This window comes from Euprymna scolopes, chromosome 43 (assembly GCF_053919585.1).
Source record: "Euprymna scolopes isolate OS-2025 chromosome 43, ASM5391958v1, whole genome shotgun sequence".
NCBI lineage: Eukaryota > Metazoa > Mollusca > Cephalopoda > Sepiida > Sepiolidae > Euprymna > Euprymna scolopes.
In genome coordinates this window covers 50406547-50478635 of record NC_136524.1, presented here as the reverse complement: position 1 = coordinate 50478635, position 72089 = coordinate 50406547, and the positions used below count along the sequence as shown (strand labels likewise).

Below are 72089 nucleotides of genomic sequence, written 5' to 3'. Positions count from 1 at the left end.
ATGAATTTCTATTTCTTTGCAACTAAATAAGATAAGAAAATTTTAAATAAAAGTTAATTTTTGTTGATTTATTTTACGTAAAAATGATTTGTCAATAATGTTTGGAAATCTTTAAAATATTTAGTATTTTTTTAACGAAAATATTGGGTGGATAGTATATGAACCGTGCTAAAAGGGGAGAGGCATTGATTTGCGAAAGAAAAAAATTCCATTTGTTTCTGCTACAACATCTTCCCAACAGGGCAGTTTCATGTTGTTAGAATGTAAAGTTATTTGAATGGACTTCCATAAAGTGCCATTAAGTTTTTCAACTTGTCCGTTACCTTCTGGGTGGTATCTACTTGTTTTAGATGTAGCAATGCCTTTTCTGTGTAAGAAGTCTCTGATTTCTTCCACTAGGAAGCCAGTAGTTTTGTCCATATGTATTATATCAGGCATACCAAAAATAGAAAATTGTAGGTTCAAACAGCGGATGATGGTTTTGCTCATGTCCGTACACGGAAATGCAAAAAGAAAGCGAGAATACTCATCAATTATGGCAAATCGGTTTTTGTTACCATGAAAAGAAGTTGATAATGGGCCTTCAAAATTGATGTTTAATAATTGGAAAGGTAGTATGGCCTTTATGAGTGTTCCCTTTTTTATTTCTGGCAAATTTGGGTTTCAGATACAGGCAGGAGGCGCAGGAGTTGGTTATGCTTTTTATTTGGTCTAAAGAGAATAGGAGATTCTTTGTTCTGATAAAGTAGCAGAGCCGTTTAATGTCAGGATGGCATAATCGGATATGTCTTGCAAAGTGTAAGTGAGAGCTGAGATGTGAGAGAACGTGTCAGTGGCGTCATTTTCTGTTCCCGGACGGAAGATGATACTGACAGTTTAAAATGCCAACGACATATTTTGTCATTTTTAATTTTAGATTTTCTACTATTGGCGAACATAAAATTGATGCTCTTTTGGACCGTAATGACTTTGAAATGTCTGCCAAGTAGGAGGTAGTGCCACTTTCAAAGTGTTTCAACAATCATGGCTGCTTCCTTTTCGACCACATGATGTTTGATTTCACTCAGGTTCAGTGCCCATGAAAAGAATGCAACTGGTCGACCATGTTGATTTAGTGTAGCAGCTATGCAGTAATTACTTGCATCTGTCTCTAGTTCAAATTCTTTGTCAGGGTAAACCGTTATTAAGGTAGCATTTTTAAAGACATTCTTCGATGTCTGAAAAGAGTTTAAAGCAGATAGGGACAGTGGAAATTCCTTCTTGTAGTTGAACAATAGTATTTTGTCATAAGTTTTGAATGAATTTGCTATAGTACGAAAACATTCCGACTACTCGTTTTTGAGATGTGAGATTTAAGAGGGGGTAGCATTTCGAGAAGTAAAAAAAAAAAAAAAACTAAAAAAAAAAAAAACTAAAAAAAAAAACTAAAAAAAAAAAAAAAAAAAAAACATTTGATTAATTTTGGTTTTCTTAGACACAAACCGACTTACATGTCAATCAAATTTTATGAGCAATCTTTTGAAAATACAAAGCTTTTTAGAATTGCCCCAAAGCAAAATAGAAATGAAACAGAGACACACAGAAGTCTGGTGGGGTTTCTAAGGACGTCAGAAGTATATTTTTTGTCTGTAAATTTATTGAAATTAATTATCCCAAGCCATAAATACTTATGAATATTAATACTTTTAAATACCCATAGACTGCTGATGATTTAACTCAGTGAATATGAGTATTTTTCTCGGTCATAAAATACCCTGGGATCTCTAGGGACCCTACCAGTATAAATAAAAGTAAATGTTTATAAAATATAGAAATTTGAATGATTAAAAACGAAAACCTTCATTCATTCATCCTGTGTGAAGCAGATTATTCTACTGTTGGCATTAGATTCTTTGATGTCTTTCTAATTAGAATTCTTTCTGGACAGAAATCGACTACCTATGGAAGCGGGCAAGTGAAGATTGCCAACATCTTAAGTGAAAGCGTTTCTGTCGAACAAACTGGATTCAAACTCGATACACCCAGATCATCAGTCCGTATCATTACCCACTCCACAACGGTCATTTGAACTTAAATTTTAAGCAATATTTTTCAAACGCGATAGTGTTTGCGAATATATGGTTAAGTGGCAGTTTTAATCATTTAGAACTGCTTTAAAGCTTCACCGCTCACTCATTTTTCGACAAAATTTCAAACAATTATTACAGTTTATAGATCACCTTCTCAGCTATAGTGTGAAAAATATTTTTTTTTTAATTTTCGTTCAGTAAAACAAAAGTTATGATGAATTTTCTGGTGTTCAAAATCGTAAAAATATGTAAGGAGGTGAGCGAAACTTTTATGACTGGTTTCCATAGCAACCATGTTTGCTTCAATGACTACTGTTGCTACTAATTCGAAAAGAGAAGTAACAAATGAAACAGAATGAAAGCATGAAAGGGAGATAATTGGAGGATTTTATTGAAAGCAGACGAGTGCCGTACATTTTTATTACATATGTGTTCATGGAGGCAAAAAATAAGACTGAAATTAAACAAAGAACAAGTGAATTTATTGGAAGGCTGGAAACATCATGGACTACAATAGAAAAATGCCAGCATGAAAAGTATATGGTTAAGCTTAAACATGGAAAAGTAAAGGACTAGTTGTTAAAACTGGAAAAAAAAAGGTCAAAATATTCTAGTAAAAAATATAATAAATTTATAACTTTGGCAGCGTGGCATTGTGTATGTGTGTTGGTTTACTTTGTTCTTGTTAGTACATGTATGGATGTGCACAAGTTGGTGAGGACTGCTACATGAGTCATTGAGTCCTTTTTTTTTTGCAACCTACCTTTCTCAGCCCAAAGGCAAAAAAAGGAGAGGGGTAACACGAGGTCGTCGGGTTCTGCTGTGCATAGTCGGCTGGTATCATCTGGAGAAAACTGATTTTGTTGACCAAGTCTTATATGATTTTTTAAGTTTACACTGACTTATTATGATTTTTTTCTATTTATGGAAATCGCTCCAGACAAAGCATGAAGCCATTAGTAGGGGGAAAACAGTCAGAGTGCCACAAGTCTGAAATTCTTGAAAAGCAGCTATTGGAATCGGAAGCTGTATTACAATGAGGAATTTAAACAGCGAACTGATGAAGACCACTAGACAAACGAGTCAAATGAGCTGGAACAAAGGAAGCAGACAATTCTAAAGAAAATACCATAATAGCATTCATAGAAAAGACTGAGACTAGCAATATCACATCTGTGAGACAGAGGTTGCAGAGAAAAAGATAAGATGGGGTCAATAAGATTTCAGATGTGTTTCAAGAACTCTCAAATGGGAAAGAGATTCATCAGCCTAAATATAACAACATAGATGGTTTGACAGTAGATTTTTAAGGATAAAGAATAGTTTGAGGCGTGAGAAAGTGTTTAGAATGAAAAAGAGAATGTGTTTTATGAGAATCAGAAGGAGCAATGGATCTGATATATGTTACTTTTGGGGTTTGAAAGTATTTTCATCAGTTGGAAGACACGTTTATATAAAAACCGGCTTGGTGAAGAGAGCGAATCTCAACAAAGTAGAGAAAGAAAAGGGGCAGCAATCATAGCCACTTGTATTTAGCATTCATGGGAATCACTTGGCAGTTCAGTCACCATAATTTTTTTTTTTTTTTTTTTACAAAGGACTCATCACTTATCAAGGTCCGGAGGCCACTCGAGGATAAGGGTTAATGTGTGTATGGTAATCATTGGACATTAGCGTAGTAATCGTTAATAGTGGAAATTTGGTATGCTTCAATTATTTACAAGGACGGTTCAATAAGAACTTGTTTATGTTGGACTTGAAGACGACAATATTGTAGTCAGCTGGCAAGACAGGTGGGTAGTTCTAGGAAAGAAGCTTTGTTCATGGAATCCGCATTTTAGGTTTAGGCACCAATGGAGAGTGGGGGATATCAGATCGAAAGTGTTGATTAGCTTGACTCTTGATTATCTGTGGTTAGCTTGACTCTTGGAGTAACCATTTCACTGTGATGCCCTTAGGAAATAGAGTAGGTCAACAGCACAATATAATGGTTTTTAAAAGGCTTAAAAACCGATATTGATAAGAACATCGAATTGGAGGAGATAAATTCAAACCTTTGGTTGGTTACTATTTGCATACTGTCCGACGGAAGTATACTTAGATACGAGGTCGGATTTTAATGAAGGAAAAATCCAGCTCCTAAGAAAAAAGAAAAGAAAAGGGCACTCTGGATTGGAACAAAAAAATTACCTCAGCATAGAAGAATTTCCTCTTTGCTAACTGAACATAGGTTATACTTTGATTCTAGCAAAAATAAGCCAGTTTGATTCTGAGATCAACCGTTTAACTGTGATGCCATGACACACACACAGACAACTTAGCTTTATATATAAATAAAAATAGGATGGTATTATTCATCTGTTATATAAAGGGCAGACATCTGCGTGTATATGTGTTTGCATGTCCAGCTAAAAAAAAAACTACAAAATTAATACCCACAAAATTGGTATATGCTTGATCGGTTGGTTGGTTGGTTGGTTGGTTGTTTTTGTTTTACGGCATATCAACCCTTTTCGGGTTATTTAATGCCGAATCCAAAGATTTTGAAGAGAAAGTTTTTAATAGAATATATTTGTTGTTTTCAAGTCAGTTTCTATTCAACCCATAGTTGGAACCCTAACAGGTACTACCACTCCGGGTCAGAGTGGACCTGGGAGCAATGGCAATTAAAGGGTGGCTCCCCACTCCCCAAAGTCCACAAGCTGGGGCCTCACCACTAGATATAGTTTAAGGTCATATCCAGGATCTCTTGATCGGTATTATCCTTGATAATTAATATCAAAAATTTTTTAAAAAATTATTAATTCTTTGTTGGTCAAGTGAGCTATGTTTTCGTCAGTGGAGCGGTGGGGTCGTATTTTTTTTTTTTTTTTATCTATCAGATAAAATAAGGAGAGAGATGAATGACTTACATTTTTATTTTCAATACATGAAAACAAAGGAGACATATAGTCTGGGGGGAAGTGAAAAAAGGGTGGAGGAGACGGACATGGAATAATGGAGAAGCGAGGGAAGAAAGAAAGAAAGACGGATTGAGAGTAGTAGAGAGATAGAACTGTAGTTGTCCAATCACAAGCCAGCTCTCAATCACTTGACTGAGTACATAAAAGGCAAAATCTGAAACTGTTAGCACTATATCCTCCTGGCCCTAATATGGCGACCTTCTAACTCCTACTTGCTTCTACGTGCACTTCACACACATACTCTTTCTTACCACGAGACACTAACCATTTGCCCTGTCTCCACTATCAGACGCATGCTCCTACATATGTAAATACATTAAACGCTTTTTTCTCTCTCTTTCAATCAGGCCTGACCTATATAAATTATCTTCCATTTTCTTGCTTTCCAGCTGACTGCAATAAGGTTATCTTCAAGTCCAATGTAAACAAGTTCTTGACGAGCCGTTCCACTTAAGTTAACAAATTTACCAAATTTCCATTACTTACGATTAGTATATTGTCCAATAGACTACTGTACACTCTTAACCCTTATCCTCGAGTGGTCTCTAGCCTTGATAAGTGGTTATACCTATGTAAAAAAAAAAAAATCTAATTGTCGGATATCTAATCTATGTCCCAACATCAGGAACTCTTTTCAATACAAGCGCGCACAAACACTGAACTCTCCTAACCTGTTTCTCTTGTGTACATGCTACTAACGGAGATGACAAATAAAGTTGTTTATTAAATGTTAAAGTGAGACTTTTTTTCGTTGTCTTCTAAAGAACTTTTAATATAAAGATGTTGCACACACTTTTTTTAACCTCTCCTGTTTTAGTTTTGTAATAGACCCAAACAATGCCGGATATCCCTGCTAGTTATTATACATAGTTAGGTTACAATCGAATTCATGTATTCAAAGGATGATAGGCTGATTAGATAACTGAACTTTTGTCTTTACCGCTAGAAATTAATGAATTCCGTAAACAACAGTAAATGCACAAAAAAAAGTTGACATTAATTCTAACCTGTTATTCAGCCATGATTTTGAATTATTAACAATCCGCAGATAAAGGAGACCCTGGGCAACACTTGATAAGGTCAGTCACCTTCTCCTGCTATTTATAAAAGTTCACTTATCTCATTTTTCATTATATAAGGTATTAGAAGAATACCCGTACTAGGACGGGTAAAATTAATTCCCTCCAAACAACAGTTTTGCACCACTTTTATGCCCTCTTACGAAGATTAAAATCAAGATATAATATCAAGATAATAATATATTATAGAAATGATAGACAACCAGATGGAGTTTCGTTTTATATTAATAAACAACTTCATTTGTTATCTTCGTTAGTAGCGTTAGTAGAAGAGAGAAGTGTAGGTTGAAGTGTTCTTGTGTAGAGATAGAATTAATGTAATGCCAGCTGGTTGAAGGAGAGCATAGTTCAGTCCACACATGTTTATAACTAGTAGTCGCTGATGCAAAGGAAACCATTTACAGGAGAAAGAAAGGGCAAAGTCTTCAGTGTGTTTGCATGTTGTCGTGGATGAGTGTGAGTGTGAGTGTGAGTTGTATCAACGAGAGTAGTCCTGTAGAATGATATATAAAGTTCGTGTGGGTGTTTGTTCTTTAGCATGGCAAAGAAGGTTCGTTATGCGGAAATAAATGGTAGTTTGAAGAGAGCCATTGTTAGATTGTAGTACTCACATTTGGAGTCTGCTCCCAGGCAGGGCCAGGATCAAAGAGGGTTAACAGTCTCAGATTTCACCTTTTATATACTCTGTCACATGATAGAGAGCTGGCTTGTAATTGGACAAGCCAGGGAGAAAATAGATTTCAAATCTCGTTGAGAGAAGTAGCTCCTGCCTGCGATGTAGCGGGTGTCGGCTGCTACAATATGATATATATTATTAAGATGTATTATCAAGATATAATATCAATATAATAATACATAATATATATTATCAAGTTTTATTACGAAGATATAACGATGTTTGTGTTTCACAATGGCATCAGGTTGCTAATGTTTTAACAAAAACAGGTTTCTCTTCCTGAATATCTTAAAACAACTGCTTGGGCACCAGAGAGTTCCTTCAAAATATAAAAATGGAGAAAAGTTGTTACATGAGATAGCATAAATAATCAATAGGTGTCAATTGGATTATCTCCCCTTTGTAGATTGGCTGTTTAGAGTGTGTAAAGCTAAATTGCTCTGGCTGGCAGTCAATATGCAAAAGGAAGATAACTCAATTAACTGGAGAAGAGTTGTTAATTGAGATGGCATTAACAGTCAATTTGTGACAGCATCGTTGGATGTAATGATGATGGTGGTGATGATGACGACGACGACGACGACGACGACGACGATGATGATGATGGTGATGGCAGTGACGATGTTGGTGATGATGATGACAGTGATGATGTTGATGGTGATGATGGTGGTGATGATGTTGGTGATGATGGCAGTGTTAATGCTGCTGCTGATGATGCTGATGATAATATTAATGATGGTTGTGGCTATGATGGTGATGATGGTGATGATGATGAGGGAAAGAAAGAGGATTGATAGAAAAGGTTATTTTGGTATCAATTTAATACATGTACACTCTTATTTGTGGATATTGATAAAGAAAAAAATCTGTTTTCTTTCATGATAATTTCTGTTGACATAAACGGCCATTAAAAAGGAACACGTGACATTCCAATATGAAGAAATCTAAAAACAAAAATATAAGAAATAAGATTATGCAAATGAAGCATGGACCCTCCCACATGAGTGATGCTGAGAGGTAGAGACCCTCCCACATGATGGAGGGTGAAGGTAAGGAACCTTCCTGTTTGGAGTGGCAGATTAAGGAAGAAGAAAACGAAAATTTGTTTTTAGTTTGAGAATTTCAAAAACTGTCTAATATTGGTTTTCTGAGAATTGTGAAATGGAATTCTGGGAATCGGAGGCAGAGTTAAGCCTACCTGATTCTCAATATAATGAAATGCAAAAATAGTCTGGAGGCCACACTCTGCTAGCTGCCTGGGGCTTTCACACCAGATTCAAAAGAAATAGCAACAATGAATCCATCAAAAGGAAATAAAGTGCATTTTTATATGATTAAAATCTGAAAATTGAAAGAGAAGCTGTAAATACCTTATATGTTTCCATTATGCTATTTTGATTCAAAACTTTGGAATATAAACTTTTGTCATTTATTCACTATTATTGCTCTGTAATTACATTGAGCTTCTTAAATAATGATTGGTATATATTATAAGGAAATAAAGTATATTTCCACAGAAATATATATATTAATAGTCTAAAAAACCACTGGACGGATGGCTTCCACGTTTTGGTATAATATGTTTACTATATCCATGTGTGTTTTTATATATTTCTTTTTAATTATAACATTATACTTAATTTTTCTATGATAAATAGATGGTTTTCTTTGTACCGATAGGCCATTTTTTATTTAGGGACAATTATTTATTACCGCTTCCTGTCATGTGACCAGTGTTTCCAATTTAGTGGTTTTCCTGCTAGATCTAGAGATTTCGTTTGCAATCTAGCGGGGAATTCTAGAAAATCTGGAGATATTTTGCACCCACACACCCGCAATTTTAGATTAAAAAATAAAAAAAAGCGCTTGAAAATACTTTAAAACATAAAATAAACTCATTCATCTAAGTAAAAAAAAGTAGCATTTATTGCCTTTGGTAACAATTATTTATTAATCAATAAATAATTGTTATCAAAGGCAATCAATGCTACTTTTATTTTGTTTTTCACCTTTTATTTTCGGCTAACCATTCTTAAATCTTGCTATAAAATCGATTTTTCCAAGTACATTTTAGGTGGGGGGGGGCATTCCAACCTCCGAAGTTTAGTTTAAAATACGATTTAAGCAACCCCGCTTAATTTAGAAGTATTTAGTCGAAAATTGTAAAAAGCAAGAAACAACAGCAAAAAAAACAAAAAAACTTCTACCAATGCAGTAGAATTTAATTATCTACCAACCTAAATACTTTTAACATGCTAAAACAAAGTTATTTTGTTTTTTCTATTTTTCTAATTTCAAAATATGTTGCACCATTATTGTGATGTTTAATTTGCAGTATATTTAAATTTAACTTTTATTATAAAAAGTTTGAGTTTATGTTTTGTTTCTTTAAAAAAAAAAAAAAAAAAATACCCTCTCTGAAAAAACAGGTAAAACTAGCTGATAAAATATGTAAGCCTTCTGGGGAGCTATTTCCTCCTATAACACAGAACAAGCTGGGTAGCATACAAATATCCGTGCATGAGGTCGCCAAGCTAATAAAGAACCTAGATTCCAGTAAAGCAACTGGTCCTGATGGCATCCCAATTATAGTGTTAAAAAAGCTTCAACCAGAACTTGCTCCCATACTTACGAAACTATTTAAGCGCTGCCTTAAGGAGAAGTGCTTTCCGACTCCCTGGAAGACCTCATCAGTTTGCCCTGTATTTAAGAATTCAGGTGATAAGTCATCTCCCTCTCAGTACAGACCAATAAGTCTCCTGTGTGTTATGAGTAAGTTGCTGGAATCCATATTAAATAGAGAAATAGTCAACCACCTCAGCAGGAATAACCTTCTTAGTGACACACAATATGGTTTCCGCTCTGCAAGATCAACCGCAGATGTGCTGACGGTTATATCCCACAGGATAAGTGAATCTCTTGACAAAGGTTTCCTTTCTAGGGCAATTGCTCTTGACATATCAAAGGCCTTTGACAAGGTATGGCATAAGGGTCTACTTCACAAGATTTCCAGCTACGGTATAACGGGAAATGTTTTCTCAATCATTAAATCATTTCTCTCCGATAGGCTCATAAGAGTAGTGGTCGATGGACAAAAATCGGAGGCCTGCAATATAAATGCTGGAGTCCCCCAGGGGTCAATCCTGGGCCCAACTCTCTTCCTGATCTACATCAATGACCTCCCTAAACACATACTTAAATCATTCGTTGACATTTGGAAGTTAAAATATGGAGTGGGGGGGGTGAATTAGCGATTTTTGAAAATTTCAGATGATAAAAGTAAAAAATCTAGCGATTTTCTGGACATTTCTTTCTCCTGATCGTGCAGGTTTTTTTTTAAATCTCAGTTGCCAACACTGCATCACTAAAAGGATATTTTGATCTCACCACTACAGGCTTAATGTAAACAGAATGTGTTTACAATATCGGTAAATTTTCAATGGGTTTAATCACATGATTATTGATAATGTAACCATGTGATTGAAATTTGATTTAATTAACCACACGTGGTTGCTTTCCTATCAAATATTCATTGAAAAATGGTAGGTACAGACAAAATGAATGCCGACGCTCAAAGTGTATAAACATTTTGACCCCTCCCTTTACTTAAAAATTCACCAAACATCAGGAAATTAACCAATTTTAATGAAAATTTCAGTATTTATCAAATAATGATCGCAGAATATAATGAACTAATTATTTTTACTTAACTCTTAGTGAAAATGTTTTATTTTGTTTAAACAAAAAATACCTTTACTAAAGTGATGGTTTTCAGTAGTAAATAAAAAACGCAAGAATTTATTTTTGCTTTTTTTATATAAATAAAGCATCGTAATTTGTAACAATAAAAAATAATTTTTACAGGAACATCTCGAAAAAAAGCCCCTAAAGTCCGTATTATTGAATTTGATATAACTCGAAGAAAAATGAATTTCTCGCATACTATTCAGGAAATTAAAGATTCAATTAGATTCCTATTTCAGTCACCTAAATTATTTAGTGAAATGAGTTTAGGAATTTATAGCCAAACCTTAATATTTTTTTTTTTTTGCTTGAAAAAAAAAATAGCATTAATACAGTAAGTTATGTAAAATTTGCATAGAATGCTCTGCTTTACGGTTGTTGTAAAAATGGAACGGAAATTTGAATTTTGTTCTCTTTTAAGTTCGGTACATTTTTACATTACGTCCAACTCATCGTTCACATTCGACACGTCAACTTTTATAGCTTTTCGAGTATGCTGGCAAGGTTAGGGTTATCTATTCCGAAAGCCGTTCTAACATGGGTAGATTGGTAGGTGTGTCAGAAATTTTGTGAAAAATAGTGAATAAATCCACCCCGTCTTTCCAAGCTTATAACTCCTAGAAAAATGTAACTCAAGCCCTAATTTTTTTTTTCAATTAAAGGAGCAAGGACCAATTCATTAAAAAAAAACAACAAAAAAACAAACAACGTTCTTTTTTTTTTTTTTAAGTTTTAAACTTCGGACTTTACAGGTAAATTTCTAAAAACACTACTTTTTTTTTGTTTTAAATTTGAATATATTATTTATTGACCTTTTCTCTTCAATTTGTGATATATAAAACTTTGGTGAGTAAATTAATTATTTACTTTTTAATAGACACTTTAAAATGGGGGGGGGGCGTGAATTTAAAAAAAAACGTTTGTCTAAAATATTATATTCGGTTTATTGGAAAGAGCATAAAATTTTACATTGATTCTGAAAATATCGTAAAAATAGAATCAATAAAAAAAATTTTTTTTTTTTTTAAGTTTAAAAATTAAAAAATATTGAGTTCGTAAAATTCATTACTGTTTATTAAAAAATAAAAAAAATATTTCTATTACTTTTACTTTACTTATGTATAAATATAATATAAAAATAAATATTAATAATATATAAATTAAAATGATATATAAGATAACATAAATAGTATTACTTTAATATTAGAAAGAGAAAATATCCTTTTAAGCATTTCTAGAGACTTTTAAATATAACTGAAAAAAGTATTCTTTTTTCGTTGGTTCCAGAAGGTTTCTGGAATGTTCTCCAGCGATTATTATAAATAGAAGCATATGCATTTGTACAACCAGTTATTGATTCGTACACGAAATGAAAGGAATGCTAACTTGGGGTGACCTTCTTGCTAAAATCAATCAACTGTGGCCACTAACGAGACCTGAAATAAACCTTGGTCGTAAATAAACATATTGAACGTTAAGTCAATTGAACCACTGCAAACAAACTACAATGGACAACATATTGATAAATATAGATTTTTCTGAATTTTGATATTGACCAAAGTAAATATATCTGTGAATGATATTTAAGTATTTTTAACTTATGTTAATTGCTAAAACAAAAACCTTTATTTATCTCCCTTAGATAATTTTGTTTACTGTAAAATAGATTTTGTTACTTATACCTTTATTTACAACTAGTCTGGGTGCCCAGCGTTGGAGGTGTATGTTGAGAAAAAAAAAAAGGTGGTAGTAGGCAGGCAAGCTCGAACCCATACCGTGAAGGAGGAAAAGAATGTTAAAAAAAACAAAAAAATGTGACATCTTTGCTGTTGCACCTATCGCCAAACAGGACATGACATAGATTTAAATTAAGGCCAGTCAATCGAAAAGAGGGGATGACTATCGAAAATATTGGCAAAAAAAGTGACCCCCTCCCTGTAGAACTGTGTCCAGTTGAGGGTGGAGGAATTAATGTTTTTAATTAATTTTTTTAATGTTTTTAATTAATTTTCCGATATTTGTCGTCCAAAGGGTTGAGCTTCAAAACGATACCAATCTCGTGAAAATCCGTCACCTCTGTCAGACATACATACATACATGATGGCAGCAAATTCGTCTTCGAACATTGCCATTACTTGATATAGCACATATAAAAAATATATGTTCAGAAACATGAAAACAAATCAGTGATGGGCCACGCGAAGGTGGCTTTTAAGTCCGGCAAAACTCTAGTATTGTGCAGACATGAGCGCCACTAGCAACACGTTCTTGATGGTCATTTCTGTAACACCCTCTCTGGTAAGTTACGTAAAGACCCTGATCTTTTTGAAAACTTCAGCTCATGTCGTCTGGTACTTCGAGAGGCGGTCACATTTAATCCTGGTATGCTGAAAACGAATAACAAAACTCATGCAGGCAAGAAAGACAACAGACGCTTGAATTCTATTCTAATTTCATAAAATATATTACAGATTTTTTACGAATATATTGTTCAGTTTTTAATAAGTTTTAAAAGTCTCAAATCTCTCTTCTCTTCGGAGACAGTACTCAGATGGGATAGAGAGGGGGAGGTCACATCTCCAGGGCGCAATGTGTTTATTGAGAGATTCGGCATCAATCTGATTAATTTCGAGCGACATTAGAACTATATAGTAAGGTCAGGTGTGGGGGAGACAATCTCCTAAGCTAATCGAATCACGCCACGCATCTGAGGAATCCAAATTTGCGAGTGTGCAATTCAGCCATATCACTAGCTTTGCAACTTGAGACCAAAATATGATATCTTTTCCCATGACCCCCAGAGTTCATCAGCTGTCAGTTAGAACACCTGGTACTGAGCCCGTCAGGCCAGACAATGTCAACGCTATTATTCTAACATTTCCTGTCGTCATTTTCGAATAACAATATATCTCTGATTTCTAAACAATAAAGCAAAATATATCTATTTTGACAATGAAATAAAATATATATCCATATATTCTACTTTAAGTCTTTGGGATATCCACTGTTGCTCGGGATCTATTATTTATAGATAAATTTGTTTCCTTTTTTAACTCCATTCTCTGTTTTCTTTTCACTCTTTTTTTTTTTTATTAATAATATATACATTGCAGTGAATACCTCTAAACATACGAAACGTAACACTTCTTGAGAAAAATTTTTGATTCTTGGTTCCGTAATTATCTTTTCTGAGATAATTAAATATTTACGTCTCTCTGCTGTAATTCAAATTTACAACTAATTTTAATGTCCTAGTTATGACAGAGTTGACGAGTGAGGTTAATAAGCTTTCTGGTCTATTTCCCCTTACCCGAGACCTCAACAAAATATGTCATGTAACTAAAACATATTTAACCAGTTAAGATGACATGTCAGCTGTAGCAGTCACAGAACTATTTTCTCATTTGCCAAAATATTGTAAAAATGGATCACGTCGGGGTCACCATTTTTACATCATTTTTTACACTATTTTTTTACCAATTTGTAGGGGTGCAGAAGGAAGTGTGTGTTTCATTTCACGGTCAGGTGTCACCATTTTTAGGAGAGGTGATAGTGATGATAAAGAGCAAGGAACAAAAGAAACACAAATTTCCTTTTAAATAATAACAATGAAGAGTATTTTATTTGTAGATGGAACTGGTAGGTCAGGCTGCTAAAAGGTTTTTTAAGGTCGTCGAAAGTCAGTAAGTACCGTGTCGTTCTTGGCTGGATAGCAGTTGTCTCAAATCAAGACCGTCAATGCTATAGCGAGATGTCCGGTGGATAGGAGACAGAAGAGAATAGATGTTGCTATGCTGTTAAAGGTTCTCCCACTCAGGTCAGCAATTGACCTCTGGTTTTCGTTGTGATCGTCTAGTCTACTGGGAGTCCTTCACATGGGTTCTCAGTATCTAAGCTTCATGTTGATTTTTGCTGAAAAGCAAAAAGCTTCGCATGCGTGCCAGAAAAGAAAGACTGGCTCAGGTTTTCTAACTACGATAAAGTTAATTTCATGAAAGTTCAAGTTTTTATATATATGCAACGTTCAGTTCGATTACACCAGAAATTATCAAGATTTTCCCAAAATCTTATTCTCCATTCTCATGATGGCAGTCAGGATGGATAGAGAGTGTATGGTATCTTCCGAGAGCGTTTGTTTATCTCAAGATTTGGCTTCACTCTGTCTCCTTCGACCCAAGTACCCACTCTTATACTAAGGTGACAGGGTGAGTCTGGCGATCTGACAAACCAATCAGGGTCCAAGACACTTTCTGATTGTTCAGATTGTTCACGACCCACCCGTGTGCCCGATACACTCGGTCAATATGCAAGCCTTCTAGACCTTTTCCTCACAACTTCCCCTGAGCTGTGTTCATGTTCCGTTCTATCTCCTTTGGGATCCTCTGACCACTCCGTTGTATCAGTTAAGATAAAAATGAAATGTAATAAGTCTTCAGACGTGCCTGTCCACCGTACTGTATATCGATACTCTATGGCTGACTGGGATAGCTTCCGTACATTCATATCTGACCTACCTCTGCATTCCATGCTTAAAAAGGATGTGTCCTCCATAGTATCAGACCTGAGTGAATGGTTAATTGTAGGCATAGACCGATTCATACCATCAAAAAAATTCCAGTAAAAACCTAACAGCCAGTCATCGTTCTCCCCTGAATGTGCTGCTGCCATCGCGCACAGAAATCAATTTTTTCATAGCTACCAACGTAATAGATGTACTGAGACTAAAGTTGCTTTGAGAACTACCAGCAACCACTGTAAAAGAGTAATAAAACATGCAAGAGAGCTATATGCTCAGTCTGTTAAATCCAAAGTAGCTGAGCAGCAGCTTGATTCCCACCAGTTCTGGCAAATAGCAAACAGGATCTTGAACAGAAGCGGGTGTTCTATCCCAACTATCATCAATGGATCTGAGGTCATCTCGTCAGCATCAGACAAGGCCAGACTATTTGCCAAGAACTTTGCAGCTAATTCTACCCTATGCGACAATGACCATCAACTTCCTGTATTTTCTCCTATAACAGACAACACGCTATGCAACATACAAATATCTGTGCGTGAGGTCGCCAAGCTAATCAAGAACCTTGATCCCAGTAAAGCCACTGGCCCTGACGGCATTCCAGTTATAGTGCTGAAAAAGCTACAACCAGAACTTGCCCGCATACTTACAAAACTGTTTAAGCGTTGCCTTAAGGAGAAGTGCTTTCCAACATCCTGGAAAACCTCATCAGTATGCCCTGTATTTAAGAATTCAGGTGAAAAGTCGTCTCCCTCTTAGTACAGACCAATAAGTCTCCTGTGTGTCATGAGTAAGTTGTAAGATCTACCGCAGATGTGCTAACGGTTATATCACATGGGATTAGTGAATCTCTTGACAAAGGTTTCGTTTCCAGGGCAATTGCTCTTGATATATCGAAGGCCTTCGATAAGGTATGGCATAAGAGCCTACTTCATAAGATTTCCAGCTACGGTATTACTGGAAATGTTTTCTCAATCATTAAATCATTTCTCTCTGATAGGTTGATAAGAGTAGTGGTTGATGGGCAGAAATCAGAGGCCCACAGTATTAATGCTGGAGTCCCCCAGGGGTCCATCCTGGGCTCAACACTCTTCCTGATCTACATCAATGATCTCCCAAAACACATACTTAAATCATTCGTTGACATCTATGCTGATGACACGACCATATATGGCAACACATCAAAGGTCGTAAATGACAAAGTTCTCTCTAATTCTCTCTCCTCTGATCTTGAGCACGTGGTACAATGGGAGAAGAGGTGGCTGGTCACTTTTATTGCATCCAAAACCAAGCTTCTATCTTTACATCATCAACGCTCCGATCCCCATCTGGCATCAATTGAAATGGATGGCTCTCGTCTTGGGGAGGCTCCATGTTTTGACAAGCTTCTGGGTTTGACCTTTACTCCTGATCTAAAATGGAACACATACATCAAATCTGTTGCCAGGGCCGCTGGGAAAATGGTGGGATCCTTCTACCGCTCCAGAAGATATCTCACTACTGATGCAATTCTCTATCTGTATAAAAGCCAAGTACGTCCAAGGATGGAGTACTGCTGCCACATCTGGGCAGGAGCTGCTAAAAACAGCCTATCCTGCCTTGACAGAGTACGAAATAGACTTCGTGGTTCAGTGGGGGATGCCCTTTTCTTTTCCCTGCATCCTCTCTCCCACAGAAGAGACATTGCGAGCCTGTCTTTGTTTTATAATTATTTCCATGGCAGGTGCTCGTCTGAGCTTCAATCCCTCGTTCCCCCTTCCCAATCTTTCACGAGAAACACCCGTCTGGCTGAAACTACAGTCAATAATTTTCCCCACTCTCTATCTGTGCCTAAATCCAAACATAGATTCCATGAGCAAAGCTTCTTTCTTAGAACTGCACGCCAGTGGAACTCTCTGCCGCTTGCCTGTTTCCCACCTGACGACAACTTGGACGTCTTCAAGTCCAACATAAACAAACTCCTGACAAACCGCCCCTTTAAGTAAGACACTATCAAAACCCCAATACTAATGATTATTACACTACTACCTCATTGATTACTGTATACGCAATAACCCTTATCCCTGAATGGCCTTCGGACCTTGATAAGTGATGACCCCCATGTAAAAAAAAAAAAAAAATCCCCAGATACATTTGGCATGTGTGCATCTCAGCAATTCGTCTGTAGTCTGTAAATCTGGGATCAAAAATGAAATCATTTTCACACAACCTCAAAGGGTCAAACCCTGTCAATTTTCTCTACTCAGAAACCCAAAACGTCTGAGCCGGGGTTCCTCAGGCCAGACAAATGTCATTGCTCCTTATTCTGACAGTTCCTGTCATTGTTTTAAACAATAAAGATATCTGTCTGTTTTTTATCAAACACAATAAACTCGTCCCTTTTTATAGGTTACCTGTCGCTGTCCAAGATTCAATTAATTTTTAACGGACAATCTCAGCATATTTTCCTGGTCTTACTCAGAGTTTTAGGGGATTTCAACCTCCCCAATGGGGAGCAGTATCGCACCTCAAGACGGTCACGTCATACGCTGGCGGTCCGAATCTGACTGCTGACGTTCCCTCAAGACTTTTTGGAGGGCAGATAAATCAATGCATCCTGTTAGCTGATTGGTCAGCCTGTGGCCGGAGAACTCAGAGGGGGGCATTGATTCACAAGAGAAAATAGTTCTCTGTGACTATAAAATAGTAGTAATAATAAAATCCTAGAATACAGAAACCACCCACATAAACTATGGACACCAATCAGTAACTTGGATGTTGCAATAGGAATAAAGCAAAAATAGAAAGAACACAACCGCAGGGAACCAAGAAAACCAAAACCATAAAATACTACCCCTGCTCCTTTAACAAAAAAAAGGGATGGTGCCATCTGCATTAGATGGCATCTTACGAAAGAGTTGTGAAGGGTCCAGGAAGATCAAGAAAGGAGAACACTAGCCAGACCACCACTGGAAGAGTGTAAAGAGGATTGATACCTTAGAGAGGCTTTTTTGGGTTAGGATTTTTTGCCATCCAAACCTCAAGCTATACCAATAATCGATCTTATTCTTATCTGGTTGGGATTCTTTCCCAGACCAATGTGACTCTCTCCCTCCAGATTTCTCTGTTTTCCATCAGCTGCTTCAGATCTTCAGGATCACGTGACATTATTTGCAGTTTGCTGGATGTACGTGAACCTAGGTCATCCTACGCTTGTGCGCCCATGTCATGGAATTCACACAAATGGATTTCTCATCAGCTCTTGATTGCTCCTCTAGCAATGACCGTCAAACCCTAGACATCGTTCCCTAATGGTAGTAGATATGGTAGGTAGGTTGCCATAAAGTTGCTGCTGCATGAGATGATCTTGCTAAGGCATATTTAAGACTGTTTCTAGCATACGAGTGTATGTGCCATCTAGCTTTTTTTCCAATCTTTTTGTGAGTGTCCAGGTTGTAGCACTGTAAACAAGAAGAGACCCCACCACTGCTCTGAAGCATTGCCTTTTCAATTTGTCAACCGATACAATGGTAAACGGCTGTTGAAATAACACATAGTCACCTGTGCTGATTATCAAGAGAGGTGGAGAGCACTAGAAATTTGAGGAAATTTGTTGTCACTCAGACTCAAGGAAACACCACAGGTTGTTGTCAGTGAGTGATCACTGTTAATACCCTGCGTGAGAACTCCAAGTGAGTGAATAATAATAATAATAATACAAGGACAAACACACTTGCCCGGGAAAAGCAGTACACTGGTAACTCTGCAAATGATTGCTTTTCAAGCATACAAACAAATAGTACAGGTGCAAACTAGAGACAGTACTGGAAAATGAAAACCACATATTCCTTTCAAACATGGGCGTACCAACAAGTCAAAGTCATATATATAGTAAAAACCATTGACAATGAAAAATAAAAATTAAAAAATGACAACCATTGAAAATATGCCTATAAATACCTTTGCCACAATAATTACCCCAAACATCACTGTATAGGGAAAAATATAACTACCAATATACCACGTTTATTTAAATCTTACTAATAGGCCCACATATCCATTTACAATAACTACTAACCCGAACATAAGAACATTTAGCTTATATAAAAAACAAATAAATAAGTAAATAAATAAGAAACCCGAATAACTAAAAACAAATGAAAGAATGAAAAATAGCAAAGATTAAAAAAGTAAATTAATATCTATAAAATAAATAAAAAGATAAATAAATTAAAAACAAAAATAAAAACACTTATCTATAGAAAGTCGCCAGCAATAAAGAAGGGACAACCATAAAAACAACCTAGCATAATATAAAAGTACTTTAGATCAAAGCAAGAAAAATATCTACCAGACTACTAGAATTCTAATTCCTCCCAATTGTCAACAGCTTAATCACATGAATTGGCACTTCTCTCCCCCTCACCCCTACTCTGAAAACTAGAAAACTAAAAACAAATGAACAAATAAAAACCGAGAGATGAAGACTAAAAAATAAATAAATAAATAAATAAATAAAGAATAACACTTGTCAAAAGGAAATTAGTCACCACTAATTAAAGATATTCAACCATAAAAACAACCTAAGATGTGGGAAATTTTACAATCAAGGGCAATAAATAACCACCGAGCTAAAAATGATCACCTAACACCTCCCTACTAATAACAGTTTAAACACAAGAAACAGAATTTCCCCCCTTCCCTCACCCCACCTTAAAAAAATCCTACTGCTCACATTCACAAAGTATACACTCTGATTTTCCTTGGAATGTAGATCGTATCCAAATCTTATAAAAACCAATGTAATCTTGACACCGGTTTCAATATCAATTCTTTTTTGGTCTGATGAAGTGTTGTCCCTGAATTGGGACCCCACTGAAACATATATGCACGCATGTAATCAATAATGTTTGTATAATAAACAGACTATATATATGTAGCAGCCGACACCCGCTACATCACAGGCAGGAGCTACTTCTCTCGACGAGATTTGAAATTCATTTTCTCCCTGGCTTGTCCAATCACAAGCCAGCTCTCTATCACGTGACAGAGTATATAAAAGGCGAAATTTGAAACTACCAAGTCTCTTTCTCGTTGCTCGGCCCAGAGCACACATCACCAGGGGCTTTTGCCCCCAGCCGAACGTGAGTACTACAAGCTAGCCATGGCTCTCTTCGAACGACTATTTATTTCCACGTGCTGTACCAACACAAAAATTCTTTGTCATGCTAAAGAACAAACACCCACACACACACACACTCACCCACCCACAACAACATGCAAACACACTGGAGTCTTTGGCCTTCTTTCTTTGCTTTGACGGCTACTAGCTATAAACACATGTAAACGGAACTGAACTATTCTCTTCTTTAACCAGCCGGCATGATATTAATTCTATCATTACTCAAGAACACTTCAACCTACTAACCTGTTTCTCTCGTGTACATTCTACTAACGAAGATAACAAATAAAGGTTGTTTATTAATGAATGAAACTCCTCTGCATTATCACACACACACACATATATATATATATATATATATATATATATATATATATATATATATATAACATCGTTTTTATGCTTCATAAACCCCTCATAACCATGAAATAATGTGTGTGTGTGTTTGTGTGTGTGTGTTATTTGTTTGTCTGTTTGTTTGTAATACTTTTTGAATAAATTCAATTATTTATACGAAAGTGCATTTTACCTAAATGCGAGTTGGGAATAATTTTCCGTTTGACCAATTTGGTACCCCCAAATGGGGAGCGGCATATGTATTACTTGAAAATGAATGACGTCATAAAGGATGAATGGCAGTTGCCAAATACTATGACATCACAAAGAATAAATGGCATTTGCTAAAAGGCTATGGACACGGTCTAGCTATGTTTTAAATAGAAGTTAAAATGCACCTTTCGTTTGTATAAGATAAGATAGCTTAATTTTGTATTTTTAAGTGTAATATTAAAATTTTATTTCAAATATTTCATTTATTTACATTTGATCAAAAACCTTTGAAAAAAATGGCTGGCTAAATCGTCCGTTGGCCAAAACGTCCTATATGTAACAACAACAGTTATCCCCCTTGTGTAAGCAAGCTTTAAAAAAAAAATGGCCGATATTTTAAAGAATCTCTTCGATCAAGGAATTCAGAAAAAAATCCTTTATCCTGGACAAGGCGAAATTCCATCTTACGGCGATGGTGTTGGATACAAGGTTGGTACACCCTTTACTTATTCTAACAGCATTATACCATATTGCTGTGTTGATGAATGTCACGGATCATCATCGGCGTGAGTATGTTTTGAAAGTACCTGTCACCAATCATACATGTTTAAGTAAATGCTATATAAATGTGTCAATATTGTGTAGCAATTTTTTTCAAAACAATAAATTGTTTACCTTTAAAGATATCTCCGTCTAAGTTTGACTGACATCTGCTGTAAAATAAATGTTCGTGATATTAATAAACAAAAACCATAAAATAAAACAAATCTAGATTTTTTTTCTTTTGTAAACTACAAGATCACACACGAACACAAACACGCATTTTAATCGAAAGAATTTTGTGTGCTTATTTAAAATTAAACCTATTTTTAAAAACTAAATTGCAGAAAAATCGTACCCATCACAGAGTGAAGATGTCATATTTCAAAAATCACGTAAATTTATCAAGTAATTTATATATATATATATATATATATATATATAATTTTTATTTCGATTTTTAGCGATTTTAATAGTAAATTGAAATTGTAATCATTACACGGCTGATTTTGATCTCGATAGTTCGAATTCAGTTGTCTCCCCTTATTTATTGAATATGGCGGATCAATATATAATGTATCGCTTCGCCATAAAATTTGATTTCCATAGTTACAAAAAAAAAAAAACTACTTGATCAATTTACGTGATTTTTGGAATATGACATTTTTATTCCATGACGGTTACGTACATCATAATTTAAAAAAATTTTTTTTTTTTTTATATTTTCCTTATTTCTGTTCTGAAAATAGGTTTTACTTCATTACTTAGGAAACTTCCCGAGTTGTGACTTAGGAACGCTCGGCGTTACTGAATAATTTTTTTTTTCTTGTGTATTTTTTTCTTGATTGTTTTTTTTTTTTTTTCTCTCCGATTTTTAGGTGTGTCTGGGAGGGAGGTTGCCAATCAATAATTATTTTGAATTTTAATTTTTTATTTAATACTTTTTTTTGGTGGTGGCACTGGTGAGGGTGGGGGGTCACCGGTGTATGCTTCTGCTTCAACTGTCACAGATAAAAGTGTCACAAGTGAATAATAAATAAGAATGTCACAAAGCAAGAAGAATTCTGTATCGAGAAATTAGAACGGTTCGTGAAGGGCAAGTCTAGGCCTATACATTTAATTAGAATTAACCCCCTACCCCCTCCCATGAGGACATTCAACTGAATTTACTCCACCCTACCCCCTGAAAATGAAATTCTTTTAGGCGGTTATATGAATACGATAAAAAAAAAAACTTGTGTAAAAAATTATTTTAGAATTTAGTGTGGGGGGGGGGGTCAGTTTTGCATATAAATTTAAAAAAAAATGATTTACAACTTTCTGACCAGTTAGCGTTTGAACGGCATGTAACCTGTTTAGTTAAATTTCCAGATGTAACCATGTCATGGTAGCTTGTTTAGAGTTTCCACTCGGAAAACATGACTACTCTTAACAAAAATCGCCAATCACCATAATACCACATTTACTCCAAACACTTAAAATTTCCCAAATCATTCAAAAACCTTTATTGAAAATAAGTAAATAAATATGTTTGTATACAATAATCTAATGGGTAAGAATCATCAAGTCGGAAGAAAACAAAGAAAAAAAAATAGGTGAGGTAGTAAAACCTTGTCATCCCTTTTTGATTAATAAACCATTCACTATTTTCTGGTTTGTTTTGAAATGAAAATAAGCGTCCTAACAAAAAAAAAAAAAAAAAAAAAAAAAATCCCGCCAATAATTAGAGTAACTAAATTAAGATTTAATTCGTTAAAAATTTTTTTTTTTTTTTCTCATTTTTATCCCAAATAAGATAAATTGCTATTCAATCGTAAGGGGCTATTATGAATTAGAGACCATGCCCTACAGGGACACTCATAGTGGGGAGTTGAGCAGCGAGATGTTTGTTCATATTACATAGAAACTTCTGCATCAGTTGGGGAAGCAGGAAACAGGGAGGGAATTCCAAAATCTAGCAGTTCGAAGGAAGAAACTTTTAGAGTAGAAGACTCTTCAGAACCTCTACATGATTTTGCTGTTAGTCAGGGATATTTACATCGAGGGGGCACCAATGCTATGAGTTTGTTACGGGACTATGGGTGTCGATGTTAATCCCGCAAACTCGTAAAAAAAAAAAATAATGAATAAATAATAAAATAAAATATGAAAAATGGAGTTGAACAACCAAAACAAATAGCGGAGGATAAATTTTATATAAAATTTATTTCCTCATAAATGAAAAAGAAATATAAAAAGAAAAAGCGGAAAGTTACCCCCTTGCTTGAGAGTCTCTTGCTGCGACTGAGGTAATAAAATGTTCTTATGGAATGAAGTAGAAAAAGTCCAAGTTCATGGTTAAAAATAACCAGTCCTTTTTAGAAATAATTAAACAACATAAAAGTCGATTGATTACTTCAGCAGAAGAATAAGAAAAGGGTAAAAAGTCCATTTCCACGTGGAGAATTAAATAACGGGTGCGCACAAATTTAACGTCCTGTGAACGGATTGGTGTTGTTGTTTACAGCATGCTGGCTAAGCTCGACTGACTTTTTAAAGATCTCAACCGGCTCCTGAAGACTGTAAAATAAAAACATTTACAAAAATGTGTTTATTTTCAAACAACGATTGGACGAAAATCAGGGCCTGTGTCATGTGGGGTGCTTACAACTACGTCCGGGCGAAAAGACAAAATCTTACTTTTTATACCCGTAGAATTTGTGTGGGTGTAGAAAGGAAATGTGCGCATAGCTGAAACGATTTTTATACAGCCGCACGTACAACTGGGTTTATGCTTGGGGAGCAAACACGCACTGCGTGTCGCTATATTCTGTTTGAGTAGACCTTGTCGTCGTTTGCCGAGGCGACGGCATGGCTACGATAAGTTCATCAGAGCAAATTCCATCAAAGTACTTGCAAAACAAACACAAGGATGTGACATTGTGGCAATGGTATGGGAGTTGGAGCTTGGTTGAGAGTGAGAGACCTATTGAAGACTATTTTTTTAACCCTATTCAATAGAGAGAGACTAGTAGTTGATGCACCGACTCAGATGTGGCAACAATATTCCATGCATGGGCAAAGGGTAGCTTTAAAGATATAAAATACTGTCATATGTAAGTATTTTTTTAGCACAGTAAAGGGAGCCCATCATGATTAAATATGCATTTTTTATTTCAGGACCAAGATGTACCATTTTCAGATCAAGAATCAATTTTATCCAACATTTTAGTGAATACCAAAAGAAATGGACACAATGTATGATTGTATGTCCAGTCAAAAGTAAAATAAAACTACAAAACAAACACCCACAAAGTTGTTATATTTTAGATCAACATTGGCCTGAATAAATAATATCTAAAAACATATTTTAATTATTCATTCTTTTGAAGGTCAACTAGGCCAAATGTTGCTGGAGAGGAGGGGGGAATCTTTCAGACATTTCCAATGTTATTGCTATTGAATAAACTAATCTATCTTTTTTCAGGAACAAACAGACATACGTAAGCACAATATAGTGATAACTAAGCGTCATGACAGCTATTGGTGGCAGTTATGGACCCAGAATCATGATGAATACTTCTATAACATACTATTGTCAATACACTTTTTTAAAAATTAACTAATGTGAAATCGGTAGCATTACGAGGCTGATCTCGCAAGTTTTAATTATCGTGGACTTATGTGCCCTTGATTTTTTTTTTTCAAGATAGTGACACGAGACAGTCTCTTTTTGCTAACTCATTAAATTTGATTTTCTTAGTTTAAAAAAAAATCTACTTGATCAATTTACATGATTTTTTGGGGAATATGACATCTTTGTTTCGTGACAGGTATATGTACATCGTAAAGATTTTTCTGTAATTTTTTATTGTTTTTAATTAGATTAAATTCTGAAAAAGCACCTTTTTTTGTTTTGAATAGTTTCAAAACCCATTAAAATACTTCTGTTTTCAGAATGTTGAATTATCAATGTTTTTTTTTAATCATTTTTTTATTTTATTTTATTTTTTTTTTTTTTGTAGCTAACGTTCCAGTATCAAACCCGAAAAGCAGATGGTACTGTTATAGATGATAGCCGAAAGGCAGGAAACGCACCCATGGAACTGCTGTTGGGAAAAAAGTTTACGTTTGAGATTTGGGAAAAATGTGTCAAATCCATGAAATTAAATGAAGTTTCTGAATATCTAGTCGATGCAAAGGTAATCTACTACTCTTTTTAATTATTTTAGCAACATATTCACTAAGTTTTGAGTAACAGAATGGAGATTTGGCTGTGCATGGGCGTCTGGAGTGCGCTTTGTCACTCTCATCTCTGTTGCCACTCTGAAATTGACGAACCCAACTTCTAACTGTGCTGATATATTGCTGTGACTCAATTTGCCGAAATGGAAAAAATTCCAAAATGAGAAAATGTATTTTTCTTATTTACTTAATTTCCCAGTACTTATGGATACACAATTTTTTGTTGTTCCATTTTTTAAGCCGATATAAAGATTTTCTGGTTTGCTGACTCTGGAACACACAACATAAATTGTCCATGTGAGAAACAGTCAGTGTGTAGATGTAAGCCACACAATTGTAAAGATTGTCTCTGAGCTTTGTTAATGGCGGTTGCAAACAACAATCGAATTGGGAATTGCAATCTCCTAAAGTGAAATGGCCTATCTGGTGGAATCAATCATAGAGGTCCTGTTAAGATTGTTGCTTCTATGATTTTGTTCATTAATTTTTATGTGTAAGCCATGGGCCATATCATTTATATTTCACAACATGATAATTGATACGCCAATTTTCAATTGCAGTGCATGCGGTGGCATTCCTGGCAAATCTAGTGAATTCAAAAATTCTGTTGGATAATTAACAACTTCATCTGCTTCCACAACAGTGTCGATGGACTTGTATGGACTACCTCGCTTGGAATTTTAAGCTGAATAATATCATTAAGTTCATGGACGTCTTTGTTTTGAGCTGCAAGAATAGCTCAATCACTTAGCCAACTGAAATTCTTATAATTAATTTAAATAGAACTTAGAACTGCACGCCTATGGAATTGCCTTCCGTTTTTCTGCTTTCCAGCTGACTACAATATGGTTGTCTTCAAGTCTAGTGTAAACAAGTTTTTGATGAGCCGTTCCATATAAGTTAACAAATTTACCGAATCTCCATTACTAACGGTTACTATATTGTCCAATTTCTACTGTACACTCTTTAACCCTTATCCACGAGTGGTCTCTTGGCCTTGATAAGTGGTGACGCCTATGTAAAAAAAAAAAAAAATATCTGGATAAACTTTTTTTACCAACTCTTCTTTTGATATAACTAACTTACAGAAGTCAAAGAAATTCACCCTTAACTCGGATCAGCCAGCACTTTTCCAATCCCAATTTCCCACAATTGATACAAAAATTTCTCTGCTGATCGAGTATCCTGCAACTGGATATGCATGTTTTGAATTAAGTTTAATGTCTTCACATGGCACTGAAAATTAGAGTATTTGAGGCACGCATTTATTTCATTTGCAATGAAACAATATTACTTTATTCCCAGATGGTCTGACATTGCCACACAAATCTTGCAAGGATTGATCAAGTAGTCTCAAGTGATTTTTTATGCATTTCTGTAATATTTTTTCAATGCTGGATGTTTTGGAGATATTGAACATAGGAGTTTGGAAAAACTGAATGTTTAATAATAATTTCAAAGCAGAATGAGTAGTTCTTCTACCTAGTAGTATGGTCGCAGCTATTACGTGTGCAGCAAGAGCTAAGGCTATGTCATTTTGTGATTGAATGGCTATGAAAATCAATTTAGTTAGAAAGGTTTTACCAGTTACTTCTGGTGCTGTTCTAATTATCAGTAATTTTCAAATAACTTTCTATTCTCAGTGTAAGTAATTTAGGTGACTAAAATAGGATTTATCCATGTTTTGACAAGGCCTTATTTGGTGTAATTAATTTAGGTTGCTAAAATAGGATGAGAGATTAGAGATGGATAGATAGAGAGATTGAGATAGAAAAAGAGACGGAGAGAGGGAAATAGAGAAAGAGAGGAAGATGGAGAGATAAAGGGATTGAGAGATAGAGACAGAGGAAGAGAGAGAAAGTGAGAGAGGGGGAGAAGAGATATAGAGGGATTGAGAGAGAGAAAGGGGCTCAAAGAGAGATAGAGAGGGTGATAGAGAGAGAACGATGGAGAGAGAGAGAGAGGAAGAGATGGATGGAGAGAGAGAAAGAGAAACTGAAGGTGATCTACATTTTACCATTTTTGTCCTCGGTCAGTGGAGGAGAAATCCTTCTAGACTGAGGCAATTTTTACTTTTGTTCCTATTCAGAGTACCCCTTTTTTGGGAGCTAGATTTTCCACATATTAAAAACTGACCAGTACTTGTGCAGAATTTGAACCAGACGCAACTAACTGGCCGCTTGGCTGTGCTTGAAACATGACATCAACCGTCTGCTTTCGCCGATTATCAAAGCCTAAAAACACTACTCAATGAAAATACTGAATGTATAATAAAATCACCAGAAAAAAAAGTAAATAAAAATATAACAAAATTAAAAAGAAACAACGATTTACCGTAACCATTTCTGTCTTATTCTTGTAACAATTGGTATTGGTTTTTACGTATGTGTTATTTTTCGGCAATTGTCAAGCGATAGGATTTTTTATTATTATTATTATTTGATAGTAAATATATAAAAATAAACAATATTAGTGTAAAGTGAAATGGTAAAACAATCGTTAAGAAAAAAAATGAAAACACACAAATTTTTGTCATGTTCAAAAGTAGTCGATTTTTGCTGAAAAGAAACGATTTCCCAAAAATTAAAAAAAAATACTATTTGATCTTAAATATATAAAAACATGCTTGCATTAGATAAAAACGCTATTGAAAAAATGGCGAGGTAATTGGTTCAGTAGTATTTTAGGTTATCGATAATGAACAAACATATTTTTTACATTTATATATATATATATATATATATATATATATATATATATATAGAGAGAGAGAGAGAGAGAGAGAGAGAGAGAAAGAGCTATATAGATATATATATATATGTGTGTGTGCATATATATATATATATATATATATATATATATATATATAAAGAGAGAAAGAGAAAGAGATATATAGAGATATATATATATAGAGAGAGATATATGCATATTACTCATTTGCGAGCAAATTCCAAACAATTTTTACAGTTCATAGATCACTTTCTCATATTATAGCTATGTTTTGAAAAAAAAAATGATTAATTTTCGTTCAGTAAAACAAAAGTTATAAAATTACTGTGTTCAAAAAATTCTCAGAATTTGTAAGGAATGTTGCAACGATCTTTTTTGATTGGTTGTTAGTTACCATAGCAACCAAATCTGTTATGCTACCTCAAATTGGCTGGGAATGGTGGAGATGATGACGTAACAAGAAATTAAAAAAAAACAGTTTCCTGAATATGGATCTTTCATTTGATTATGCTAACACAAATAAAAGCACAATATATATAAAGTATAAAAATTACTATATATATATATATATATATATATATATATATATATATATATATATATGCACACACACATATATTTAGGGAATGAATGACAAAAGTCTATATTCCAATGCTCATTATGTTGACCATCTTATAATTTATTCCTTTAATTCAGTTAACATTTACAATTCTTGACAGTATCTGTTTCGTAGCACAAAAATTCAAAATGGTGTAATGGAAACATATTATACGGTATTTACAGCTTCTCTTCCAATTTTCGGATTTTAATCATGTCAAAACACACTTTATTTCCTTTTGATGGATATTTCTTCTGATGAGTTAAGGGCAAAATAGATTCACTGATTGATATAATAATTAAGTGAATGATTTTGTGCTACGAAACAGATACTGAGAATTGTAAATGTCAACTGAATTAAAGGAATAAATTGTAAGATGGTGAACATTATGAACTTGGGAATATGTCATTCATTCACTATATTGCTCTGTAATTACATTGAGCTTCTTAAATAAGGATTGGTATATATTAAAAGGAAATAAAGTATATTTCCACAGAAATATATATATATAATATATGTGTGTATGTGTATGTATGATGGTTGGTTGTTTTTGTTTTACGGCATATCAACCCTTTTCAGGTTATTTAATGCCAAATCCAAAGATTTTGAAGAAACATTTTTTAATAGAATATATTTGTTGTTTTCAAGTCGGTTTCTATTTAACCCATAGTTGGGACTCTAACACATACTACCACTCCAGGTCAGAGTGGACCTGGGAGCAATGGTAATTAAAGGGTGGCTCCACACTCCTCAAAGCCCGCAAGCTGGGGCCTCACCACTGGATATAGTTTAAGGTCATATCCAGGACCTGTATATATATGTGTGTGTGTGTGTATGTATATATATATATATATATATATATATATATATATGTGTGTGTGTGTGTGTGTGTGTGTGTGTGTGTGTATATATATATATATGTCTGTGTGTATATATATGTGTGAATATGTATGTGTGTGTATATATTGTATTTATATAAGTTTCGTGGTTCAATTTTAAATTCTGAAAAAACAACATATAGAAACATATATTCGATTTAAGAATTTATCGCTTGATAAAGGAATATATAGAAGGTGTTATTTTAATTTCCTTAATCCATGAATTTTCAACAATGGCTCATATCATCATCGGAAATGAAATGCGGTTAGCAAAATGTTCAGCTGCAAATGGACGCTATTTTGCTTTTCAGCACAATTATTGAAAATAGTTTTTTGAGTGGTTGTGGATAATTATATGGAGAAAATTATACGAAAATAGAAGTTGATACAACCTGGGTAGTCCATTATCGGAAGGAGTCCAATGTCGTTCAGGGTTATAAATCTGGGTGGGCAGAAAATAGACCCATGGGAGAAAGTGATATTCCTTATCCACAACCACTAAAAAAACTATTTTCAATAATTGTGCTGAAAAGCAAAATAGCATCCATTCGCAGCTGAACATTTTGCTAACCGCATTTCATTTCCTCTGATGATATGAGCCATTGAAAAAGCAATAAATTCTTAAATCGAATATATGTCGCTATATGTTATTTTTTTAGAATTTAAAATTTAACCACAAAACTTATATATTGCTCTATTCTTAAATATTGAGCTTTTCCTTTTTGGCTAGGATCGCCGTGAAAGTATTACTTCAAGTAATATTTATCAGGATTTTTCATCTGAATTTTATCAGTGTCTTATCTCATATATATATATATATATATATATATATATATATATATATGTGTGTGTGTGTGTATGTGTATATATATGCGTGTGTGTATATATATGTATATATAAATATATATGTGTGTATGTATATATATATATATAATTATAAAACTCAAATGACCTTGTAACGAGTGATGTAACCCACTTTCCGGTTTACGACATCCGGTTGCGCATGCGGGCATAAACATTAACCCATAACAACGTAAACAAATAAATACAAATTACTTCTTTTGCAGATTTTGACCTGCGCACTGAAATATTAACATTACTATTTCAAAATTATTATTTAACATGGAAAGATTGAGGGTGTTTTACAACTATTCTTTTGGTTGAAAGGATTCCAATATGGGTTTTTCATTCTTATATTTCTCATCAGTAGGTTCATGTGCATTTTTGCTGCTAAATGACTTTCGTCAGCATTCGATTCGTAGGAAAATAATGTTTAATTTTCGATTTTGGAGCGATTATTTGGAAAAATAGGTAACTTTACACGAATAGTGAGGATTTTTTTTTCATGTTTGAGTGATTCATCCGTGATTTTTCATTTTAATATACTTTCATAGAAATGTTTCTGTTATGTCAATAATAACTATTTTCTTTATGTCACAAGTGTCACGCTCATACATGAATTCCATAGCTAATATAACATACTGACCCAACGGGTCACGGGTAGTCTAGTATATATATATATATATATATATATATATATATATATATATATATATTTATTGTATTGATAAAAATGAATGTGCATAACTCATTCCACATCATATCTTAATTTGATTCAGTTTGTGTCTATTTATTACACTTCTGCATTGTATTTTTTTCTATAAATTTAAATTTCCTTTATATACACACTAAACAATGCTTCAGGCAAACTACATAACCTCTTAAAATTAACCCTTTTGTAGTGTTTAATCTGTTTTGTTTTTTTTTAACTATGGAGTCACCACTTATCAAGGCCTAAAGGCCACTGGAGGATAATAGTTGATGAATGTAAGGTGCGAGTGTAGTAATCGCTAATGGTGTAAATTGGATAAAGCTTGATTATGTATAGGCATGGCTCAACAAGAACTTGTTTACATTGGATTTGAAGACTACTACGTTGTATTCAACTGGGAAGCAGGACAGCGGAACAGTGTTCCACAGGCAGGCACTTCTGGAAAAGAAGCTTTGTTGATGGAATCTGCATTTAGATTTAGGCATAAACAGAGAGTGTGGGAAATCGTTTATAGTGGTTGTAGTTAGTTGAGTGTTTTTTTGTGAAAGTTTGGCACGGGAGAACCTTAGATGAAAATTCAGTCAAGTACTTGCCATGAAAATAACGATAGAGAAGAGACAGGCTCGCAACGTCTCATTTGTAGGAAAGAGGTTGCAGGAAGAGAAAAAAGCATCACCTACTAGGTTTCAAAACCGGTTTTGAACTCTATCAAGGCTGGGTAGGGCATACCACCCATTTCCTACCCAGATGCTGGTCCTGAATACGACCTTAAACTATATCCAGTGGTGAGGCTCCAGCTTGCGGGCTTTGGGGAATGTGGAGCCACCCTTTAATTGCCATTGCTCCCAGGTCCACTCTGACCCAGAGTGGTAGTACCTGTTAGGGTCCCAACTATGGGTTAAATAGAAACCAACTTGAAAACAATAAATATATTCTATTAAAAAATCTTTCTTCAAAATCTTTGGATTTGGCATTAAATAACCTCAGAATGTGTAAGGGTTGATATGCTGTAAATGTGGCAAAAATACTCCGATAGAATTTTAATATAAATTTATTGTTATTTATTTCAAGTATTGGTCAGAAGTCCTTCTTTTGAAAAAAAAAATATTTTACTAAAATGCTTGTTAACCAAAATGTCCTGATTTAAAAAATATCAAATACTTTCCTCATCAACGTTGCATAATTCCAAATTACTTGTAAAAATATTATTAATTATCTATTATATAAAGAACAGTTTTCATATTTTTTTTTAATTTGGTTGAATTCTGAACAAGATCCAAATTTTCAAAATGGCAAAACATGGGACGATAACATAATGAAAATAAATATTTAATTTTTGTGTAGAAAATCATTTTTCAATGATTGTTAACGATTTTAATAGTAAAGTGTATCTATTACAAGGCTGATTTTAATATTGGTATTTCGAATTGAATTGTCTCCCTTTATTTAAAAACAACATGGCAAATCAAAACCAGCTCTCGCTTATAAAATTTGATTATTTTAGTTAAAAACATAGTAGATAGGCTTTGCCTATTGCTGGCTTTCACACTCCTTCTTTGTCTATGAGCCAGGCATAGAGGTACAATACCAGAGACTCACCTGAGCTACTCTGTGTTTGGCCTTCTTTCTTAAACGCCGTTCCCCTATTCCCTATTTTAAATTTCTCTTTCTCTAAGAAACTGAGCAAATTGGGTTTGCTTGCATGCCACTTGTGCTCACTCGACTTGTTTGGACTGGTCTTGTTTGAGAGGTTGAGGGTACCTGATTGACAGTTTGTCTGGCTGCTGTTTCTGACTGACAGTACAGGAGCCCTAACTCTTTGTTAGCGCTTAGAGCGGCTGCTCTATCATCAGTTGTATAATATCAGTATAGTTCTAGCGCCATGTCGCGCATAGAAAGAGACTCTGCTGCTATCTCTGATGGGCTTTCACAAGGCCACAACTTTCTAGACAGGATTCAGCTAATGGTCCACTGTATGTATACTTGGCATCCAAACCGGCCTACTTTACTGAACACTCTTCCCCCCAACCTTACATTAAACAAAAACGTAATGAAATGACAACCCAAACAAATATCATGATAAAATCAGACAACCACCCAAACAAAACCAATTCGCCTTCACCATTGAAGCTCGCTTTCACAAATATCCATGGGCTTAAAGGTAATCTAGATGATGTAGAGTCTTACTTTTTAGTAAACTCCTTGGATATCTTAGCATTAAGTGAAACAAACTTACAATTTTCAATCCCCTCTAACTACTTTAACATGACAGGATACCTCCCATTTTGCCATAAGGACACGGATACATATATGCACAGGCTGTGGCACTCTTCTTTAAACTAGAGAGAAAAATCTTGAATCGGATGACCAGGCTTTTATGTGCTTTCGACTAACATTTCATCACTGCGTTAGTTACTTATATTTTCTCTACCATTCTCCCTCAAGTCAGGATTGTACCCTAATCGATCATGTCTTTGATAGTATAGATGCAGCACTCTCCTTCCATAGTAACGCTCAAATACATGTGTTTGGTGACTTTAATGCCCACATAAAAAATTGGTTTGATTTCTCAGGTTACACAGATGTAGCTAGACACTCCACTTATAGCTTCTATATAGCCCATTCCCTTACACAGACAGTAATGTTTCCAACTCGCTTACCAGATCGTGAACCTCAGCAGGCTTCACTTCTAGACCTATTCCTCACCACAGTACCTGAGGATTGTGTGACTAATGCTCACAGTCCACTTGGAAACGTAGACCACCTAGTAGTATCAATGTACATCATATTTAAATCCCAACCTCAAGGTGAGGAACCATTGCTCAAAACAACAAGGTATTACAACAGGGCTGACTGGAAAGCATTAGAGAACACATCCGAGATGCCCCATGGATCGATATCTTCTCTCTTCCTGCTGAACAGTGTGCCAATGAGACAACTGAATGGTGCAAAGCAGGCATTGACCCACATGTTCCTACACGGAAGTATTATAGCAAGCCCCGCTCACCCCCATGGTTCACTGCAGATTGTGCAGCTGCCATTGCACAAAGACAGCATGCATTCTGCCAGTTTGTACGTCATAAGTCAAATACAAATAGGCAAAAGTTTGTAGATGCTAGAAATCATTGTAAGAGTGAAATAGCAACAGCTAAAAGAAAGCATGCTGAAATAATCAGGGAACGCATAGAATCGCAAAAGATAGGAACTCGTGATTTCTGGAAAATCTATAATAGTGTAGTGAATAAAGGGCAATCAGTAATTCCTCCACTGAGCAACAACCAGAAGGTTGCATGTACGGCAATGGAGAAGGCGGAACTGCTTGCCTGGCGATTTGCCTCCAACTCCACCTTAGAGCCAACAAACAACTCCCTCCAAATTTCCCTATACAGAGTGAAGCCATATTAGATGATGTAAAAATCACCCCTTCTCATGTCCGTGATATAAAAAACTTAGACACCTCAAAGACGTGTGGGCCTGATCTCATCCCTGTATTACTAATTAAGAAATGTTCAGCCGAGCTAGCCCCCATATTTTCCAAGCTCTACAATAAATGCCTTGCTGAATCTGGCTTCCCTAATAGCTGGAAGATGGCCTCTGTGGTACCAGTGTACAAGAGTTCTGGTGAAAGAACAGACCCTCTCAATTATTGTCCCATTAGTCTCCTGCCACTCTTCGCTAAAATCTTTGAGACCTTAATTAATCAAGCACTAGTTCACCACCTCGCAAAAGCAAATCTTCTCTCTGACAAACAGTATGAATTCAGGCAATGTTGTTCTACTGCAGATATTTTAACAGTCATCTCTGAACGCATTTACCATGTACTGGATAAGGCAAGCAAAGCCAAAGCTGTATCCCTTAATATATCCAAGGCCATTGACAAAGTCTGGCATAAAGGGCTGCTAATGAAAATTAAATTGTATGGTATAACTGGACGTATACTAAATATAATTAGATCCTTCTTAGACAATAGAAGCATACAGGTTGTTATTGACAGACATACATCCAAGCAGCATAACATTAATGCAGGAGTGCCTCAGGGGTCGATCCTTGGACCCTTATCATTCCTGATATTCATAAATGACCTCCCTGATAATATTGTGCCCAAGATAGGTATATTTGCTGATTATACAGTGCTCTATAATATGCATGAGGGAGAGCAGATGTACATAAATCTATGACAATGGCAGAATTGTTAGAAAATGACCTTCAGACTATAGCGCAAATGTGGCCGCAAATGGATGGTAACATTTAATGCTAGTAAAACTAAACTGCTCTCCTTTAACAATTACAAGACGCCTCTCCAACCCCCTACTTCCATAACAAATAGCACCCTACCTGAGAATTCTACCTTCAAACTCCTTGGCCTAACATTTGCGGGCAATATGAACTGGAACAAATACATAGAGGACATTGCAAAGGCTGCTGCAAAGAAGATGGGTTCCCTCTTCCAAGCTAGAAGACTACCTCACTCTTGAGAGTATCCTGTACCTTTACAAGGCCACCATTCACCCATGCATGGAGTGTTGTTGCCACATCTGGGCTGGTGCATCTACCACTAGTCTCTCCCTCTTAGATAAAGTCCACAAAAGAGTTGTCAATCTAATCGGTCCCACTTTATCAACTAAGTTCCAGCCCCTGTCCCATCACCACGATGTTGCATTTTTGGGCATGTTTTACAAATGTTTTAATGGAATGTTTTCTGATGAACTTATTTCACTTGTACCCCCTCGACGTACATATCTCCGACAAACCCGCTTAGCAATAAGATCTCACCCCTTCACTGTTGTTGTCCCTAAATACCAGAAAACTTTCTATTCTAATAGTTTCTTCCCTCAAACAGCTAGACTTTGGAATTCCCTTCCTGCTGTCTGCTTCCTTGACTGTACTGATATGCAGAAGTTTAAATGTAACAAACAAATATCTTGTTAATCTTTCCTAGACATGATCCCAAATGGAAATGTCTTCTCAATTATTAAATCATTTCTCTCTGATAGGTTCATAAGAGTGGTGGTTGATGAGCAGAAATCAGAAGCTTAGTATTAATGCTGGAGTTCCTCAGGGGGCCATCCTGGGCCCTACTCTCTTCCTGATCTATATTAATGATCTTCCAAATCACATCCTTACATCATTCGTAGACATCTATGCTGATGACACTACTATCTCTGGTAGCACATCTAGGACCGTAAACGACCAAGTTCTCTCTGATTCTCTCTCCTCTGATCTTGAGCAAGTGGTACAATGGGGAAAGAGGTGGCTTGTTACTTTTAATGCATCTAAAACCAAGCTTTTATCTTTACATCATCAATGCTCTGATCCCCATCTGGCATCAATTGAAATGAATGGCTCTCATCTTGAGGAGGCCTCATGTTTTGACAAGCTTCTGGGCTTGACCTTTACTCCTGATCTTAAATGGAACATATACATAAAATCTGTTGCCAAGGCCGCTGGAAAAATGGTGGGATCCTTCTATCAATCCAGTAGATATCTCACTACTGATGCAATTCTCTATCTATGTAAGAGCCAGGTACGTCCAAAGATGGAGTATTATTGCCACATCTGGGCAGGAGCTGCTAGAAAGGACTTATCCTACCTTGACAGAGTTCAAAATAGACTTCGTAGCCTTGTGGGGGGGATGTCCTTTTCTCTTCCCTGCAACCTCTTTCTTACAGAAGAGATGTTGCGAGTTTGTCTTTGCTTTATCGTTATTTTCATGGCAAGTGCTCGGCTGAGCTCCATTCTATGGTCTCCCCTCGCCAAACTTTCACAAGAAACACTATCACTAGTTTCCCTCACTCTTTATCTGTGCCTGAACCTAAGCGTAGATTCCATGAACAAAGCTTCTTTCTTAGAACTGCACGCCTATGGAATTGTCTTCCGTTTTTCTGCTTTCCAGCTGACTACAATATGGTTGTCTACAAGTCTAACGTAAACAAGTTTTTGATAAGCCGTTCCATATAAATTAACAAATTTACCGAATCTCCATTATTAACAGTTACTATATTGTCCAATTTCTACTATACACTCTTTAACCCTTATTCTCGAGTGGCCTCTCGGCCTTGATAAGTGGTGATGCCTATGTAAAAAAAAAAAAAAAAAAATAGTAGCCCCTTACATCGAAGTGGCGATATGCTTTGTAAGGGGTGAACATGAGTAAAAAAAAAGAAAAAAAAAAAAAATCTACTTAATCAATTTACACGTTTTTGGAATATGACATTTTCGTTTGGTGATAACTGTAAAGATTTTTCTGTAATTTTGCTTTTTTATTTTTTAATTAGGTTGAATTCTGGACAAGCACTAACAATTCTACTCGGTCATTGAATAATACTAAATTATGCAGCAATTGAAATTGTTGTGTTTTTTATTTTGTTTATTTATTTATTTATTTATTTTTTTTTTTTCAGCACGTAGACAGCTACCCTATTGTTGCAAAAAGCTTACGCAATATTGCTCGTTCAAAGGAATCTGGTCACAACCACCATATACCAGAGAAGTCCCATTGCTGTGGAATGATGTCTATGACAAAGCAAGGACTTGGCTATCCTGACTTAGATAACCTACTAGCTAACCCTGAACCACTTATATTTAAACTAGGTAAGTAACAATGGCAGTGATTAGAGTACTTGGAAATACTGAGTTGTTAAAGTGACCTTCGTCTGAAGGTTGAAGGTTCAGCCTTCAGTGTTGGCGACTGAAAAATACAATTGCAAATTACTTAGGATCTTTATCCAATCATGGCTGATGGAACGAGAGCATGCTACCCCCATGAATTAAATAAAGGGTTCCGTTTGAAATTTGGTAGAGATTTCTGAGTTTGACACCTGAAGATGATCAGAGGTTACATCGACCAAAACTGTCGTGAAAATCTCAAGATCAGAACAGTAATTCAAAGAATCCAAATAATACGAATAACAATACCATGTCATCTTGAATTTGGCGACAATATTACTGTCACAAGCCACACACCTCTAGAACAAGAAGGGATGTGGTCCTTGTCCAGAATTCTCCCTATATTAAAAACAAAAATAAAGAAAAATCTTTATGATGGACCTATCCATGGCAAAATGAAAATATCATATTCCAAAAATGAAACTATTTGATCAAGTAATTTTTGGAATATAATATTTTGTTTTTGTCACAGGTACATACATCATACAGATTTTTCGTCACTTCTGCAGTATACGGATGGTGGCTATCTTTTTTGGTGCTTTTCACTAAACTGTTGCCAGGTGGTGCTTTTCGGTTGTTGACTCTTCAATGGTGCTCTAATTCGAAAAATGTTTCATTAAAATTATTTATTTGTTTGAGAAAAAAAAACAATTTAACTTTATAAAAATCCAATGTTGCTTTTATTACTAAATTGTTTTATTTGACACTTCAACAGGTGCCACAATTTTACCTCAATTCAAAACATGTTTCAGAAAAAAAAAAAACACTGTTGCTTTAATTCAGAAAAATGTTTAATTTAAATTATTAATTTGTTGTTGACCCTTCAAAGTTGCTTTAATTCAAAAAATGTTTTATTTAAATTATTTGTTTGAAAAGAAAAAAATTTACTTTATAAAAATCCAATGTTGCTTTTATTACAAAATTGTTTTATTAAAATTATATTTTTTTATGCAAACTTTTAAATAAATATTTTTACAATTATATATTGATACATTTTTGTACAATAAATGTTTTGATTTTCAAATAATTTTTTGTTCGGAAAAAAATTCTTGCTTGTTACTTATTTGCCATGTTATTTGACCAAGAAGAAATAGGAGTTTCTATTGCCCTCCCTAACAATGGCTGCCGTCCGCATGCTACAGAAGTGCTAATTTTTAAAACATTTTGTTTTTAATATATGAATAATAAAGAAAGAAAGAGTCTCTAATTGGATAGTTTTAGAAAAATATAAGCAAGACAAGGTATATGAATTGGTACAAAAAAAAAAAAAACAGAAAGAAAAGAAGAAAAAACGTCTACTTGTAAAAATAGATTGAGGAGTTCTTACCTGTTTTCTCAATGGCAGCCATTTTGAATACATAATGTTACTTAATTCGACCACCTTTCATCTAAATCATATTGATTTTTATCATCTTTAAAATTTGTAATATTTTTTAAAGAATAAACCTTTTTCAAATTTTTTTAAACTAGCAAAAGTATACTTTCACTCCCTCTGTCCACAGTCACATATTTTTTGCAAGGTTAGGAGTATTATATAATTTACAAAGAATGACATTTAATATGTAGCAAAATCTCACTCCTTTACTGTTAAGGTCCTTAGATGCCAGAAAGCTCTAACATAGGATGTTTCTTTAAAGACAGCAAACTTTAAATTGGTAGGTGTATTTTCTTTAATTGCAGATTTAGCAACTACCAGTTGTAAATGACAAAAATTAATCTTTGGAATAAACTATATATTTTGTATAATAAAAGATTTTTTATAATAAACATCTTTTTTTCCGTGATTTATTTTAATTTAAAGTTCAATACCTTTAGAATAAAAATGCCCTATAGTTTCTTCCCTGGGACTGCTAAACTTTGGAATGCCCTCCCAGTCTTCTGCTTCTCTGACTACTAATATGCAGAAATTTTAAATGTAACGTAAACAGACATTTTGCTGCTTAGCTCCGTACATAGTGTCCCTGTAGATACATTCCCAAACAGTAGCCCTTTACGTCCAAGTCGCAATATGCCTTGTTTGGAGAGAATTAGAGATTTAAAAATAAAGCAAAATAAATTGTTTTGGACTATTAAAATAATTGGTGCTTATTTAAAATTACACTTAATTAAAAAACTCAAAAATACAGAAAAAATCTTTATGATGTACATACTCATCATGGAACAAAGATGTCATGTTCCAAAAATCACATAAATTAATCAAGTATTTTTTTTTTAACTAAATAAAAATGTATGATATTTAATGTATCCATTATAAGGCTGATTTGGATCTTGATAGTTCAAATTGTGTTGTCTCCCTCTTATTTAGCATGACCAATCAAAATCCTACATCTCGCTTTGTCATAAAATTTGATTTTCTTACCTTAAAAAAATGTTACTTGACCAATTTATGTGATTTTTGGAATATGGCATATTGGTTTCTGTTGAGAGTATGTACATCATAAAAATTTTTCTGTATTTTTGTTTTTTTAATTAAGTGTGATTCTAAATAAGCATTAAATAATTTCCAACACTATTCGTCATGTTTACCCATTTATTTTTGTTATCGTTTATGTTTGTTAGAGTTGTTTTATGTTTTTTTTATATTTTGTTTATTTATTTTTATTATTGTTTGTGTTAGAGCTATATATTAGAACTTTTTTCTATGTTTTTGTATGTTTTGTAAATGTAATTTCTTTCCCCGCCCCCCCCTCCATCCTCGATGGACACAAATTTGGGATCCTTTAAGTAGCATCAATCCATAGAGTGAACGTGGTATTTTGGTGAGAGCCTCGAGTGTAGGGTAAGTCCAAAAGTGAATGCCAAATTGCATCACTATCAAATATTTCCCCCTTTCTCTCAAAATGATTTAGGATTTATGCCTAAGGTAAATAATGGACTTTTATGGCATTTATTTCTGTGTAAAAAAAAAACATTTTTGTAATTGTATTTTATTTTTTGTCCCACTAAAATCCATGTTTTGAAACATGACGTTAATCATAAAATCTATGAGATGCTGAAACTATAATTATTTTTTATTCTTATTTAGGAGTCAACTTAATTAAAAACACAAAACTGCAGAAAGATCTTTATGACGTACGTTCCCATCACAGATCTAAAATATCATATTCCAAAAATCACATGAACTATAAATAGTCTTTAATAAAGAAAAACATTGTTAAACATTTTAAGTGATTAACGTGAAATCATTAGCATTACAAGACTGATCTTACAAGTTTTATCGTGGAGTTATCGGCCCTTGTTTTTTCAAGATGACAATGCAACACAGTCAGCCTTTGCTTACTCATAAAATTCGATTTTCCTAGTTAAAAATAAAACTACTTGATAAATTTACATAATATTTGAAATATGATATTTTTTTTCTGTGACAGAATTATAAAGGTTTTTCTGTATTTTTGTTTTATGGGACTTGACATATCCCCAAAGAAAATAATCTAGTAGGGGTTAAATCACATGAATGAGGTAGCCAGTCGACAGATTCATTTTGTGGAATTATTTGTTTATTAAATGTTTCTCTCAATAAATTGAATGTATCATTTGCAATTTTTAAACATTGCTTGGGTGTCAATTTCTTCATGATTAATTGCCAAACCAAGCTGAACCTAAAATAACCGATAGTTGCCAAATCAGCAATTAAAGATTATGGAGTTGCCAATTTAAAGTTTGCCACCTCTAAAAAAAAAATTAAAAACACCTTATACATATCAGGGGTCTCAGACTCGCCGCCACTGAGGTCATATTACAAAATAAATTTGATCCTATCTTACAAATCGTCTTTTAATATTAAGGTTCTTTGTTGATATCTACAGGCATTATTTCAACATATCAAAAAGAGAATCAGCAGGAGCCATTTGTTGTGCCTTTAATTTGTCGTGCCTTTATTTGTCATGTTTTAATTTGTTGTGCCTTTAATTAGTTTATGTTTGTTAGAGTATTTTCTATGTTTTTGTATGTCGTGCCTTAATTTGTCGAGCCTTAATTTGTGCCTAAATATTATTTGAATAGAAAATCAGTAGCAAAATCAGAGGTAAAAAATAACCATGTGTTTCTATTTTTTTTACAAAATTCGGCAATTAAAGAAAATAGATTTGTCAATGTAAAGTTTGTCGCTTCTAAAAAAAAAAACTCTTTGTAGATGATGTGTAGAAAAAGTTATAAAAAAGACGTTTGTCCTATTTCAGAGTTGACAAAGATTGAGAGTCCTGGTGGTTACAAACGAGAAGCATGGGAACTGAATGAAACTGAAAAGTTAGCTGCCATCCAAGAATTACGAGAAGAAGGCAACAGACTGTACGGAGAAAAAAATCATGATGAAGCCACTTCAAAGTATTCTGAAGCACTTGGAATGTTAGAACAACTAATGTTGATGTAAGTGAATTTTTTTATTTATTGATATAAGCATTAACATTTTTATTTATTGATATAAGCATTAACATTTTTATTTATTGATATAAGCATTAACATTTTTATTTATTGATATAAGCATTAACATTTTCACTGCATTTTTTTTATGGAGATGTTCCAGGCAAGACATAAAACCACTTAATGTAAGGAGCTAACAAAAAACAAAAACAAATAATATTTCAAGGTCAAAAGCTTGCCAACAATAAACGTTCTGACCCAGAAAACAGCAATTCTTTCCCCTTTGTCAGAAATATTATTCATGGAATATGAGAACCAAGGGACAAAATAAGGGAAACGAAAGTCATTAATTTCATAATGGCTTTCTGGCTAGGAACAAAATGTAGTATCTGTTCTGATGCTACACTTAGTCTATTCTGTTCTAGTTCAGTGATGGAGAAATCCTTCTAGATCGAGGAAATTTTTATTTTTGTCCCAATACAGAATGTCGCTTTTTAAAGAGCTGAATTTTCCTCCCATTAAAAGCCAATCTTGTGTCCCACTCTGTCTCTCTGAGGATTCAAGTAAAGGGAGAAAAAGAAAGACAAATGATCAGTCCATTCAGTTTCAAGAGACAATGGATACCCTCTGTAAGGGTAGCTGCACGGATAATTGTGAGGCAAGTGTTGTACAAGCCCCAACCATACCTCTCCTGAATCAGCACTGCAGAAGTCCGGTGGCAAAAAGAAGTGCTAGACAACTCGAAAAAATGGTGAGATAAGTGGAGAGCACACACAGCACCTAAAATTCCCAAATGGTCACTGTCCAGACTCAACATTGCTTAACTTCACTGATCTAATGAGAACCAGTGTGTCAACATGTATTATGCCATATAATAAATAGGATGACACATAATTGAGAGTAATTGAGGTTCAGTTCACAGGGAAAAGCCAGCTTCCCCCAAAAAAGTCACTCTGAATTGGAAAAGAATTTAAAATTCTTTTAGCCTAAGGCAATTTTTTTTGGTTCCAACCCAGAGTACTCTTTTTTGGGAAGCCGGATTTTTCTCACATTAAAAACCAACCTTGTGTCTAACTTTGCCCTCCTGAGGCGACAAATAAATAAGATCAATGTAATTTTATTGTTACAAACATGTACCAATGTTACCTAGAAAAACATAGATGATATTAATTATTTCCTGTGGATACTTGCCTCCCTTATATACCTATTTACAATGCTTCCCCACAGGATAGAGTTAGACACCAGGGTCGTTTTTTAACGCGGAGAAAAGGTACAAAAATAAAAAAAATTGTCTCAATCGTGAAGGACTGCTCCTCCGCCAAAAGAGAACAAGGAATGGAAGTGCAGCATCTGAAGAACAGATACTACACTTTGATCTTGGCCAGAGATGGGTATATTTGTTGATGGCGCCATGCTTTATAATAGACATGAGGGAAAAACAAATTAACACATATTTGAGGTAATATCAGAAACCCTCCAAAAACAACCTGCAGTGCATAGTAGAAAGGGAACATAAATGGATGGTAACATTTAATGCTACTAAGACTATGCTGCTTTCCTTTAATAATTACAAAAAGCTTCTCAACCACCTGATCACCATAATAGATAACACCTTACTTGAGACCTCATCAATCAAACCCCTTGGCTTAACATTCACAGGCAACATGAATTGAAACAAATGTATTAAGGACATTGCCTAGACTGCTACAAAGAAGCTGGCCTCCCTCTACCCTGCTAGAAAATTACTCACATCTTTACAAAACCACAATTCACTCATACATAGAGTATTGTTGCCACATCTGGGCTGGTGCATTTACTTATTTATTTATTTATTTGTAGCCTCTCCATCTTAGATAGGGTCTCTCCCTCTTAGGGTCCAAAAATGAACTTCATATCTAAACGGTCCTCCAAGCTCCAGTCCCATTGCCGAGATGTTGTATCCTTGTGCTTGTTTTACAAGTACTTTAATGAAATGTGATTTGATGAACTCATAACAATCATGCCATCATCACATACATACTCCAGACTGACCTGACTAGCAGCAAAATCTCACCTCTTCACTATTGAGGACCTAGATACTTGAAAGCCTTCTACTCTAAAAGTTTCTTTCCTCAAACTGGTAGACTTCAGAATTACCTCCATTTCCTTTTTCCCTGCTTGTACTAGCCTGCAGAAGTTTAAATATAATATGAACAGACATCTTGCTGCTTAACTCCAAACAGTCCTCAGTTAGACACAATCACATATCTGCGAGCGCTCTGCCAATGACTAAGATCGTCACCGTGTTCCTCAACATGGTGCTATTGGCGGAGAAACCTCCATCGGCCCTATGTCGTAGCCGGGTTACATTAGTCTCGAAGTCAGAAGTTGTCACTGAGCCATCCCAGTTGCGTCCCATCTCAGTCACCTCCGTTATACTGTGCTGTTTACATAAAATCCTGGCATGTAGATGGGGACTGGTGTATGAGTTTGGTAGTCAACTCGCGTTCCAAGTGTGCGATGGCTGCCTGGAGGCCACTTCGGCCCTCCACTCCATCATACGCACTGCCCATACGGAGATCGATTACCTATGTGCTGTGATGTTGGACGTGTCTAAAGCATTTAATACTGTTAAGCATGATTCTATTTACCGCGCTGCTCACAAGTTTGGGGCTCTGCCCCCTCTACTTTATTACATCCGCTCATGCTATGAATGCACGATGGGGCTTATTGGTAATAAGGAGTTTCACTCTTCCAGAAACGTCTGCCAGGGCGACCGTCTATCGCCGATTTTATTCAACATGGTAATGGATGAAGTTATCCGCTCGTCCAGGTCAGAGGTGTGTTACCCTGTAGGGTCTGAAGAGGTTAGGTCGCTGGCGTATGCTGATGATCTGACCCTCTTCTCCAAGAACCCTGGGGGTATGCAGACCAGGATTGATGAAGTAGTAGAGGTGCTGGCGAACAATGGAATGAAACTAAACCCTGCAAAATTGTTTGCGCTTGCGATAACAGCCCAGAGGAAAGAAAAGTATGTTTTCCTCGCGAAACCAAAGCTTGAAGCCAGTGGAGTCTCGGTCCAAGATTTAGACACGATCGAGGAACTTTGAGTATCTTGGGGTCCGATTCGGTTGGAAGGGCATTGCTGCCTTTCCCTATAAACAGAAAGTTCACAGTTGGATTGAGGAGCTATCAGTCGCTCCCCTCAAACTGCACCAGCGGATCGAATTACTACGCAACTTCACAATCCCAAAACTTCTCCACGGAGAAACATGGGGAACATAGACGGCAATATCTTAAAAGCCATAGACATTATCATCAGGTTTGGAATCCGTCGTTGGCTTAGGCTTCCCAAAGACTGTCCGGTTGGCTTCTTTCACCCTGCTATATCGGATGGGGGACTTGGCATGCCAGCTCTGGCAGTGTCAGTTCCTCTGATGAGACAGTGTAGGTGTGAGAAGCTGTTTGCCACGGCAACTTCAGAAGTCATCAGGGAATCTGTCCAGAGCCCTGCCTTTTGAACAGTGCTCAATCTGGTGAATTGCCCTGCTAAGGTACTCGGGAAGGTGGTGATGAACCTGAAGGAAGCTGAAATGGAATGGGCCTCAGTCCTACATCAATCTCTTGATGGAGCTGGACTCTTTCACGCCAGTGCCTCGAAGGTTCCGCACCGCTGGCTCTGCCATCCTGATTGGGTTTTTCCCAGACTGTACATCCGTTGTACCAACTTATGATGCAGGATACTGAGCACTAAATCAAGGCGGGTGAGGGTGAAAGATCTGACGGTGACCTGAATTGCCACGGACGGTGTGATCAGGTGGAGAGCTTGGGCCATATTGAAACGAGATGCACCATCACTCACGATGCTTGATGTGCACGACACAACCGAGTAGTAGACCTTCTGGCCAAGTTCACACACAAGAAAGACCTGGCGGTTCACGAAGAGCCAAGGGTCTGGATGCATCTGAGCTTTCTAAAGCCAGATCTCGTTGTGCAAACCCCCCAAATGGCTGTTGTACTGGACGTGACCGTTGTGGGTGACAACAGTCTTGCCGCAGGACATCATGGGAAAATAGATAAGTACAGCTTTCCCCTGTTTAACGATGCCCTTCGTTCCCAGGTACTTGCCCGTGGAGCCTCTTTTCCTGTGAAGCATGCCCTGGTAGCGTTCACCTATCGAGGTTTGTTTGTTTCTCTCTCTCGTTCCTTGTGATGGTGGGCTTCCTGAAATGTTATGATACATACATACGTGGTATGTAAACGCCTGCCATCATTCGGATTCTGTGAGTGTGTTGAGTCATGTCTGTCCCCTCTGTCTGCACAGTGGTCTGGGCAATAGGAATCTCTTTAAATTAAAATATAATAAAGACAGTTCAATTGTCTAAACCGGCCTTGGAAAAACAAGTTTTACTAGCCCCTTCATGGACAAATTTATCTTTAGTTGATTTTTGACAACTAAATATTTTCGTTTACTAGCAAAATAGAAAAGTTACTAGCCAAACCCACACGATTTTTGGAATATGACAATTTCCTTCTGTGACGAAGACGTAAATCATGAAGATTTTTCTGTATTTTTTTCTTTTTAATGATAAAAAATTATTAATATTTATTTTTTAATAATAAAAAAATGTAATTTTTTTTTTAATAATAAAAAATTTAATAATATATTTTTTTAATAATAAAAAGATTATTAATATTTATTTTTTAATAATAAAAAATTAAATGTTTTTTTCAATAATAAAAAATTTTATAATATATTTTTTTAATGATAAAAAAATATTAATATTTATTTTTTAATAATAAAAAATTTAATAATATATTTTTTTTAATAATAAAAAAATTATTAATATCACCGGTCAACAATAAATTTGTTGCCTGCGGTTTTTTTTAGCTGATTTAAAATGAATTTGATACACTGAATCCAAAAATTACATGGTTTTTGCTCAATCAGGTCAAGCTTTTTTTAGCTATGGCTACATGTTTTTTTTTTAGTTTTTGTTCACATTTATGCATGTGTTCAGAAGTTGGTTGGAGTATAGTGTCATGTTGAATAATTGGTTTGATTGGAAATGATTATTTTAATGACAAGAAATATTCAGGACTGATAGTTCTGGGTGATAATGTCGACAAAGGGATGCCTTGTTTAGAATGAAAAAGAGGAAAAATATTGATAGAACATTCTTCAGACATCTTAAAATCTATATATGTCCAACAAAGGCTTTTTTCTCCGAGGTTCTCCGGGGTGGGGGTTACTATGTCTTAGAACTTTTTCTATACTCCCTAAATCATAATATCTACGATTTATGAAGCGATGACGTGCCTAGATTTATTTAGATCGACTTTTATAAAATTTGTGCTATTCCGTTCTGTCGCGTGTTTGTTGATGTTTTTCGTATAAATAAAGTGAAACTAATCGAAGCGAACTCAGTTCCTCGGCTTCCCTGCCAGGGATGTCTAGAAAGCAATTAGCTTTGATCAATGCGGTGAAAACCTGTCATATCAGACAATTGCTATTCATTTGGACACTCCCCTTTTTTTACGGGGAGCTGGTTTTCCCACAACATCTTGGGGGAAACAAAACAGTACCAAAAAAAACTGCCTCGCAGCCAAAGTTAAGTGTGGGATTTCATTCCCCTATGGCGTGATGTTTGACTTCATTAAATTTACACACCTGTGTGAACTCATTCACTTAAATTTTTAATCATTTGATTTCAAACATTCTCGCCTTCTTAGTAGTCGTGGCTTTCTTTTCGCCTTAAGGTTTCAGGTTTGAGCCTAATTTCCTACCAAAACTTTTTTTTTTCTTTTACACCTCCAAACACCCAGGCAACACCAGGTACCCCCACTAGTCTATTATATAAAAGGCAAAATAGGCACGAGCGTTTGTGTATGTCCACGGAAGGTTTTTTGCATCAGGATTCTCGCGTCGGTTAGATTCTGGGAGAAGTTTTTGTATACTTCCTAGATCGTAATATCTCGCATTCGCAAACGGAATCCTATCTTTCCTCTTTTTTTTGATGGAGTTAAACAAAATTCCCACCATGGCATCGTCTCAGGTGTTTGTTTGGCTTTTTTGTATAAAGCAAAACTTTGAAAAAGCGGCATAGCATTTAAATCATTGTACGTTTGATTGAATATGCTTAAATTTGACGCACACAACTTCTGCTTGTGCAATGGCAACATCAGCTAACGTGTTACATTTTTTTCACTTTCTTTTCCTTCTTCGTGTTACGGATTCTAGCCTACTACCACTTTTTTTTAACACCTCTTTTTACCCTGTTGTTCCCCTCCCCTCCTTACTACACCACCGCAACACACCCAGGCAACACTAGGTACCCCCACTAGTATTATATAAGCTAAGTTTGAGTTTTTTTTTTTTTTTTATCTATCTTACGTAGATAAAACCCTGTTTGAACATTTTAAAATATGGTGTAAGCCAATTTTGTTTCTTTTTAAAATCTATAAAATGTCTATCTTATGTTGACAAAACCTTGTTTGGACATTTGAAAATATTGGTATAAGCCAATTTTCTTTATTTTATTATTATATCCACTTTAAGAAAGTAGATTAGTGGAAGAAAATAACTTTTACTTATATTGTTTTTTTTTTGGGGGGGGTTGTCGATTGTGTTACAATAGAAATTACTAAAAACATTAAAATTCAAAAATTTCTTGTGAAAAAATGAATAAAAATTATAAATTTCGAACAAGTAAAATATTTGTTTATTTTCTGTAATATTGTATTGAAATTTGGCTTTCAAGCGCACCTGATGCATATTTTATTTAAATAAAAATGTTTTTTTTTTTCTTTTTTATATTCCAGAGAGAAACCTGGCGATGAAGTTTGGCAAAATCTTAACAAAATACAAATCCCTCTGTTGCTTAATTTTTGTCAGTGTAAACTGTTGTCCAAAGAATACTACACTGTTATTGAACACTGCAATACAGTGCTAAAGCATCAACCTGGTAAATAAGTTTTAGATTTCTTTTTTATTTTAATTACTAGCGAGGGGTACCCGGCGTTGCCCGGGTGTTTGGGGGGGGCTAAAAAAAAAAAGTAAGTATGAGGATCGAATCCGAACATTTGAGGCAAAGTTGTAAATTAAAGTGTGATAAAAAAAAAAAAGTGCAATGTTAACCATTGCCCCACCGCGAGATGCTAACGGAAACACGTTTAAATTTATTTAATTAGTTGGATTTATCAGGTGCCCGTTTTAATGAGTTAATGAGGTCAAGTTTGACTGCTGGATAGTATTCATTTACTGCTGAACGCTTTTTTTTCCCACCCCCCCCAAGATGTTATAGGAAAAAGACTAACCCACATGCGGCGAGCGACAAATGTTGAATATTTATCTCCCCGAAATCGAGCAAATTAAATAGACAGGCGAGCTTCGTTGTTAACTGTGATATATTACGATTTATATGTGATATAAAAAGTTTTAAAAAGTTGTGAACCGACCGACCGCTTCTCTGAAAGAAGCCTTTTGTAGACACACAGAAAAAGCGAACACACATACAAACGTACATACATTTTCGCTTTTATAAGTTAACTAGAACATTTAATCTTAAATCTCGATTACACAAAAAAAATTGTTTTCTTTTGTAAATTCAGAATAGTCAATGAGATTGACAATATCTTTCCTACAGAAGAGACGTTGCGAATCTGTCTAAGCTTTATCGTTATTTTCATGGAAAATGCTCGACTGAACTCCAATCTGTGGTCTCACCTTGCCAAACTTTCACAGAAAACATTCGATTAGCTCCAACCATTATATATAATTTCCCCCACTCACCATCTGTGCCTAAATCTAAATGCAGATTCTATGAACAAAACTTCTTTCCCAGAACTACCCGCCTGTGGAACACTGTTCTGCTAACCTGCTTCCCATTTGAATACAACATGGTAGCCTTCAAATCCAATGTAAACAAGTTCTTGTTAGGCTGTCCCCACAATTAATCCAATTCTACCCAATTTTAACCATTAATGATTACTACATTACCATCTTACATTAATCGTGACTTCCGGGCCTTGATAAATGGTGAATCCCAAGTAGAAAAAAAAAAAAAAACCTTTTAAATATGTAAAAATTCTTTCATTAGTTTTTGGTCCAGATAAAATGCAAATAAATTTATTTTTAAAACCATTAGACATATTTTATAGTGTAAATGTGGTATTGTGGTCGTTGCTGTAGTGAGAGTGGACAAATTTTAGGGGAGCGGGGACTGGTTTTTCATCATGTTAAAAACCGGTCTTGTGTCTAACTCTGCCCTTGTGGGGAGGCAAATAAGTAGGGACCTACCTATTTAGAACTGAATTGTAAATAAGAGAAGGATCTACTGGTTTGCAAAGTCATGTAAATTAGCGAGATAATTTTAATTTGTTGCTGTCTCACGTGAGTTAATCATGTTGACACACGCGTTCTCATTTGATCAACAAAGTTAAGCAACATCGAGCTTGGTCAGTACAGAATGGGTGACCATTTGAGAATACCAGGCAACTTATGTAGGAAGACATCATTATCTCCCTTAATAGGGAATATCCAAGTGACTGAGGACCGTTTGTGAATTTGATATTCCCACGGAACTTCCTTCTTCAGAGGAAGCCGGTTCAACCTGTCTGGGGTGAGTGCCAATTTGGTATAGTGAAAGAGTAATTCAAGAAAAAACAATGGCTTAAGGCATTCCCTCAAAATATTTATTCAAGATAATGCATAAAAACAACAATTTTTAAACAAAATAAATCTTTATTCATTAATGTGGTCACGTAACATTTTTTTTTTTTTTTTTTTTTTTTTACACAGGCATCACCACATTATCAAGGCCAAGAGGTCACTCAAGGATAAGGGTTAAAGAGTGTACAGTAGAAATGTGACAATATAGTAATCATTAGTAATGAAAATTCGGTAAATTTGATAACTTATATGGAACGGCTCATTAAGAACTTATTTACGTTAGACTTGAACACAACCATATTGTAGTCAGCCGGAAAGCAGGAAAACGGAAGACAGTTCTACAGGCGTGCATTTCTAAGAAAGAAGCTTTGTTCATGGAATCTACGTTTAGGCTTAGGCACAGATAAAGAGTGGGGGGAATTATTGATAGTGTTTTCAACTAGACAAGTGTTTCTTGCGTGCTCGCCAAACATAACAGGCCAACTACCACACGTCAATTTCTTTTTCTATTTTTCCTCCCTACCCTCCATTTCTTCTCTGAACTCCTACATATCCATTTGAGTCCGCGACATCATGTGTACACCACGCCCTCAAATGCTAACGTACTTATGTTACAAAAATACACCTCATTTTCTGACATCACTTCTTTCCCTGGAACATTCTTTTGAACAACCATTAGCCACTGACAGTTAGATCTGGAGAATAGTGCTGTAGTCACATTTTTCCTTTTTTTGCAGTTTCTTACTTCAGGCATACCGATAACGCCACATATGAGTTGTGTTCCAAAAGTAATGCCTCCTAGTTTTTTTATTCCGCTCGATTGGATCAGAGTTGATTGCATTGTTATGATGATTGAACTCATGCTTTCATGACCTAAAAGTTTCATCTCTCTGTTGCAGATATTGACGGTGTGAAACTCTAAGAAAGCAACCCCTATCGTGGACGTGTGTCAGAAACAGAGACGTGTCATTGAATTTCTGGCAAAAGTATGTTGAGAATGACTGTGATTATGTAGAAAAATAAATTCCGGTGCACAAAAGGTTGCTCGTTTTAATGGTACCATTTCCGTCTTCGTAGCCCTTCAACTTGTTGAGTTAAAAAATAGGAGGCTTTACTGTTGGGAGAATCTTCGTATGACAAAGCATGCTCAAGATGCCTACGCACAGGCAAGGTTCCATCGCTGGCAAAAGTGCATTGAGAATAGTGATGACTATGTAGAAAAATAAATTCTGGAGAACAAAAGGTCACTTGTTTTAATGATACCATTTCCGTCTTCATAGATCTACAACATTTTAGTTGTAAAAAAAAAAAAAAAAAAAAAAAAAAGTAGGATGCTTTACATCCGTTGTATATTTTCTATTGATGGTTCATTCTTTCTCAAGGTAATCAATGAAAAAATACCTTGTGCACCTTAAAATACGAAGTCTAAAACCTTACCTGCTGATGTTTGAGTCTTTGATTGCTTTGAACCGTTTTCACCTGCTGTTGTTCACACAGCTGATGCCTGGTTGACTCTGAAGTGAAGTGGTCGATCAATGTTTTATCCATTGTCGCATCTTGACGAAAAAAAAATCCTTTTTGTTCAAATTATTTTGGGCTACTGTTTTCATCTTAAGGGTTATTCACGCAGTGTTTCAGCCAATGTAACTTCCGATCTTCTTTAGGTGTACTTTGTCGAACTCTGGAATCTGCACAGAATTTTGAATGGGACCTTTTATTTAATCCCCAGAGGTAGCATGTTCTCATTCCATCAGCCATGGGTCCTGGATATGACCTTAAACTGTTTAAGCATTGCCTTAAGGAGAAGTGCTTTCCAACACCCTGGAAAACCTCATCAGTATGCCCCGTATTTAAGAATTCAGGTGAAAAGTCATCTCCCTCTCAGTACAGACCAATAAGTCTCCTGTGTGTTATGAGTAAGTTGTTGGAATACATATTAAATAAAGAAGTAGTTAACCACCTCAATAGAAACAATGACATGCAATATGGTTTCTGCTCTGCAAGATCTATCGCAGATGTGCTAACGGTTATATCACATAGGATTAGTGAATCTCTTGACAAAGGTTTCCTTTCCAGGGCAATTGCTCTTGACATATCGAAGGCCTTCGATAAGGTATGGCATAAGGGCCTACTTCACAAGATTTCCAGCTACGGTATTACTGGAAATGTTTTCTCAATCATTAAATCATTTCTCTCTGATAGGTTCATAAGAATAGTGGTTGATGGGCAGAAATCAGAGGCCCACAGTATTAATGCTGGAGTCCCTCAGGGGTCAATCCTGGGCCCAACTCTCTTCCTGATCTACATCAATGATCTCCCAAAACACATACTTAAATCATTCGTTGACATCTATGCTGATGACACGACCATCTATGGCAACACATCAAAGGTCGTAAATGACAAAGTTCTCTCTAATTCTCTCTCCTCTGATCTCGAACGCGTGGTACAATGGGGGAAGAGGTGGCTGGTCACTTTTAATGCATCCAAAACGAAGCTTCTATCTTTACATCATCAACGCTCTGATCACCATCTGGCATCAATTGAAATGGATGGCTCTCGTCTTGGGGAGGCTCCATGTTTTGACAAGCTTCTGGCTTTGATCTTTACTCTTGATCTGAAATGGAACACGTACATCAAGTCTGTTGCCAGGGCCGCTGGGAAAATGGTGGGATCCTTCTACCGCTCTAGAAGATATCTCACTACTGATGCAATTCTCTATCTGTATAAAAGCCAAGTACGTCCAAGGATGGAATACTGCTGCCACATCTGGGCAGGAGCTGCTAAAAACAGCCTATCTTGCCTTGACAGAGTACAAAATAGACTTCGTGGTTTAGTGGGGGATGCCCTTTTCTCTTCCCTGCAGCCTCTCTCCCACAGAAGAGATGTTGCGAGCCTGTCTTTGTTTTATCGTTATTTCCATGGCAAGTGCTCATCTGAGCTCCAATCTCTCGTCCTCCCTCGCCAATCTTTCACGAGAAACACCTGTCTGGCTAAAACTACTGTCAATAATTTTCCCCACTCTTTATCTGTGCCTAAATCCAAATGTAGATTCCATGAACAAAGATTCTTTCTCCGAAGTGCATGATTGTGGAACTCTCTTCCATTCGCCTGTTCCCCCCCCCCCGCCCGAATTCAACTTGGATGTCTTCAAGTCCAACACAAACAAATTCCTGATGAACCGCCCCCTTAAGTAATGACACCTATCAAATCCCCAATACTAATTATTACGATACTATCCCACTGATTAGTGTACACACAATAACCCTTATCCCCGAGTGGCTCCTGGGCCTTGATAAGTGATGACCCCCATGTAAGAAAAAAAACCTAAAGGGTAACCCCAAAAAACGGGCCCCAACTCTGATTAGGCCCCGTTTCTTAGTGTTTTGTCCGAATGAAATGAAACTTTGGTCATAACTAGTTTATCATATTCAAAACATCCCATCAAACACAAGGGTCTTTGGCCTTTTTTTCTCCATTCTACAGCATATGTTTTAGATATACTTTCTATGTTTTTTTGTTTTTTTTGGGGGGTCACCCTGTATATCCGATGGTGAGGCCCCAGCTTGCGGGCTTTGGGGAGTGTGGAGCCACCCCTTAATTGGCATTGCTCTGACCCAGAGTGGTAGTACCTGTTAGGGTCCCAACTATGGGTTAAATAGAAACCAACTTAAAAAATATATATATATATATATATATTCTATTAAAAACTTTCTCTTCAAAATCTTTGGATTCGGCATTAAATAACCTGAAAAGTGTTGATATGCCGTAAAACAAAAACAACCAATCCAAACCGTCAGTCATGACTGCAAGGATACATGGCGTAACAGATAAAGTACTAAGTAAAATTTAGTTGTAAGCGACGCTCTTCTGAAGGTTGAAGATTCAATCCTCAGCATGAGTGATGCAAAGAATACAATTGTGAATTACTTAGGATTTCCACCCAGTCATGGCTGATGGAACGAGAACATGCTACCTTCATAGATAGGTTCCGGTTGAAATTCTGTACAGATTCCTCAGTTCAACAGAAAGGTTTCCGACTTTGAGGGAAAGATTCCAAAGTTTGACAGAATGCACCTGAAGAAGGTTGGAGGTTACATCAGCCGAAACATTGTTAGTAAAAGGATTAAAAAGATATACAGTGTTGATTAATATTTTACTGTTCAAATATTCTTTTGTGTTTTTTTTTTTTTGTTCAACGTAAGATCTTCTAACTGTTGTAACTGAGCAGTGTGGTCATTGTGTTTAATATTTCGAAGGTGTTACACAGAGTATGGCATTCTGGTCTTTTACATAAACTTCAGAGTCATTGTATCAGTGGTAAGGTTTTTGACTTCACGAGATCTTTTTATTTTTTAGATCAAAGTTTGAAAGTAACTCTGGATGGTGTCTCTTTATTCTCTTTTCCTACCAATGTTGGTGTTTCTCAGTGCTCTATTATAGGTCCAACTCTGTTTTTTTTAATTAAAAATTTTTTTTTTTACTCACCTTCACCCCCTAACAAGGCATATTGCCACTTGAACATAAGGGCCTACTATTTAGGTCCATGCCTAGGAAAGATTAACAAGATATTGGTTTATGTGACATTAAAACTTCTGCATAACAGTACAGCCAGGGAAGCAGGTAGCAGGAAGAAAATTCCAAAATCGAAGGAAGAAACTATTAGAGTAAAAAGCTTTCTGGTATCTACAGACCTCAACAGTGAAGGGGTGTGATTTTGTTGCTAAGCAAGTTTGTCAGGGATATGTATGTCGAGAAGGCACACAAGTGCAACAAGTTCATCCGAGCACATTCTATTAAAATACTTTTAAAACAGGCATAGAGATGCAACATTGCGGTGATGGGACAAGGGTTGGAGTTTAGTTGACAGAGTAAGACCTCGGAGAATATTATTCAGAAAATTAATATCTACGCTGATGATACCTCTATCTGGTGTTGTTTTTTGTCCATCTCCGTCAGATCAGTTGAAAGATGCAACTAATCTAGAAATTGACTTGTGTTTGGTTGTGAATTGAGGTACTCGGCCCATGTTATTCAATCATAGGCGTGTCCGTTTTCTTCCTGAGTTTCTCATGGATTGCTCTGTTATTCAGAAGAAATCAACTCTTAGTCTTTCTTTCTTAGGGTTCATACATTGGATCCATTGCTCTTTCTGCTTCTTGTAAAATCGGTTCTCCCTACCGCTCTAAACACTTTCTCACACCTGAGACTATTCTCTATCTCTACGAATCTACTTTCAGATCATGTATGGAGTCCCGTTGATGGAATATTGTTGTCATGTTTGGGTTGGTGAATCCTAGTCCCATTTGGGGATTTTTGATAAGGTGCAGAAATGTATCTGCAATTTGATTGGCCCTCACCCCTTCTTCTCTGCATGTTTGTGATGTTGCTAGTCTTAGTCTTTTCCATAAATACTATTATGACATGTGTTCTTCAGAATTATCTGATCTATCATCTGCTTCCTTTTTTCCAGCTTGTTTGACCTGTTGGTCTAGTGGTCTCCATCAATTCAGTTTTGATACCTCATTATAATACAGCTTCCTATTCCAAGAACTTTTTTTTTTTAAGAATTAAAGGCTTGTGGAACTCTTTTCCTGCTCACTGTTTTTCTCCTACCTATAAATTAGTCTTTTCTAGACTAAGATCAATAGACCTTTCCTGTTTTTGTAATAATTATCTTTCATTCTTGTTAACTCCTTAAACTAAGTGGCTTCATACCTTGTCTGGAGCAATTTGCATAATTCTTTTCTTTTTTAAATTCATTTGTTGTATTGTCAGAGATTCTGTATGACATGGAGAGGTGTATATATGATGTGTTTATTGATATGTATATATTTTTGATTGTCTGTATATGAATGTGCTTATTAATCATATAGTTGGTTGGTTGGTTGGTTGTTTTGTTTTACGGCATATCAACCCTTTTCAGGTTATTTAATGCCGAATCTGGTGATTTTGAAGAACGATTTTTTAATATAGTATATTTGTTTTTTAAGTTGTATTCTATTTAACCCATAGTTGGGATCCTAACAGGTGCTACCACTGCGGGTCGGAGTAGACCTGGGAGCAATGGCAATTAAAGGGTGGCTCCACACTCCCTAAGGCCTGCAAGCTGGGGCCCTCACCATCGGATATAGTTTAAGGTCATATCCAGGACCTAATCGTCTAGTGATTGTTTCAACAGGACATATAACAATTATAACATTAATGGACAAATCCCTTACAGTTTAACATCGACCAATGGTAAAACATACCTCGTTCATCTTGGGTTGATCTTGATTTGGTGAATCCTCAGAAAAGCTGCAAACGAAGATTTATACGACTCAAAATCTTAGTGGTATTTACAGCAACTTTATTTCGGATGTTTCTCCCATTGGAAAGCTGCAACGCTGATCCTAGACTTTTACTATCAACATTTACCCGCTACTTGTCCACCACTGTCTTTCTTCCTCTGACTACTGACTGCTAACTCTCTGACTCCCAACTCTTGACTCACTGTCTTTCAAACCCTCTCATTACGCCATTAACTCCACGTGACCAAAGACATAAATCAAATGATCTACTTTCGTCACATATTTTGTTTATGTTTTAGCATTCTTTTCTATTAAAACATTTTTGTTTTTATTTATCTAAAATTCCATATTTTTATTGTTTATAGAATCTAGTCAAGTTAAATTCCTAAAACGTCATTTAAATTTAACCATATTTGTCCTTGCATTGCATTGTTCTCTTTAAAACAAATCTAATTCAATCTACACGGTAATAATAATAATCTTCTGACTCAGATAATTCAGCAATACCCCGGGTGTGCTAATAAACAAGACATTCTTTTCACTTCCTCTCATGTTTTCTTTGTCTTTCCTCTGTGACTGTACCTGCTACCTCAACTGTTCTACATATATTAACCCAAGAACTATCATCCATTCTTTCAGCATGAACATACTATCAAATTTTACTCTTCTGCGCACATCTTCTTGTACTGTCTATTTAATCTTCTGAGGTCATCAGATCTAAATCTGTCTTTAAGATTCACATTACATATGCATTGTATCATTCTCCTATCTTTTCTTTCCATGCAACGCATGTCTTCCACACTCACTAACCACGTTTAATTTCCATGCATCATCACACTGAGTACACAAGCTTGATATAGATTCTTTCCTTGGTAACAATGGCAAAAGTTTATTCACTCTAAATTCTTGCAATCACACAAGCGCCTGCTACACCCTGTGCTCCAATGGTATCACCATGGTAACAAATTTTGGGGCACTTGTGGGTTGGTACAACTTTTTTTGGTTTTCAGTTGGGACATGGGAAGAGTGTATAGCAGGGTGGAGAAATGCAATTTTAGGACCAAATTGAAACGTTTTTCTGAAAGTTTTGTATGCATGTTCTTTTGTTGAGAAAGTTTTTTTAAATAAATATAAAGTTTTTTTTAAATGAATATAAATCTTTTTTAAATAAATATACATCTTTTTTAAATAAATATACATCTTTTTTAAATAAATATACATCTTTTTTAAATAAATATACATCTTTTTTAAATAAATATACATCTTTTTTTAAATAAATATACATCTTTTTTTAAATAAATATACATCTTTTTTAAATAAATATACATCTTTTTTAAATAAATATACATCTTTTTTAAATAAATATAAATCTTTTTTAAATAAATATAAATCTTTTTTAAATAAATATAAATCTTTTTTAAATAAATATAAATCTTTTTTAAATAAATATAAATCTTTTTAAATAAATATAAATCTTTTTAAATAAATATAAATCTTTTTAAATAAATATAAATCTTTTTAAATAAATATAAATCTTTTTAAATAAATATAAATCTTTTTAAATAAATATAAATCTTTTTAAATAAATATAATTTTTTTGAAATGAATATAAATTTTTTGAAATGAATATAAATTTTTTTAAATAAATATAATTTTTTTAAAAATAAATATAAATTTTTTTAAAATAAATATAAATTTTTTTTAAATAAATATAATTTTTTTTAAATAAATATAAATTTTTTTTGAATAAATATAAATTTTTTTTTAAATAAATATAATTTTTTTTAAAATAAATATAAATTTTTTTTAAATAAATATAAATTTTTTTTAAATAAATATAATTTTTTTTTACATAAATATAATTTTTTTGAAATGAATATAAATTTTTTTAAATAAATATAAATCTTTTTAAATAAATATGAATTTTTTTTAAATAAATATAGATTTTTTTAAAATAAATATAGATTTTTTTAAAATAAATATAAATTTTTTTAAAATAAATATAAACTTTTTTAAAATAAATATAAACTTTTTTTAAATAAATATAAATTTTTTTAAAATAAATATAAATCTTTTTAAATAAATATAAATCTTTTTAAATAAATATAAATCTTTTTAAATAAATATAAATCTTTTTAAATAAATATAAATCTTTTTAAATAAATATAATATTTTTAAATAAATATAAATCTTTTTAAATAAATATAAATCTTTTTAAATAAATATAAATTTTTTTAAAATAAATATAAATTTTTTTAAAATAAATATAAATCTTTTTAAAATAAATATAAATTTTTTTAAGATAAATATAAATCTTTTTAAATAAATATAAATCTTTTTAAATAAATATAAATCTTTTTAAATAAATATAAATCTTTTTAAATAAATATAAATCTTTTTAAATAAATATAATTTTTTTAAATAAATATAAATTCTTTTATTTTCTGTATCTACTCAGAGAAGATAGCTTTGCTTTTTTGTTGTTTTTTTTTTTTTAGTATTTTCAAGTTTTATGGCATCTCTTGTTTATTAAATTGTTAGATGAAAGTACACAATAGTTAAAAGATACCCTCCTCTCCTCATGTTAAGAATAGCTTTCTAAATAACATTATTTCATCACGGTACCTTCTCTGCATAAGTACCTTATTTTTCTTTCTGTTTTTCTTTTAAAAAAATATATGGCATTTGTGCATTTGTGCAAAATTTACACGCGTTTCAATAATACAAGTTCATGTTTTATTAAAAATAAAAAATATCTATTTTGTTTAAAAAAAACAACTTTATTTTGTGTGTTTATAAGTTTCTTATATTTATTTTAATTAAATAAATATGTAACGAAAATTTTATGTTCATGTTTTATTAAAAATTAGCCTGGGTGCCCGGCGTTGTCCGGGTGTTTGGAGGTGTGTGTGTTAAAAAATTTTTTTTTTAAATGGTAGAAGGCAGGCAGGCTCGAACCCGTACTACGAAGGAGGAAAAGAATGTGAAAAAAAAAAAAACATGACGCCTTTGCTGTTGCGCCCTTCACCAAACCGGAAGTGATGAATGTTTAAATTAAGGCTAGTTGATCGAAAAGATATCAGTGAAAAAAGCGACCCCTCGCTGTAGAAAAGTACCTGGTTGAGGGTGTAGGAATTAATGTTTTTAGCCAATTTTTCGATATTTGTCATCCGAAGGGTCGAGCTTCAAAACAATATCAATCTCATAAAAATCCTTCGCCTCTGTCAACAGTTTAAGGCATATATGATGATTGCAACGTCTTGTCAGACGAGTGCCACTCTCTCAGACACTTAAAGTCCATGAGCCAAAACTGACTTCCATCGCCACAGGACCATTTTAATAGACAAATGCCTGAGGGAGTATCTATATACAGATGATGTTACAGAGTCTTAACTTTGTACGACAGCTAAGTCTCTCTCTCGGTTCAAAATGTTGAGATCCAGCAACAAGCAAGAGCAAGATAGCCAGCAACATGTTAAACTACAGACCAGCTTAATGCGGGTACTAGTCTCCTGCTTTATGTTTTTTTTAAATCAGAGATTTGCTTCTCCTAGAAAGGTTGCCTTCACCACGGCTTTCGGGAACCCTCTCCACCTCAACACACACATACATACACACAAACACACACAGTACTAGTTGGCCATTGACCCCGAAAAAGGGTTCATTCGCCCTTTGGAAGGTCTTGTTTTTAATCCTTCAGGGAGACTAGCCATCCTCCTCACCAAACAAGTCTGGTGGGGGAGCCAGTTTAATCGTCGGTGACCCGACCATGAGGCAGGTAGTACTGGGTTACATGGTACCAGTAGCATATGACATAACCTGACATAGGCAGATATACATACATACATACATTTAAACAGACAGGTGATATTTATATTTTCGATAAAAAAAATCTATTTTGTATAAAAAAAAAGACTATTTTGTGTCATTATAAGTTTCTTATATTTATTTTAATTAAATGAATGTGTAACGAAAACTTTATGTTCATGTTTTATTAAAAATAAAAATGTTTTAATGAAAATTGTAACTTGCATTTGAAGCATTACATATTAATTGAAAATAAGAATTGCATATGTAAATGAATACATTTAGAAGGCTAAAAACAATGTATTTTTTTGTTATATAAACAAATTTGCTTAAATGAAATCAGATATATTTCAATATTGTCATATATATTCATCCTTGTCAATGAAGAGTCTGTTTTTTTTTCTTTTCGTTTTTATTTCTTTTTTTTCTTTTTTTTTTTAATACATACTGTTATCAAGACCTAACACTGTCGATCACAGAATTATACTATGCGGACCAAAGAAAGAAAAAAAAAAAGAAAAAAAAAAAAGAAAAACAGACTCTTTATTGACAAGAATGTATAGCATCGAAATATATCTGATTTGATTTAAGCAAATAAATTTGTTCATCTCAAAAAAAAAAAAATGAAAATGCGTTGTTTAGCCTACTTAACATATTCATATATTCATTTATATACATAATTCTTATTTTAAAAAATGTCTATTTTGTTTGGAAAAAAGTTTTTTATATTTATTTTAACTCAACAAACGTGTAACACAAAAATTTTATGCATTATTAAAAGGAAAAAAAATTGGCTATTTTGTTTTTAAAAAATAAACTCAATTTTGTGTTATAAGTTTCTTTTATCTATTTAAATTCCAGAAATGTCTTGCTTTATCAAAAAAATTTTTTAAAATCATATTTTATTTTTTAAAAAAAAATCTCTATTTTGTGTTATAAGTTTCTTAAAAAGAAACTTTCTCAACAAAAAAAAAAAATATGCATTCAAAAAGTTTAGAATTCTGGTTTTGTTACAAAAAAAATCTTTTCAATTTTCGATTCGGTCCTGAAATTGCATTCGTCTGCCTTTGTTATGCACTCTCCCCATGTCCCAACTGAAAACCAAAAAAGTTGTACTCACGCACAAGTGCCCCAAAATTTTTTAGCAACCTCAACAGCTTCACCATCCAAATATATTTTATCTACATCTGAGTTCTGATCAGTCTCCATTGTTTTTTTTTGTTTTTCTTACAAGGGAATCACCACTTATCAAAACCCGAAGGCCACTCGAAAATAAGGGTTAATGGATGTAAGGTGGTAGTCTAGTAATCGTTAATGGTGTAAATTGGGTAGATTTTGATTATTTATGGGGATGGTTCAACAAAAACTTGTTTACATTGGATTTGAAGGCTACAATATTGTCGTTGACCGGGAAGCAAACTAGCAGAATAGCATTCCTCCAATTTTTTAACCAATCCTTTGCTTTTTCCCTCCTTTTCTTCTGACCGGATTTTGACCAAATTATTGCACTGTAATAATTTCATGTTCAATTATCTTTCTTCCTTAATGTTCTCCTCTTGTATTGTGTCAAAATTAAACTTCTGTTTTCATGAGAGCTCTAGTGCATTATTTGGATTCTTCAGACTACTGTTCTCATCTTGAGTGTTATTTTCACAACGTTTTGTTCGATGTAACCTCCGACCTTCTTCAGGTGTATCTTTTGAGATAATGATTGATAATTCGTATCATTTGGAGTCTTCAGACTACTGTTCTCATCTTGAGTATTATTTTCACAACGTTTTGGTCGATGTAACCTCCGACCTTCTTCAGGTGTATCTTTTGAGATAATGATTGATAATTCGTATTATTTGGATTCTTCAGATTACTGTTCTCATCTTGAGTGTTATTTTCACAACATTTTGGTCGATGTAACCTCCGACCTTCTTCAGGTGTATCTTTTAAGATAATGATTGATAATTCGTATTATTTGGATTCTTCAGACTACTGTTCTCATCTTGAGTGTTATTTTCACAACATTTTGGTCGATGTAACCTCCGACCTTCTTCAGGTGTATCTTTTGAGATAATGATTGATAATTCGTATTATTTGGATTCTTCAGACTACTGTTCTCATCTTGAGTGTTATTTTCACAATGTTTTGACCGCTGTAACCTTTAACCTTCTTCGGGTGTATCTTGTTGAACTAAAGAATCTTTCTGTCAAACTCCAGAATCTGCATGCATGGAATTTCAAACGGAACCCTTTATTTGATCCACTTGAGTAGGACACTCTTGTTTCGTCAGCCATGACCAGATAGAAATCTTAAATAATTCACAATTGTATTCTTAATATCAACCACCTTGCGGATTCAACCTTCAACCTCTAGAAGAGTGTCGTTTTGAACTTAGTTTTACTTTGTCCTTTATTCTTCATACTATGTGTCCGTAAGGGTTCTGTTCAAAATTCCGTGAATGGTCCTGAGTTTGATAGAAAGAACTATGAGTTTGACAAAGAAATAATTGAAAAATTTTAGAGGTTACATCGGTTGAAACATGAGAATAACACTCAAGATGAGAGCAGTAGTTTGGATAATCTTATCAATCCTCATCTCAAAAATACGTTGACAACTCTTCTTGATGTTTGTGAACTATTAATGGTTCAAAGTTTTTTTTGTTTTTCTTTTTTTCTCATTTCAGACAATGTGAAAGCTTTATTTCGGCGAGGAAAAGCGCACATTGGAGCGTGGAATCCAGAAGAAGCTAAAACCGATTTGGAACGTGTGATCGAACTTGACAGTAGTGTTACAAAAGAAGCTCGGAAACAGCTTAAAATTTTGGAGGAATTAAAAAAGACAAAAAATATTGAAGATCGAAGAAGATTAGAAGGGAAATTATTTGGTTGAAATGGACGCCTTTTTAAATTCGTTTTAATCAGAAAGCTGGTTACTTGTGGATAATGAATGTTTGTACTTTTGGAGCAAATGTTAAAAATTATGTGCGTGTGCAATGGAGTCTGGGATATTGCTTTCTTTATGCGTAGATGCTTGTAATTCATCTGTTAACGTTCTCATATCCTTCATTTCAAATATTATTTTTTAAATTGGTGCGCATTTTATGAAGGCTGTTTGGAAAGTTGATGGCACATCTTCGGATTATGTTCTGTATGTAAACATTGAGTCAGAAGCACTTGGTTTCCAACTTATAGTCCATTGAACCTAATACTGACCAACATACTTTATTGTAAACATCTAACACGTACAATGTTTCTCATGGTGCAATGTTATGTCTACATATAGGATAGATAAATACTTTCCATATGACATAATCACAGGTAAAATATGCCTGAGAAGGAAACAAATATAAAAGCCATAGGGCTCAGAAGAAAGTTCTGAGTGTCATGATCAGCAGAGGCTTCTTTGATAGCCAACATGATGGACTTAGCAGCTTGCAAATGTTGGCTCTTATTTCAGCTAACAACGTATAACAGTACAAATAGAGTTAAATAAATATAATTATTACAAATCAAAGGGCTTAACAATAACAGCATACAACACAGCTTCAATGCATTTCAAATTTTTTTTTTTTTTTTTAATTAAGGTTTTTATATGTAGCACAGGCGATTTTTTTTTTTCATGTTTACTTCGGGACAAGCTTTGCCTATTATATAATAAGCATTTCCTGTCTTTGCGATAATTACCTTGATTTCCAAACAACAAAAAAAGAAATGTGTTACAGAACATTCTTGATTGGTAAAGACTTCTTTTGATATTCAACAGAGGCGATCTAGTCCACATTATATGGATGTTGGGCCTTGTTTCAAGTAACTGAATACAATAAAACAAATACAGGTAAATAAACACCAAAAACCACACAGACGAAAGATATAGGCAACAAAGAAGCTTAGACTAGTAATGGAATGCTATTATAGAAGCAACCCCCTCACATAATAAACACCGTTACACATTTAGAACATAATCCCAAACCTATATCATCGATTTTTCAAAGATACTCTTTCTTATATATATATATATATTTCAGTTTTACCCCTTACTTTTAAAATCTCTCTTTTGAACCTTGTCTAAGAGCGAGAGACTAGTAGCAGATGTACCAGCCCAAATATGACAACAATACTCCATACATGGGCGAATGGTGGCCTTATAGAGGTACAGGGCATTAGTAGCTTTCTAGCACGGTAGAGAGAACCTACTTTCTTCGCAGCAGTCCTGGCAATACTCTCAATGTAATTGTTCCAACTCGTGTTTCCTGTGAACGTTAGGCCAATTGAATTATTTTTAGAATAGAAAAGGCAAGGACACAATGACCTAGACAAAATAACGTTGAAGTTGTGCAAAAATTAAGGCAGAAAAAAGTCGTCAAATGAAATAGATAAGTAATGAGTTCAAAATGAAATTATCAGCAGGAGTCACGAGATTGAAGCAAATCAATTGCGTGGAATGGGTAGTCATAAATTATAGATTGTTTCCAAGTTATAAGGCTATGAGTTTAATGTGGAGACGTCTATATCTAATAGATTGGAAAAGGTATTTAAAGTGATTTAAAAAAAAAAAATTTAAAGAGAATAAAACAACAGTTATCGGGAAGAAATCGGCCAGCATCCACAGGCTCCGCTATAAAGCAAAAACTGAGAACTGCAAAAATAAATATATACTTACACAAGTGTGTATGTAAATGTACTTAGCAAAGTATAAGTAAACATACATACAAAATATAAATGTATAAGTAGATAAATACATTTAATTAATTGGAATGCTTATTGAAACAAGTATTATTTATTGATTTTATTTATTGCGAACCAATATCCTTAACAAAAAAAAATGAGTGAAATAGTCTGCAACGAACAAAATTAAAATTAAATGAATATAACAAAATGTGCGCATGGATACACTAAAACGAAGACTGTAGATTTAAAGCCTGCCAAACATACATCCATATGTTTATATATATGTTATATAAATATTTATATATATTATATTTATATGTTTATATATTATATATATATATGTTTTTATATATTATATATGTTTGTTTATATTATGTATATTATATATATATATATATATATACACATACATATATGTATACATTATATATATGTAAATTTATATATATATATATTATATACATAAGTATATATAATATATATATATTATATACATAAGTATATATAATATATGTATGTATATATTCATATATATTATGCATATATGCATAATATACGTTTATTTACATAATATACGAGGCACGTGCAATAAGTAATGCTCCTGACCCATTTCCAGTTGTCTGATCTAGCTGAAATTTGGCATGTGCAATGATTTATATCTCTACAGGTTATGTGGCAAATTACAGCTCTGAACTAATTGTGGTTTCTGTTTTACAGGTGTTTGAACTGAGTCCGGTGTGAAATGGAGCCTGTTGAATGTCGAGCAGTGACCCGGTTTTTGTATTTGAAAGGACGCACACCACAGGAGACTTTTGATGAAATGAAAGAAACTTATAGTGATAATGCCCCATCATATGACCTTGTAAAACACTGGCGTCGTGAATTCAAACATGGCCGAAAGTCTGTGGAAACAGCTCCCAGATCTGTCCCCCCCCCTTTTTGCCATTGATGAGGCATCTGTCCGTCAAGTTGAGGCTGCCATTTTGGAAGATCGGCGATTACTATTTGCCAAATAGCCCAAGATGTCAAGATTAGTACAGGGTCTGTGGAAACTATCATTTATGACCATTTGCATATGCATAAGGTGTCTGCCAGATGGATTCACAGGTTGCTCACACCATTTCAGAAGCAAGAACGTGTCGCGTGCTCGAGGATGAATTTGGAGATGAGTAAAAGTTTTTCAAAAGACTGATTACACAGGATGAATCCTGGGTCCATCACTATAATCCAGAGACGAAAGCCCAATCAATGCAGTGGAAGCACTTGGACTCACCACCTCCAAAGAAGGCAAGGGTGCAGCCCCCCCGCTGGCAAGGTCATGCTCACAGTCTTCTGGGACCAGGACGGAGTAGTAATGACAGATTTCCTGGCAAAGGGTACCACAATTACAGGAGTCGATTATACTTCACTTTTGAGGAAATTAAGGGAAGCTATCAAAATCAAGAGGCGGGGCAAGATGAGCAAAGGTACCCTACTCCTGCAGGACAACGCTCCGGTCCACAACTCGCATGTCACCAGATCAGAAGCACGGGCGTGTGGTTATGAAATCTTTACCCATCCTCCCTACTCTTCTGACCTTGCACCCTCTGACTTTCACCTCTTCCCAACCATGAAGTTGTTTTTGAAAGGAAAGCGTTTCCCAGATGATGCAGCCTTGATTTCTGAAGTCATGTCATGGTTGGAGGACCAACCTGGGGTGTTCTACAAAAACGGTCTCCAGAGCTGCATCAAACGATGGGAGAAATGCATAACTCTGGGTGGTTCCTATGTAGAGAATGACTAATAACTGTGCCAAGTTTCGTTGGTCTACTGCTATGGGAAGTGGGTCAGGGGCATTACTTATTGCACGCCCCTCGTATATATGTGTTAAATGAATGCTTTTGCGTCCTTCTATTTATTATTTATTTGTTTGTTCACTTTACTTTTTAATCGTTTACTTCTACTTTGTTTTCTTTTTACGATTGCTTTTACCTTTACGGGTCTGTGTGTTCTTATCAATGTTTTTACTTATATGAGTGTGTGTATGCTCTTACGTATCTTACGTGCAGGTCACAGTTATGTGTGTGTGTGTGTGTGCGTTCTATCCTTACACCGTTTCTTTTGCCTTGGAAGGTCTCGAGACATGTATGTGCAAATAACATCATGCGTACATACCTGCTTGCCTTGGCCAGCGGATGATATCTTCCTGGACACTGGTCTGCCATCTCATTGGGAAGTGGTCACTGCAGACAGATGCATCGATAACAACAAGATGGATTTGAAGCTTCCATATTTTATTTCAAGGCAAGCCTATCATCTCGAACCCTGGTTGTTGGACACCCGGAATCTCCCATCTGCATTCTCTGCTACACAAAACCACTCTCACCCATGTGGTCGTCAACCGGAAGCCTACGACCATAATTCCCGTATCATCCCTAATTTCCGGTGCATTCTCTCTGGGTTGATACCTGTCAAACCTAACCTTTTGTGACCCTGCCAACTCGCTGATGGGAAATGAAAATATGCTTACATAACTTTCTATTTCTAAAACTACCTAGATAGCAATTAAGCTGGGATTCCCAATGCTACATATATGTTTATTTACATTGGAATGCTTATTGAAATAAGTATATTTTATTCATTTTATATGCATACATTATATATATAATGTATATATGCATACATTATATATATATATATATATGTATATATATATATATATAATGTATATATATATTATACATGTATATATCATGATATATATATATGTATATATATTATATATGTATGTATAAATTATATTATGTATTAGGGGCTTGGTACAGCCACAGTAGAGACAACTGAAGCAGCAAAACTGAAGCTGGCTTGCCAGGACACTCTATATACAAATGTAGGCAAATTTGGGCATATTTTATTAGTTTATAAAATATAGTTTCTTTTTTACCAATTGTCATAAAATTTAACCATAGAATAGTATTAAAATCTTCAAAATGCCTGCAAATCTTCATGTAGTTTCGTCCCATAGAACCAAAGATATGAGCATTTCAATATACAATTTGGCTACTAGTATATATATATATATATATATATATATATATATATATATATATATATATAAACAACTTTTTTGGCAAGTTTATAAGTTATGTGACATTTACCCTTAAGGGTGCACATTAAGGGGATCATCTATCATCCAGAGTCCATTTTTGGCACTTTTTTACAGCTATAAAATTCTTCAATCATCATCATTTATTTTGCTAGTTTTGTATATGAATTACAAAATATCTGATATTTCCCCCAAAATCTCTGGCCTTGATAAAGAGGAGACTAAATCTTGCTGCTATGATTTCAAATGATCTGAAATAACAGCAAGGGGAGACTTGATTCCAAATATTTCTCATGTATTATATTTTCTCTTTTTTGTTTTCATACATAAAGTAAATTCCATAGTTTATAAGGATTATTTGATACTAGAAATATTCATAATTGTACCCTATTTCCAAAAGAGGGGAGATATGGCATATGAGAAATATTTGGAATGAAGTCTCCCCTTGATGTTATTTCAGATCATTTGAAACCATAGCAGCAAGTTTTAGTCTCATCTCAATCAAGGCCAGAGGTTTTGGGGAAATATATATAACTGCAGGAACCCTATTGAATGTCCACTTGGGAGGAACTGTTTAACCTCAGGCATAGTATACAAATGTGAAGTTATAACTAGTAATGAAACTGAAGTATATCTGGGGAGCACTGGAACTTTCTTTAAGGACAGATATCGTAATCACTTAACATCTTTGAACCTAGACACTGAGAAAGAAAATAAAGCAATGAAAACAACAACAATGTAGATAACAATGAAAACAATTGCAGGGATGATAACAGTAATAGAGACGATAGCAAGAATGAAAATAACAAGAAGAAAACTAAGAAAAACTCAATCACACTAGCAGTATAGGTCAAGGAACTAAAGAAAAATAAAATTCAATATGAATTAAGATGGTCCATAGTAGGTAGAGTGAATAAATATAAATCTAGCAAATCAAAAACATGCAACCTTTGTATACTAGAAGCATAACACATTAACATTAGAAGAAAAATTATTAAACAGACGACCAGATGTAATTCATGGATGTCTACATAGAAACTAACACTTACTATCACGCATTAGACCGGACTAAAAACAACAACATAAACAGAAACTGTAGGGCGAGAAACCTAACAAAAGTAGGCAACAGGCCGTATGTAGCGAAGAAATGCAAATGAAAAACATAGGTCTATCAACCATGTAAGAATAACGTTAACATTAATAGAACGGCATAATGGAACATAAGAGTATAAAATAAATAAACTGAAAAGGAAAAAAAAAATTAAATAAGAGACATATAGATAAAAATTAACAGCATAGCATATTAGCAAAAAAGATGTAAAGGAAGTAACTCGAGTAACAAAAATATTTTCCATGAGAGTGACCTCCCCTTGAAACAAGAAACTTAACTGATTAATAGCAATCCAAAATTAAACAAAATGGATATTAGAATAAATATGCATAAATATAGTAAAAAAAAAAAAACAGGAAAGAATAAATAATGAGGAAAAAATTGAAAACTAAGCCAAAAACATAAAACTAAAAAAATATGAAAGTAAGGTTTCAAATATGAATTTTGGTTTGTACAGTACCAAGATGGCCGACCTGTAACAATGTGTGGATGGAATTTCTTTACTTAAACAAATGCACTATGTTTATCATATACAAATTAACTTTTTGTTGATAACATCAGATGGAAATCGCATCTGATGAGTTGATTCGAGAAAAATTTCTATGAAAACATAAAATCATAGAATTGTCATCCCATTAATGAAACGGCTGTAATGAAGAGATCCAAGGTGAAATAAACAAGGGTTATATAAAATAAAAAATGTAAGTCTTTGAATTTCAACAAAGTTTTGTACTATATATATATATATATATATATATATATATATAAGTAGCATAAAAGATGTAGAATTAAATTTACAATATTTTAATATTTGAAATGGATATATTTAGGCAGTATTTTTTCATTCAAGCAAACATTAAATACAACATATCTCTGTTGCATTTAATAATGTTTGCTTGAATATTTTAATATACATATGTATATATATATATTATATATGTGTATATTATATATATATTATATATGTGTATATTATATATATATATATATATATTATATATGTGTATATTATATATATATATATTATACATATATGTTATATATGTGTATATTATATGTATATATATTATATATGTGTATATTATATGTATATATATTATATATATGTATATTATATATATATATAATATACACATATATAATATATATATTATATATGTGTATATTATATATATATATATTATATATGTGTATATTATATATATGTGTGTGTGTGTGTGTTTGTGTATATAATATATGTGTATATATATATATATGTATATGGAGAATAAATGACAAAAAACTATATTCCAAAATTCATGATGTTTACTATCTTATAATTTATTCCTTTAATTCAGTTGACGTTTACAATTCTTGACAGTATTTGTTTTGTAGCGCAAAATCAGTCACTTAATTATTATATCAATCAGTGACTCTATTATGCCCTTAACTCATCAGAAGAAATAGCAACAATCAATCCGAATTAGGAATCAGAAAAATAAGAAATTTCTGGATTTCAAAAAGGATTCTTTTTTTTTTTATATCCTTACAATTACAAAGAAACAACACAGAAGAATATTTATTTACAATATGAAAGTAAGGGCATGGAACCAGGATTTTGGTAAATTATAATAAATATAAATAATTATAATAAAAGTAAATAATCAAGAGTTCACTTACTTTTATTGCCTTAGGAAACCCTTTGAAATGCTCACTTATTTTAGCACCCAGGTGACAAAACTCAATATGTTAGCCCTCAGAATTCACAGTTAAATTAAAAAGATTTTAACAGCTCTTGACAAATTTTTCTGGTGCCAACCTGGTTTTGTGTTGTTTGAAGTGGTCATCTTTGAAATAATTATTTGTTTTATTGCATTTTTTTTTTTTTTTTTTTACTATAAGTGAAAAACACACACAAAAAAAATCTCATAATGAGTTTATCAAAAACCTTGGATAAAATAGTAAAAATACATAAAGAATTAACATTTAGAAATTTATAAAATTGTAAAAAAAGAAATTATATGTACATTTAAAATTACCCCTACCCCAATGAGATTCGACTTTTTTAGGCGATTATGTGTGAACGCACTGAAAAAGAAAACAAATAATTATTGTAGAATTTTGAGTGTGTTGAGTTTCATATATAAACTTAACATAAAATGACCCCCCTATTTCTGGGCCATTCTAACTTTTATGGCAGCTAACTAA

General features: G+C 34.3%; 1 protein-coding gene across 2 annotated transcripts; it reads left to right on the top strand.

The window, feature by feature from the left end:
• Window positions 1-21016: 21016 nt before the first annotated feature.
• LOC145268341 (AH receptor-interacting protein-like) lies at window positions 21017-64547 on the top strand. Of its 2 annotated transcripts, none has more exons than XM_080123849.1 (6): window positions 21017-21246; window positions 25302-25478; window positions 37681-37870; window positions 42124-42310; window positions 49106-49248; window positions 63723-64547. In XM_080123849.1, exons 1-6 carry the CDS (start codon window positions 21142-21144, stop codon window positions 63926-63928), a joined length of 1008 nt encoding a protein of 335 aa, XP_079979975.1. In that variant the 5' UTR covers window positions 21017-21141; the 3' UTR covers window positions 63929-64547. The 2 variants fall into 2 exon arrangements, with proteins under 2 accessions (XP_079979975.1, XP_079979976.1); XM_080123850.1 differs by having other exon boundaries at window positions 21193-21323; window positions 63723-64032.
• The last annotated feature ends 7542 nt before the right edge of the window (window positions 64548-72089 follow it).

What these genes read in the sequence shown, in the direction of transcription:
- LOC145268341 (XM_080123849.1), top strand. Translation starts at nt 21,142, where the DNA reads ATGGCCGATATTTTAAAGAATCTCTTCGATCAAGGAATTCAGAAAAAA. An exon ending in ACCACTTATATTTAAACTAG is followed by an intron (nt 37,871 to 42,123) that starts GTAAGTAACAAT and finishes GTCCTATTTCAG; the next exon opens with AGTTGACAAAGATTGAGAGT. An exon ending in AGTGCTAAAGCATCAACCTG is followed by an intron (nt 49,249 to 63,722) that starts GTAAATAAGTTT and finishes TTCTCATTTCAG; the next exon opens with ACAATGTGAAAGCTTTATTT.